Source organism: Gymnoscopelus braueri, assembly GCF_963280865.1.
Source record: "Gymnoscopelus braueri genome assembly, chromosome: 11".
Classification (NCBI taxonomy): Eukaryota; Metazoa; Chordata; class Actinopteri; order Myctophiformes; family Myctophidae; genus Gymnoscopelus; species Gymnoscopelus braueri.
The window spans coordinates 24,460,019-24,532,107 of NC_137613.1; the positions used below are offsets into that span (position 1 = coordinate 24,460,019).

The 72,089-nt window shown below is 42.2% G+C and overlaps 2 protein-coding genes across 4 annotated transcripts in view; one reads left to right on the forward strand and one right to left on the reverse strand.

The window, feature by feature from the left end:
* Nucleotides 1-7,154: 7,154 nt before the first annotated feature.
* On the forward strand, nt 7,155-54,682 carry col9a1c (collagen, type IX, alpha 1c; the record flags this gene model as incomplete). The annotated part of the gene is made up of 38 exons (XM_080442492.1): nt 7,155-7,221; nt 12,705-12,776; nt 13,876-14,005; nt 18,675-18,921; nt 19,037-19,186; nt 20,730-20,810; nt 22,511-22,528; nt 26,664-26,753; nt 27,291-27,326; nt 28,648-28,719; nt 28,938-28,982; nt 29,092-29,127; nt 29,302-29,325; nt 29,525-29,578; nt 30,718-30,789; nt 32,081-32,122; nt 32,666-32,722; nt 33,911-33,964; nt 36,538-36,591; nt 36,932-36,985; nt 37,495-37,548; nt 38,476-38,529; nt 39,128-39,181; nt 40,398-40,451; nt 41,108-41,161; nt 43,455-43,499; nt 43,922-43,975; nt 44,148-44,201; nt 44,301-44,354; nt 45,546-45,617; nt 45,722-45,757; nt 46,572-46,616; nt 47,543-47,575; nt 47,715-47,861; nt 48,506-48,560; nt 49,263-49,457; nt 53,374-53,460; nt 54,480-54,682. The coding sequence occupies exons 1-38, from the start codon at nt 7,179-7,181 to the stop codon at nt 54,680-54,682; spliced, it is 2,781 nt and encodes a 926-aa protein (XP_080298618.1). The 5' UTR covers nt 7,155-7,178.
* Nucleotides 54,683-59,243: 4,561 nt separating this feature from the next.
* The window catches only part of col22a1 (collagen, type XXII, alpha 1), an 89,592-nt gene continuing 76,746 nt past the window's right edge, over nt 59,244-72,089 (reverse strand). For all 3 annotated transcript variants that reach the window (XM_080441557.1, XM_080441556.1, XM_080441555.1), the window contains 10 exons: nt 72,019-72,072; nt 71,697-71,750; nt 69,780-69,851; nt 69,615-69,650; nt 68,923-68,967; nt 68,147-68,326; nt 67,485-67,551; nt 65,240-65,422; nt 64,632-64,709; nt 59,244-63,379 (listed from right to left, as the gene is read on the reverse strand). In XM_080441557.1, coding sequence (XP_080297683.1) covers nt 63,186-63,379; nt 64,632-64,709; nt 65,240-65,422; nt 67,485-67,551; nt 68,147-68,326; nt 68,923-68,967; nt 69,615-69,650; nt 69,780-69,851; nt 71,697-71,750; nt 72,019-72,072 — 963 coding nt within the window. In that variant the 3' untranslated portion in view covers nt 59,244-63,185. The remainder of the gene's footprint in view (nt 63,380-64,631; nt 64,710-65,239; nt 65,423-67,484; nt 67,552-68,146; nt 68,327-68,922; nt 68,968-69,614; nt 69,651-69,779; nt 69,852-71,696; nt 71,751-72,018; nt 72,073-72,089) is intronic.

Here is a 72,089-nt window from a genome sequence, read left to right on the forward strand (position 1 = left end):
CTGTCTGCACAGTCTTAGCATATTGTGGTCGTCTATCGCAGTGTTTCCCCACCTTTTTTGAGCAAAAGAAACAGCGGAAATAGCTGATCTAAAGCTCACAATGTGCCGTGATGCGTCGCGTTGTGAGCTTGATCAGCTATTTTCAACATTCATCGTATCAGAATGTATGTATGTGTGTGTGCATGCGTGAGCGCACATGTGGGGGGTCCCATGCTTTTGTTGGATGTAAGGAGAGGGGGCTCCACGGAGAAAAAAAGGTTGCGAAGCACTCTTCTATCGTATGCAACCAATTGAGAGTGGTTATTCACATCAAAAAGCATTAAATCTGTCACACACTTCCATAACATGCAGTTTAAGTATACAACAGGCCTGCCTGAGGAGGACTTTAAGGTAATGACAAGGCTTTCTGCTTGTCTGCATGCTACAGGCCTAACTGCATACACGCATTCTTCACCTAAGCTGATGAATGTACGTTGATTATGAAATAAATATGTCATCACCACCTATCTAAACTGAATTACACAGTGGTGGAAGAAGTACTCAGATTTATTTTAGTAGAAGTAGCAATGCCACAATGTGAATATACTGTATATATATTATATATTTGCAATAACAATCTAAAAGTGTCTAAATACTTTCAAATAATTGTAGCGGAGTAAAAAGTACAATGCCTCTGAGATGTACAGTGTAAGTATGGAAGTATAAGAAAATGGAAATGTAAAGTACCTCAAAAGTGTAAATAATAATAATAATATAATACATACAATTTATATAGTGCTTTTCTCTGTACTCAAAGTTTTACAAGAACAGAGCAAAAGAGTTTATTAAGAGAATAAGTAGTTAAAAAGCAAAAAACTAAGCAAACAAAAACATCAAAATGAAAAGCGAAAGAGGGGATTAGGTGGGGAAAGCGAGTCTGAAGAGGTGGGTTTTGAGGGAGGTTTTGAACAGGGCAAGGTTGGGGGGCGGCTTTGATGTGAGCTGGGTTCCAAAGGGACTCACTCCCAGCTTACATTTACTCAAGTGCTATACTCAAGTAATAGCACTTGAGTAAATGTACTTGAGTTACTATCCACCACTGCCTTAGCCGCACGATAATTATTAACAGAATTGCATACAGCCAACACATGTCATTAGGGGGCTACCGTAAGGAAGGTGGGGAGGCGAGGGAGGGCAGGCTGGGGGGAAGCGACGGGTGGGCATGGAAGGGCCCAGGGGCCTCAACATCTTTTCAAGTGTCGGCAATAAAAAAAATGCAGTCACCACCTCCTGAAGCACGGCCTGGCCAATGGGAACACGACCAACAAACTTTTATGTGTCCTCAGAAGAAGTCTGAGCATCCCGCGCACACCGTCTCCCAGTCAGTCCCCAACATGCGCAGGTAGGATCCACTTCAGGGGCTTGAAGTTTCATGTCGGCCGCTCTCTCTCTTTCTTTCTCCTGGGTTTTCCACCACACTGGTTGAGCCTTCCTTTTATACCTACTGAAGCTGTCTGTCTCGCCGGCACCGCGGAATAAAACATGGCCTTCCACGGCTCTGCCTTGTCAAGGTAAGATCCCATCCCGTTGGATTGTTTATTTTCAGCGCTCAGTTTTTGGTTGTTTTTCTTTTTCTCTCCGAGGTCTTCAAACCCCTCTTGCCTGCTCAGCTTGAAGGTTGAAACATCACGAGCTGATCTGGGTTTGTGTTTTGTGATTCTCAAGCTTTTGTAATTTAATTTCAAGTATCCCCAGTTTGATATGCATTAGGCCATGGACCCCCTTTTAAAAAAATATTTTATTCTCTTATTATTATCTTATTCTGTCTTTATTGATAGTACACAGTGAAGAGAGACAGGAAACGGATAGAGAGTCTGGGAGTGTCATGCAGCAAGGGTCCGCCGGGCTCAGGAATCGAACCCGGGACTCGCTGTCAGGCATCAGAGCCTATGTGTAATCGGCGCCCCTGGACCTCCAATTGAAAAAACCTAAAACATTGGGACCACAATCTACACTTTAACATCCTCAGTGTTAAGTTAACTCTGAGAGTGTACGGGTCAATTTGGTCCCATTTGTACACTCTCAGAGTTACAGACCCGTAACGTTCAGATCCTTAACGTTCCATTTGGTTCCCATCTCTTCATCATTTATCTGCCAACCCTCCCGGAACCCACTCAAGGGCCCCTGTGGGCCCCAGAACCCCACATTGAGAACCAGTGCTGTACAATACTTTGTCATATTAAGGGTACTAATAATGATACATCAATTTTAGTTTTCATTTATAGAGCAGGGGTTCTCAAAGTATAGGGTCCTTGAGGGCGGTCCAGGGGGTCCACAGGAAAATGTGTTAATATAGCATCCAAGTCACTTTAACAACTTTAACCCTATATACTTGGCAATTCATGAAACTTCAATTTCTTGAAAAATGTTTTTAACGCAAATCTTCTTTTATGAGGTCCCAGGCAAAACAATCTTTTCAGATGGGGGGTCAAACACATGTCCATTTGTGGGTCCTTGACATGGAATATTTTTGAGAAGCACTAATTTAGAGAGAGCTGGAAACATTCTCTGTACCGTTTGTGTTGCATGGTGATAAGCCTCCCAGTAATTCAGTGGTGTGGGCGTAAGTAAGGATTAAAACAGCTGGCCATTTGCCAGTAGCTGAGATAAATCTGCATCCTAATCTGACACATGCTCACATACAGCACACAGCAGCCTATATCAACCTAGAGAGAGTAGGAAGAGTGTAAAAGCCCTCGTAAGCTTTAGTGTATATTTCAAGCTTCCGGTCTTTATAGCCTCTCAATCGGTACTTATATGTGTCTCTCCCGGGGTCTGGAAATACCCTGTGTGTGTGTGTGTGTGTGTGTGTGTGTGTGTGTGTGTGTGTGTGTGTGTGTGTGTGTGTGTGTGTGCGTGTGTGTGCGTGTGTAATATACTTGTGAGGGCCATATGTCTCCACAAGTATAGCCTAATAATGTGAATTTGAGAAATACATTGTGAGGACTGTCCAGGTCCTCACAAGAGAAATGGTTGTTTTATGGTTTAAAGATTTCTAGAGTTCGGTTTAGAAAAAGATGCAGGTTGGGGTTGTGAGCTTGTAGATCAGTAGTTTTGGCTTTAGTGTTGGGGTTAAATGAAGAATTGGCAAGCTTAACGGTACTTTGGAAATTGGCAAGCATAACGGAATCCAAAAATGTTGATGTCCTCATCTAATGGTCTGTCTGTCTGTCTGTCTGTGTGTCTGTCTGTCTGTCTGTCTGTCTGTCTGTCTGTCTGTCTGTCTGTCTGTCTGTCTGTCTGTCTGTCTGTCTGTCTGTCTGTCTGTCTGTCTGTCTGTCTGTCTGTCTGTCTGTCTGTCTGTCTGTCTGTCTGTCTGTCTGTCTGTCTGTCTTCCTGTGCGCACGCACGCACGCACGCACGCTCGTGTGTGTGTGTGTGTGTGTGTGTGTGTGTGTGTGTGTGTGTGTGTGTGTGTGTGTGTGTGTGTGTGTGTGTGTGTGTGTGTGTGTGTGTGTGTGTGTGCGCGAGCGTGCAAGCTTCTGTTTGAATGTTTAAGTGTAATTACATGGACTACCAATGACAACACCAATGAAACCACACACACAGACACACAAGCAGTTTTTTAATGCAGCTCTTCAGAAGGATGTAGGGACATACTGCAGCTCTGCAGCATCGCTCGCCAAAAGGCCCCACCGCCGTGCGGTTGGAATATAAATGAAAGTCTCTATTAATATTCCTTGAAATGATCAGGCAGCTCATTAAAGCGAATGGCGGGGTCTTCATTTGTACAGTGTATGGCGGAGCACTTTTGTGTTGATCAGCAATCCGGTTGTTGGTTAATTAAGACAAATGAGAGTGCAGAGCGGGTGCCAGGAGTTCTGGCTGGCGCTCAGGGGTTGTGGGGTTGGGTGGGAGGGGAGGCGGGGGGGGGTGAATGGCACCATATGGGTGACACTGGAGTCACAGTCTGTTAGTGCTATTGCATCTAGGATTTGTGATAGGGCACACACACGCAAAACATAAATGTCACCCCATTATTGGCTTGGCTTCTAAGATTCTGTGGCCATTTTGGATGGTTCCAGTTATATCTGACAACATTAAGGGGTTCCAGGGGTTCCCTAGCTAAAAGTGTCATGGTTAAGAACCACATGGACCTTTACCGGTCTGTAACTGTGAGAGTGTGCAAACGGAACCAAATGGATTCATTAACAGGTCCATTTGGTGTCTGTCGTATGTCGAAGTATAAATCAGGCATATAATACTAATAATGAAATAATAAAATGATTTTAAAATGCCAAGAAACCATGATCTGTGGCATATATAACAACAGCATGTGTTAACATCCCAGATCCGTGTCAGGAGGTGTTGTGCATGCATGGCACAAGCGTACAATGTCAGCCGGTCCCTGTGGAGTCTGCTCTCTGCACGGTGACGCATGGTGACTGGAGATGCAGTCTGTCTGGATCCTGGTGTGTTTGCTCCTCAGACAGCCTCGGCATGAGAACAAAAATGCATAACATCGCTGTCGGGTGACGTGGAAACCTTGTATGTCCAAAAGCAGTGACGTAAGAAGTACTCACATGTTTTACTTGAGTAAAAGTATCGATACTGCAATGTAGATATGCTCTGTTACCAGTAGAAGTCCCGTATTCAAAAGGTACTTGAGTAAAAGTACTAAGGTATTGGCGTCAAAATATACTTTAAGTACCAAAAGTAAAAGTAGTCATTGTGCAGAATGTCCCATTTCCCAAGTTCAAAATGTATAAAAAAATCTTTTGAAACTGCACGATCTACAAGCTATAGCAAGTACTGTACCTAAAAATTGTACTTAAGTACAGTACTAGAGTACATTTACTTAGTTACTTTACACCACTGTCCAAAAGCGTTACTTTTCAGAAAATGGGGAATTGATTGATTGATTGAAATTTGTATTAGGCAAAAGAATGTAAAACAACACAGTTAGATTTATAATGCTTTTGTGTAAAAGGTCCGGCCAAAAAAGTCCTTGCGGACTTGTTTCCGTTGGGGTCCTTGAATTAATTTCATAGACATATACAGTACAGTATAGTAGCAACTAAACAGTTCAAAAATCAACATGAAAATACAGATAATACAGAAAAAATACCACTATGTAAAAAAAAAAGGATGAAAAAAATAATAATAATATATGTACCAAAAAAAGGGGGGGGGGGAGCATGAAAAAAAAAATATATATACAAAAAAAGCATGAGGAAATAACCTGTGCTCCAATGCAGCTATTATTTAATCACAAGCTCTTCTCTTGTTAATACTTTACATTGGTTATCATTCATAAACCCCACACTTACACACTTAACCCTTTCACTTTCACTCACACATTTTTTGTTTTTTAAATAGCAGAGCTACAGCTTGTAGATTGGCTAGTTTTGCTACTTGTGTGTGTCAGACAGACATTGCCACTGTATGACAAGTAGGGCATTCATTTACAAAAAACAAAAACCATTAAAAGTTGATATATGGAGATAAGGTTTCTGCCCGACAGCAACGATATGCAAATTGAATTTGAATTGGCCGCAAATCTCTTTTATGTGAGAGGAATACACAAGGACATTGTTGCTTTTTAAATCGTCCATGTTCAGTATATCCCACCCCACCTCCCACACACACACACACACACACACACACACACACACACACACACACACACACACACACACACACACACACACACACACACACACACACACACACACACACACACACACACACACACACTCCCCCTCAACTTAAACCCAACACACGCACACGCGCGCGCGCGCACACACACACACACACACACACACACACACACACACACACACACACACACACACACACACACTCACTCAACGTCTTGTAATAAAAAGAGGGATAAAGGATGCAAGACAAACCTGTGCTCCAGTACATTACGGCCCGTAAAGTTTGTAGGTTTCCTTGGCAGGGAGGGAGGGAGGGAGGGAGGGAGGGCTGCCCTCAGCCTCCCCTTGAGCCTCCCATTGAATCATTGATGTATGGCTGCCTCACGCTGTGCAAGGAGATGGATTTGGCATGGAGCAGACACAGTCACAGTCTGGAGGTGGTCTGGGGACATGACGCTCGCACACAGTGCCTCCTTGAAAGTAAAGCCGGACCGATGCATACCTGTCTGGTCGATATATTTGTGATTTTTTTCAGTGGTTCTCAACCACTTTCTGAATCAGGTTCCCACTTGGAAAACCTCTAAAGTGTTTGCGGACCACCAATCTGACCACTTAACACAGAGTTGTTCGCACTAACATTCTGCCAGGCTCAAGTGGAACACTTTAATTTGGCTCATTTGATTTTTTTAAAACATTTAAAAAAAAATATTATTGTCATATTTTGCCAATTATTTTGGACCTACTTTTAATATCCTCACGGCCCACCAGTGGTCCCCGGCCCACAGGTTGAGAACCAGTGAATTATTTAACTTTTGTTTTACTATATCGTTATCGGGAATTACGCGTCCATGATTTGTAACCACTTTCAACCCTGTTTTGGGGTGTGTCATTATGGGTGAAAGGTTTTCCAAAACAAGTGTTCAAACATTTTCAAACATTTTATTACGATTTACAATTAAAGTTCACTCCTCCCAAAGCAGCCAGCGTGGTGTGTGGACATTCCATTAGTTCCCTGACGTCCAGTAGCCTAACCTATACCTAAAGATGCCAACACAACCTTCATTGTGTGAAATGGTCAACGTCCCTTTTTCCACGTTTATTCCACTAGACATTCCGTAATAGTCGTTCTCATAGTGGTGGAAACATTTTAACAGCACACATCTTCTCTTATGGGGGTCCCTGACGCAAGATCTTTTCAGATAGAGGGGTCCGCGGCCAAATACATAGACACCACTGGTGTAATATAAGGGGAAGAGTTGTGAGTGCTGTCTGCAGCCCAGACAGTGACACGATGGCCTTACATGTGGGATGGGCGCAGATGGCTGAGGCTTGATTTATACCTAGCGGCGCGCCGGTGTCGGAGATTATTTGTGGTTATGTTGATGCTTTTTGAATAATTTACACACACGCACGCACGCACCACAGAAATGAGGAAGTGATTTGTGTCAGATGTATTATGGCATATAAATTAATTCTCAACTCTCATTGAACAGGAAGCAGCACCTGCATCCAGCGACGTTGCTGTACCCGTCTGCCTGTATGGCCCTGCTGCTGGCATCTCTCCTCGCTCCAGCCCTTGGACGTAAGTTACCCACACACACACAGAACAAATGTAAGGTGCCAACTGGAGCTTCAACTTCAAATTGATTTATTTGACTTTGGGAACTTCATTTGCGCTGTGGTAAAAACAACATACAGCTACAAACAGACATGATACACAGATACCCAGGTCAAAATACAACTTGATGAATTGACTACACAGGACCACAATGGAAACAAGCCCTTAGGGATTTTCGTGTTATCCTTTTAGCATCATTGTATAATCGCATGCCACTGTACTATTTGCAAACTGTTAATCAAGTATTCAATCAATCAAATCAATCAAAAACTGCTACACTACAAAAATCACTACATGAACTAAAAGCTGGGCATAAACTTGGACATTAGTCCAAACAGTCGAAAAGACAGCACTCCACCTGTCACCCTCACCACGCTGGCTGAACTGGCTATTTATGGAAGCATGTGTATTGAATGGTTCTAGAAAGAACCCATAGCCACTTAAACCCTTCATTGACCGGTGTCTCCCATATAGCTCTATGCTTCGTCGGCATCGTTTTTTCCCCCCTCTGCACCAAGTCTGCTCACCAAAAATAGCAGATGAAAAGGTCAATTTCTTGTGAACTTTCAGATCTGCTATTTTTGGTGAATGTTCACCTACTGTATGAAGAGATGCCCAACATTGGGATGCCTTTTAAGTGTTTAAAGTTGCATCAAAGTAATCAAAATAACTTTCCAAAAAAAGGTTATCTAGAACCTTATGACGAACATGGAGAACCATTCACTCCTAAAATGGTTCTTTAGTAGGTGAAGGTTCTTCATGGAACCATATAGCCTTTTTTAGAACCTTTTTTCTTCTGTATGCACCACGCAACGCACGACCGCCGAAGGCATCACTAAATCATTGGTTCTCAAACTTTTTCATGTCAAGGATTAGCCCACAGACTCCCATTTAAAAATATATGCCAGGGACCCCCATAAGAGAATATTCTTTATACGTCTCTAGCAGTGATTCTCAACCATTTTAATTCAAGGACCCCCAGTTTGACATGCATGCATTGCATTACGGACCCCCATTTAATGGCATTTCTATCTCTGGGACCCCCATTTATATTGTAAAATCAATGTTAATTTAACTCTGAGATGGACACGTTAGGTTTGGTTCCATGTGTTCACTCTCAGAGTTACAGACCCATAACGGTCCATCTGGTTCCTAACTATCCTTCATTTAGCTGGGGACCCCCTGGAACTCCCTCAGGGACCCCTGGGGGTCCCCGGACCCCACTTTGAGAACCAATGCACTACATCATTGTTCCGTACAGTAGTAGGCCTATAGAGCTGTGCTCAGCTGACACTGTTGTTCGTTGTCTGTTAGCAAAATAATGCACAGATCAAAGAATTAGCTTTTAGCCAGAGAATCAAAATCCCCAACACTGACTGTTATTTTGAGATCATCATCATCTTCATCAGCATTCACACAAAGCTCTGGGAATGGCCGGAAATAGAAGGCAGCCCTACTGCACTGGTCTGCTCTGGGAGATTAAATCAGATTAAATCTCTCCATGATAAGCTCTCTATGGCTGTGTGCATGGGCCAAGGGCACAGCATCTCAAATATGGACATGCACTGCTATTTACAGTGGTGGAAAATATCCAAGTACATTTACTTAAGTACTGTAGTTTTGAGGTACTTTTACTTTACTGAAGTATTTCCAATTTTATTTTTTACATCTCAGAGTCAAATATTGTACTTTTTACTCCATTACAATTATTAGAACACTTTTGTTACTGGTTACTTTGTAGATTTGGATAATTATTACAAAACATTCATTAACCACTTCAGCCCGCTTTGTGAGCTTGTAGATCCGCTATTTTCAAAAGGTTTTATACATTTGAAAGAATTGAAACCTGTGAAATGGGTAGTTTTACTTTTGATGCCAATACTTTTGTACTTTTACCCCAGTACATTTTGAATTCTGGACTTTTAACTTGTAACAGACTATTTCTACATTGCAGTATTGATACTTTTATTTAAGTAAAACATTTGAGTATTTACACAGATACATTACAGTCCACATGTAATTGCAGCATGTATATACACATTGATTTATTATACAGTACTGCACTTATATGTTATGGCTGTAAGCAGAAGCCTTGTACAGTATATCTCCATATTTCAACTTCGTATGCTTTTCCGTAATTAATGAATGCTCTACTTACTGCGTACAAGAGTGTGACACAAAGCTAGCACAAAGTAGCTGAGCTTGATCCCCTTGCTATTTGTTTTTTATGAACCACTTCAGCTTACCTGAGTTGCAACTGTACTCCTTAAATAGCTGCCTTAATCTACAAGCTCACAATGCGTTGTGAACTGGTAGATCTGCTATTTTTGACAAATGTTACCCCCAGAATGTTGGGGTTAAAGTAAAAAAATCAGCCTACATTTCCCAAAAGGAAATGCATGTCCATTGTGACCAGAAGCAGGGATATCAAATTCAGAGGCACAACGATGTAAATAATCCCCCCCCCCCCCCCCCCCCCGGCTTTTTGTGTTATCCTTTTAGCATAGCTTTGTTACTGTACCTCCTTACTGTTTTCAAACGTATTCATAAAGTATTAAATCAATCAACCAAGGCCTTTATTACCCCACACATCCCTCCAAGCAAATTACCCTGCAACTAAAACCATACCGTCCACTAATATGTCCCATAAGTCTAATGCACACACACATTTGCATCAAGCAGTCTGTGATTTAAGGTAGCAGATTTATGATGCAGAGCTCTAAGACTCCACCTATGATCCAAATATGTCAGTAGAGATGGCAATTTAATGTTGATGAATGGATAGCAGCCATACTGCTAAAGGTAAAGTCAAGGCCACGCTTGTCATGTGCTCAGAAATATTAAATGTATTATAAAAGTTGTGCTGGCAGGTAATCCACTTTGTTGTTTATTAATCTGTAGTAAGTAGAGGTCCGTCTGAGTAATTTATCAAAAAGGAAAGCTCATTGGGGGAATAAATACGCGGTCTGCAGTATATCACGTTATTGGCAGTTTTGTTGTTGTTGTTGTTGCTCATTAAAATTCCTAGTCGGGTTTCTCGGTGCCACAGAGGAATCAGCCCCAAATCTGAACTTTCACTAAGTTTGGAACATCTAGTTTTGTAAAGTTTAGTAAAAGAAGGTCCATATAATATTTAACGAATCAATTCTGCAAGTGTGATAGGATGGTGCCTGAGGCAGGTCAGGAGGGGATGCTGCTACCCTGGTACAGTACCTTCTGTCTCCTCCTGCATTCACAGGGAGTACAGCAGTGGTTCTCAAATGTTTTTTTGTTTTGGATTTTTTTTTGCTCTGGACCACTAGCATGTTTTCAAACCATTCTCAAGGACCACCAATGTTCTTGTATTTTAATAGATTCCCAGGCACCATCAACTCTGTGTATGAGTAACACGGCTTGGGTGCTGATGGTTAGGTGTTGCACTTCACCTCAGCAATCCATCTCACTTGGTTGGACTGGGTTCTAGCTCATTAAGGGGATGGACACCCTTTGCTCAATAAGCCACTCTGACCTACTTACTTATATTATATATTACCTTAACAAAGGTACTATGTATATGTAATTTTTAACAATTCAAAATATTTTCTCATGGACCACCTGCAATTATGCCATGGAGTGGACCATAGTGTAGCGGTTCTCAAAGTGATGTCCAGGGACCCTCAAGGGGCGTCCAAAAGGACCCTTACAGGTCTGAAACTCTGAGAGTGTACAGATGGAACACGGGTCCATTTGGACTCTCAGTGTGTGCAATGGGGGTCCTTGAAATGTATAAAGTTTGAGAATCAACGCTCTAGTGGTCCGTGGACCACTGGTTGAGAAACAGTGGAATAGAGCCAACCCCCGTGAAGGTGAGGTCTGGAAGCCATGAAAGTTGTTGCGGCTGGAGAGGGGCTTGCGACTCCATAAACCTGACTCAGCATCATTTAGACAGAGCAGTGTGTGAACGCACAGACAGACATCTGGAAACTCTTCTCAGGTACCGCATAACTGCTGAGAAATGAGATGCGGTAGTGAGACGGCATTTATACTGACACATTTAGTGCCCATAAAACCTATTTGACGGTGCATGCGGGCTTCACCTTGTTAAGCGTGCCGCCTGCAGTGGCAATATGTGCTTCGAAATGCAACTCATTGTTGCAATGAACAGGAGAGGAGTTGCAATTAACCATTAAAACCAGGAACGCATCTGTGTAACCACTTTAACCATTATTTTATACTTTGGCTATTGAAAAATAGCAGATATACAAGCTCATAGTGCGGCACCGAGTGCCGCCCTATGAGCTTGTAGATCTGATATTTTTGAAAAATCGTGAAAATTTGTGCAAATCTTTGAATAGATATATTTTTTTAAGCCAATATTCTTTGCTTCTGAGGGGTCCCTGCAACGACATATTTTGAGATGGGGATCCGCGGCCAAATACATATAATTTTGGGGGTCCTTGACATTATAGCAACATACGTTTTTTCAAAAAAAAATAGAAGACATTTGTAGAATCCCCAGAAGCAAATATTTGAGTTACAAATGTTTGCTTAAAACATATATAGGCCTATATTCAAGATTTTTCAAAAATAGCAGATCTACAAGCTCATAGCTCGGCACTTGTGCCGCGCTATGAGCTTGTATATCTGCTATTTTTGAATAGCCAAAGAAATCTAAAATGACACAGATGCGTTCCCGGTCTTAATGGGTTGAGAGACACATGTCCTTGTAAACTGCTGTGCCTTTCTAAAAGCCTGTTTGATACATAATATAAACATACATACGCTGTATACAGTAGCCTACGTGTACATTACATATTGTTGTTGTCGGGTAGAAACGAAATGTCCAAAACTGTTGGTTTTCAGGAAATGAAAAACAGAACCTATATGTTCTAATGGATCTAGTGTACATATTTAGTCTTCATCCATTTTCAATCTATCTTTATATAATTGGTCCTCACTAACGCTCATTATTATATGGCACCATTTGCGCCCAACTCACTTTGTTCCTCAGAGGAGGGCTGTGGACAGTTCAGAAACTTAAGAAATGTCCCTCTGTGTCCTTCACAGATCTAACCCTGTATGAGAAAGCCACATTAAAATTTCACTGCTTTACTGTAAATGCTGATCTTAATCTCCGGTGACATTTAAGATGATTCCCTTTTCCTTTCAAAGACAGCCGGGTATTGAAGTAATACAAAATAAATCATCAAACTCTCCAGCTGGCAATGTATTACATTTGTCAAATTCAGAGAGGAAACATCTTTAACAAGTGTGTGTGTGTGTGTGTGTGTGTGTGTGTGTGTGTGTGTGTGTGTGTGTGTGTGTGTGTGTGTGTGTGTGTGTGTGTGTGTGTGTGTGTGTGTGTGTGTGTGTGTGTGTGTTTGTGTGTGTGTGTGTGTGTGTGTGTGTGTGTGTGTGTGTGTGTGTGTGCATGTGCGTGCGCGTGTTGTTGTTCCTTTTCCTAACAGAATTAGATCTCAACAGATTGGATGGAGATACCGTCTGTCCGCCGATGAGAAGTGGCCAAGATGACCTTCCAGGTGATCTATTATACTACAGCAGGAAATACAAATAAACCACGTCTAGCACTGTTGTTGGAAAAGCCTAAAAAATAAAACAGCACACCGACTAAAGGAAACTGGTGTTAATTAGTTGAACATGAGGGGGCTGTGCAATGATTTGAGACACCTTTTAGTTTCAAATGAGGCAAATAAAAGTGTTCCACTTGAGCCTGACATAATGTTTTTGTGGGAACGTGTAATTCTAACTCAGCAAGATTTTTTAAATTATCACTACGACCTCAGAGACAATTCACTGGAAAGAAATACAAAGAAAACCCCCCAAAAAACATCTGTGTGTGTTTATACTTTGGCTTCGGGATGAACTGCATGTGTCAGAGGAAAATTAATGAGCTTCACATGGGATTGGAGATTATTTTGTACAGAAGTTTTTCTTTTAATTGTAAGTGCTTACACACTGCCAAGTGGTTCTGCAAAAGACTGCTGAGACAGTCAAATGAGAACCCAAGGACAAGGATAATAGTCATTACACTACTACAGCTACTGTACCACTAGTGGTGCTGCTGCCGCTGCTGTACTACCAAGCTTCTACTACTACTACAACTACTACTACTACTAAATATATATGTTTAGGTTTTTGGTTTACCTATGATCCTAGTTTACTGAGGCACTACATTGTCTCTCTGCATTTGATGTATGTGTTTAACTTGATAATTGTAAATCGCTCTGGATAAGAGTGTCTGCTAATTGCTAAATGCCTAAATTGTAAATTATACTACTGCTACTACTACTAACTATATATTTTGTTTAGACTGATGCTAGGTTCTTGGTTTACCGTGAATCCTACTTTACTGAGGCAACACACTGTCTCTCTGCATTTGATGTATGTGTTTACCTTGATTATTGTAAATAGCTCTGGATAATAAGTGTCTGCTAAATGCCTAAATTGTAAATGATACTACTACTACTCCTACTCTTACTACTACTGCTGCTGCTGCTGCTGCTGCTACACTGCTAAATCTGGAGGATTGAAGACTTTGCAGACTGTGACTATATGGCCTGAACTGTATCATAAGACTCATCATCATCCTCATCAGTTTCCTCTGTCCCATATATGTAGGATTTGATCTCATCACCCAGTTCCAGCTCGACGTGATTCCTCTGAAAGGAGTGAGGAAGGTGGAAGGCTCCACGCCCCTCCAGGTGGCGTACCGACTCGACAGGGAGGCCAACTTCCAAATTCCAACCAGGTAAATACAGTAAAAAAAATAATGAAAAACTGAAAAACCAGGGGGTGAAAAAATAGTGTTGATGCAGGTGTTGCATTATTACAGGTCCTAGACAGGTGTTGTTGCGGCAGTGAACAGCATATAATTGGTATAGAGGAAAGCGTGCCTGAACCCATTTGGCATATTTCAAAGACAAGAGGGGAGTGAAAAAGATTTTGTGCGGGGCCTTGTGTGTGTGTGTGTGTGTGTGTGTGTGTGTGTGTGTGTGTGTGTGTGTGTGTGTGCGTGCGTGCGTGCGTGCGTGCGTGCGTGCGTGCGTGCGTGCGTGCGTGCGTGCGTGCGTGCGTGCGTGCGTGCGTGCGTGCGTGCGTGCGTGCGTGCACACTTGTATTACTATACTTGTGAGGACCATATGTCCCCAAAAGTATAGTAGAATTTGAGAAAAGGATATATATGCGGACCAATGTTCCTGGTCTTCACAAGCCGACAAATCGTTGTTTTATGGTGTCAAAAAGATTTCTAGAGTTATGCTTACAATTATGAAAAGATTGAGGTTGGGATAAACATTTAGAGGATATGGTTTAGGGGTTATGCAAATGTATCCTTTATACTTTATACTTTAGGTGTGTGTGTGTGTGTGTGTGTGTGTGTGTGTGTGTGTGTGTGTGTGTGTGTGTGTGTGTGTGTGTGTGTGTGTGTGTGTGTGTGTGAGTGTAAGCGTGCGTGTGCGTGTGCGGGTGTGGGTGTGGGTGCGGGTGTGTGCATGCGTGCGTTTGTGTGGTGGGCATCAGAAAGACCCCACGTGAAGCGATTTATGTCTCCTGGAAACACGACGAGGTGCATTTCATCATGCATCCTAAGTGTTTTTCTTCTTTTTCTTCTCATTTTATGAGGCTGAAAATTACAGCATAAAACAGATGGGCGCTGACAGGCGGAACTGCTTCCTGTAAGCACTTCAATTGCCTTTTGTTATTGTCGTCACAGAAAGTATGTACTGCACTTCCAATAGGAGATTAGTATGAGTGTCTGCAGGAGCCAAAGGAAACATTTTCAGCTCCAGCCTTTGCACCGTGATTTATTCGATTTTTTCCGATACCTTATAACAGTGGGTCTCAAACGTTTCACTTTCAAGGACCCCCATGACTGTAATAAGAGTTACAGACGTCTCAGAGATTGCAGACCTGTAAGGGTCCATTTGGGATCCCTTAGCGCTTAACTTTGAGAACAACTGCCTTATAATCCCAGGGGGAAAAATGAGTTTCACCCCTTCTGATGGCTACTGATGGTAATGATGAGCACTCGTGTAATGTGCTGGCTTTAATAAATGGAACTAACGTATTATACTTTAAATTCCTATCAGCATCACAATGAAAACACATTTTTCAAGGTTTTAAAGAAAAAAATACCATGACATGTTTTTAACGTAATTTATTTTAATATTAATGTTATATTATCATTTCATTATTAGTGTTTTTCCAATTATTTGGGGGCCCAGTTGCAATATCCTCACAGCCCACCAGTGAGGAGGATACTCAACACAGGTTGAGGAGGGCTTTGTTAGGGGTTAAGTGTCTTTGCTCAGGGACACTTCAACACATAAGACTCGGCAAGGCCGAGGGTGTGGGGTGGGGGGGCGAATCGGTGACCTTTTGATTACCAGCAGGCCTCTCTAGCCGCTCAGCTACAGCTGCCAGACATGACCTCAGGTGCTTCCCGGTAGATGGGTCTGTTCTGTTCTGTTCTGTCTGATCACCTCCAGCAGGCTGGCTTTTCTCAGAATAATGTTGTGTAACTCCCTGACAGCAAGTGTTGTGAATGCCAGTGCGGCCTGTCACACCGGACATGAAGTAAATACATGCTTAGCCATGAGTCCAGTGGCCTCCAGACTGTGATTTGAACGCATCTACTATGTTTTATTCTGCACTGAAACTGCTTTAACCACTTGAACCCCAGCATCCCTATTGTGGAGGGAACATTAGCCAAAAATAGCCGATCTACAAGCTCACAAGGCATCACGCTGTGACACGTAGTGAGCTTGTAGATTGGCTATTTTGGCTAATGTGTAGACAGAAAAAAAGTACAGAACTTGCAACTCAGGTCTGTTTCTCTAAGATTGGAGGGTCTAACCTCTTTAGGCCTACTTCATTGTTATACAAATACAACACTAATTCTAAATAAATATTCTAAAATATTACTAAATAAATACGTTATACGTACAAAAAAATAAGAATTTGAAACATGTTTTCGAATGCCTATAATGATGTGCCCAAAATAGGGACTGTGGTTAAAAAAGCTTGACTATGGAGGGTTTCTCACTCCAGGCAACGTTAGAGAGTACTAGTGGTCTTCATTTGTTTTACTGGGTTACAGGAAACTCCTTTTTTTATTGGTTCACCTTGATCCCTTTACAAGACGGTAAAAGGCTGGCTGCAGCACCCATTCATAAATACACCACCTATGGAGACTGCGGCTTGTTAAAAAACACACACCAAAAAACAGGGACGTTTTAGATTGTGGACAAGCCCATGCTATGCATGTCGGCGTGCAGTAATTGAAGCATTGATGAGAGCATTCAGGCAGCCTCTCTGTTGCTGCTTTTTGATTTATAACATAATGGCGTGATATAAAAGGCCTCTTTGCCTCTTTGATGCAATTATGACTATTTTATTTGAATTTGAATCTAAAAGACTGCGATGGGAAATGCTTTGAACATTAAAGTCCCCTTGCACTCAAACATGATTTTTTTCCCCTTCCCCTTACTACAGTTAACTCATCTTGGGAAGCATAACTTTGATAGAGATTGCTATAATGTAGCCTACTTTTCACATTCATACACTGGAGGTGGTGAGCTTCTCTTTATGTTCTGAGTCATTATGCAAATAAGCCACTTTATTAAACCAATTTATTATGAGTGAGGCCTGTGACATTTGAATATTCCTAGATCCAGAATTTCTCAATGAGGGAGAAATGTGCTTCCGATGTGAGAAAACGAAAACAATGTTAACAAATCATGGCAGAGTATGTTAACCACTTAAGCTCTATATACTTTGCCATAATATGACAGATAGCAAAAAAATTGCTGATCTACAAGCTCATAGCACTTTGTGAGCTTGTAAATTACCTAATAATGACACAAATAGGTGTGCAAAGGTTAATGTGATTCAAATGTGTCTGGAGGGGGACTTCACCAGTTGAATTGTGCAAAATCACTGGCAGATTATAGACTTCTAGTTCAAGCTCTGTTATTTAGTGAAAACAAAGTATCTGGCCCAAACTGGAGCTGTAAAACCATCAGTGTCAACCTGTAGTGAATATCCTTTCTGTGGTGCTGCTATGACAACTGCATTTCCCTGTGGATCAATAGAGGTCTATCCATCTATCTGTACCCTTGCCTGTTCCACACAGCCCAGCTTGACATCTTGACAATAACACAAGTCACTTTATAGCATTCCACATGCTAGCCATGGACCAAGACTGTCAGAGATTTGTTTTTATCCATTCTGGCAACTCTCTGACCGTCTTGGGAGACTTCCCCAAATAGCCACTGCAATTCCGTGTTTAATGCCTGTACTTCTCCATAAATGTACACATTCAAAATATAAAGTGTTTGCCCTACAGCAACAGATGTTTTCCGATCGTACGGGTCCTTTGTGTGCTGTACAGTGTTGCCAGATGTACGATTATTGTAGTATCCGTACGATGATTTTACCCTCTGCAGAGGGTAATAATAATGCCAAAATTGCTCAGATGTACATATAAAAACAAAAGGTGTATCAGGAGCCTGGGAGTTTCTGGACCCAAATGCAGGAACTCAGAACTCAAAGCACACACATGAAACCAAGGAAGACCAGCATTGAGCGCACAGTCACAGGCAGTATTAAATAGTCTCTGAGGCTCGTTAGCCAACTAGGCACGGCTGACACCCGCAGGTGAGTCCACTCTAGGGAATCAGAGTCCAAAGAGGAGAGGGGAGGGGCTGGGGAGCTCAGTCACTCCAGGGCAAGGGCACATTACTCAGGGCAGGGCAGGGCAGGGGCAGAGGCAGGCAGCGCAGGGGATTGTGACAAGGTGTATGAATTTGCTAAATTCCCTGGCTGCTGATTCGAGACTCTGCTTAGCTTTTCAGAGTATGGATTAAAAAAGCTAAATTTGATCCTAGATCTGTAGCCTACTCGGCGGCATTAAAAACACAGGTCCCATCTTTCCTGTCCAGTTCCAGGCTTTTATTTTTGTAAGGCTTCCATGCAGCATACCGGATGTGGTGCGTTTTTCTCAAGTCGACGTGTTGTGTGAAACAATGTTGTTTCTTACAATAAATATATTTTTTAAAATTATTATTATTACATATTTACAGCTGTGATTTAATTTTTTGGGGCTGTGTATGATCGTTTTCTTTCAAATATGACCATTTGAAGCCTGAAAAGCGGCATGATGGAAACGACGAAATACAATGGCTTTCAGGACCAACTTGTACAGTAGATCTGCTATTTTCACTACTTTTGTGCTTTTTTGAAATTTTGAAATTTGGAGATACAAGGTTTCTGCCTGACAGCAACAACGTATTGCTGCTGTACTGCTGCTATGTCCAATGAGCCGAACACAAATATTTATATTTATTTATATACCTGTACACAAAGACGTAACAAGAACCTTAACCCCTGTCCCATCTCTTTTCTTTCTTTCATCTCAGGCTGAACTTCCCCCGGGGCTTCCCTGACGAGTACTCCTTCATGTCCACCTTCCGCATGATCAAGAACTCGGTCAACAAGGTGTGGAACATCTGGCAGATCGTGGATGAGGACGGGCGCAAGCAGGCCGGCCTGCGGCTGAACGGCGACCAGCAGGCGCTGGAGTACTTCCTGATGGGCGCCGACGGCACCCTGCAGACCGTCACCTTCCCCGGCCTGTCGGTGCTCTTCAACACCAAGTGGCACAAGGTCAGAAACAAGTCCGGTTTATTTACTTAAAAGCATAATACCGCATGTAACTTTGTCCTGTTGATTACATAACACCTGCAATAGTTAATGTACTTACTTTCTACCACTGCACCAGGTGATGATCGGTGTGGAGCGCGACCAGGTCACCCTCTCTGTGGACTGCCAACAAGTGGACAAGAAACCCATCAAGGGCAAAGGGCCCGTCAACACGGAGGGAGACACTCTGATTGGCCGACTGGACACCGACGCCGATGCCTCCGTGGTGGTGAGCGCCAAATGTTAACCACTCTTCAATCAATACACCAAATGAATCTCTTTGAATGTGATTCAACCAGATTTGCCCCAGAATAGAGACCAAGTGGTAAAGCCATAGAGTTATAAGGGCGGACTGCCTCGCCCCCAGCTATTCATTTCAATGAAAGTTGCTCACTGGCGTCTGAAGCACCTGGAAGAACGCTCTACTTCCGCATTTGGGCACCAAATTCGGGTGCCCAAATGCGGAAGTCTTGAGCACCGAGCAGGAGCACTAGGGTATCGAACGGTAGAAGCATATGCGCAGTGGCGTTTTAAATGCGGAAGTATTGCAATCCCAGATTTGACCACCAGGCGACGGCCACTTCACTGTTTTTACCGTGGCTCTGGGGGCTTGGGTAAAGCCCTATATCGCTGCTGTCGGGCAGAAACCTCCTATCTCCATATTTTAACTTTTGTTAAAAAAGAAAACGTAAATTAACGCCCTACTTGATCACACTACAGTGTCACACGAAAGCATCAAAAGTTCGCGACGCGTTTCGGGCTTGTAGGTCTTCTACTTTTTTTTTATTTGAATCCTGAAAAGTAACAGTTTTGGACATATGAGGTTTCCACCCGACAGAGACGATGTACTTCATTGAACACAGCCAATCCTGTACAGTACACCTGCAATTTTTGTCCATTTCTGTCCATTTGTGATGAAGAAAAAAGGGACGCCAGGTTGAATCCCATTCACTGGCTTACGAGGCCTATCAGTGAAGCATTGCCTCCTGCAAACAAACTGGGCTACGGGTTTATACACATGGCGAGCTCTGCTGTAATTCTAAAGTGCTGCTGCTGCTGCTGCTGCTACAGCAAAGCTGCTCAGCTGGGTGCCACTGGAAGAAAAAATCACTTAATCCCAACAGAGCATCTCAGCGGTGCATAACCATGTATTTACTTATTCAGCCCATAGAGGGCATTGATTTGAAGCAGTGAAAAAATCCCTTCAAACGTGGGCCCTGAGCAAACGCCAAGTTGTCTCTCCGACTCTAAGTGTGCGAATCTGAAACGAGAGGAAATTTCTGCTGTTTAATTCCTTCCGCTAATTGCCCTCCCGCTTAATTGCCTTTCCTGTCCAGTTCCAGGCTTTTATTTGAGTAACGTCCACACAGAATACTGTGTGTGGTGCGTTTTTCTCAAGTAGCCGTGTTTTGAAACAATGTTGTTTCTTACAATAAATGTCATTTTTAAAATTATCATTATTACATATTTACAGCTGTGATTCATCTTTTTTTTCTCCGCTGTGTCTGATAGTTTTCTTTCGAGAGAAAAACATAATCAGTTAATCCCAACAGAACATCTCAGCGATGCAGAACCATGTATTTACTTATTCAGCCCATAGCGGGCATTGATTTGAGGCAGTGAAAAAATGCCTGCAAAAGTGGGCCCCACGCAATCGGTGAGTTTTCTAGCTCTCTGACTCAAATGGTGCGAATCTGAAACGAGAGGACATTTCTGCTGTTTAATTCGTGCCGCTAATTGCTCTCTTGCTTTTAATTGCCTCTTTTTTTCAGTTTGAGCTTCAGTGGATGTTGATCCACTGTGACCCCAAGAGAGCCCAGAGGGAGAGCTGCAACGAGCTGCCTGCCACTGAGGTACAGTAAGAACAGGCCTGGTCCTATAACTGAACCATCTGCTGTGCTTTTCCTGCACCAGTGATTCACAAGGCTTTTTTTCCCTTAGAGACTTCTTACATCGGACAAAAGCTGAGAGCGCGCACACACACATACACACACACACACACACACACACGCACGCACGCACGCACGCACGCACGCACGCACGCACGCACACACACACACACACACACACACACACACACACACACACACACACACACACACACACACACACACACACACACACACACACACACACACACACACACACACACACACACACACACGTGCACACACTACTGTATATACTTCCGATCTACAAGCTCCCAAAGCATCGTGATGCGATACGTTGTGAGCTTGCAGATCGGCTATTTTCACTTCTTTCTTTCTTCTTTTTTTTTGGAAGGAAAAAAAAGGCGATTATTATTTATTGTATTTTTTATGCCCGGACCAGGGATGCCATATTGAAGGTGGATGAAAGCAAGTTATTACTTTGTGCAACATATTTAAAATTCTAATTTAAAGTTCAAAAAGATGCAACACACACCAGTCCTTTGACTCTGAAAAGATCAAAGTGGCCGCACACTCACTCATAGCTTACATGGCAAAAACGTTTATTTTAAAGACGAGAGAGACAGATTTAAAATCTAAACCAATATTTTCACTGCCACGCTGCCCACACCCTGAGGAAAGCAGCGAGGCTGTCGAAAGGTTTATTTATCTTTAATTTAAAGTTTAATAAAGTTTTTGGCACGTAAGCTATGAGTGTACTTTGATACATTGATCTTTTCAAACATTTCGGACTACCACCAAACAGACAAGGCCTCTCGCTATGATCGTTTCACCCCCAATAAGGTGGGCCCGGATCCCAGATTGGGAAACACTGGCATGCACCTCGCATGTTCAGGTTGATTGGACTTTGGAGGTGCTTCTGTGCTCTCTGTCTGCTGCAGAGAGGGAAAATAGTACAGCAATCTGAAGACGGAGTTGCACAAGTGTGACAGATATTCCACGAAGCAGTTTCATTTAATGCATACACAGCACTGTCAGGGTTTTATTACAATTTAGTTTATTTATTTAGGTTCAAACGAACCAGGCGCTTTGCACAAGTTGACCCACTTTGGGGACACACGTTTTGTCACACATCTATGTCTACGTAAAGCCTTGCCTTATGATACGAGTCTCTTTGAACCAAGCTTATAGAGTTTTAATTTTATCACTTTCTGACAGTTTCTATTCAGAGAGGAAAGCAGTATTTCCTGGCCTGGTTTGCTCTGGTAGAATTCAGGCTAACATTTCTGCTTCTGACACCATTTCAGACCCTCCATCTCTGAAATGGTACATGGGTTGCATTTGTGCCTTAAACTCTGGGTACATGGGCTGCATTTGTACCTTAAACTCTGGGTACATTTGTACCTTAAACTCTGGGTGCATGGGGTGCATTTGCACCTTAAACTCTGTGTACATGGGTTGCATTTGTACTTTAAACTCTGGATACATGGGTTGCACTTGTACCTTAAACTCTGGGTACCACAAACTCTGTATTCAAATGACAGCATGATAAGCTCCTTACTGTTATTGTGAACAGGTCTTCTTCCTCTGCTGACACTTTGGGTGATGGTGGTGTGACTATTTTCACTAATTCCACATGTATCTTATTTCCCTTGCTTCTTCAGATGTATGCCAATGCGGAGGTATTTAATTTTCTTCTACTACTTTCTACAGTTTTTTTTCCCTTTGTGGTGCAAATCATCTACTTTGTCTATATTGCTTTCGGTGCCTAATTGCCTCTTTGCTTGGTTCCATATTAAACTTATATGGTTGATATTCCTTTTTTTCTTACCGCATTTTGTTTATTTATTCTAACCTTCCACACCATCAAGCAATCTAGCCAGAGACAGCTGATAACCGCATTACTCAATTTGACAGAAAATGCCAGAAATAGTCTGGGAAAAATAGCCCAAATTAGATTGAGCTGCCTGCAGTAATTAGAGAGATGCACATCAAGGACTTAGCGTCTTTCCTGTATGTGCAATGTCCTCTGCCAGGTATAGATTTAATATGTGCCTTGTGTTCATTTTTCATATTTTAATTTAAACAACTCAAGATTTCAGTTCAATTATGTTAACCAAGTAATAAGTAACTGGATATTCTATCTCAATATTTTCAGAGCTCAGTCTCTCTGTGATTTAACTTAATTTACTGTCATAAATAGACCCTTATTGAAATTCAGTTGACAGGACAAATAGCAACAAAGCGGATTAGCAACAAAATCGTGCACTTTTTGATAAAAGCATGAAACTTTCACCATAGCTGGTAAATATAATATACATTTTCAGATGTGGAGGGAAGTCACATTTAACTCCCGAGGACTGTGAGAGTTCAAATCCAAGATTGCCCATATAACACATAATACTATCATTTTGGAGCCAAACGGTGCAGAAAAGCATTTAAGGTGTAATTTCCAACTAAATTGGGGAGCAGTAATTTGGGGATACTTTTGAAATCACCAGTATTCGAGAAAATGTGTTTAGATCAAGGTCAATGTATAAATTAACTAAAAAATAAGCAATCAGTGGACATTTGCACATAAACGCCTCGTATTGTCCCTGTGGTGAATTTAGTTATTGAGTTTGTCAGTGTGTTTGTCCTTGTGACAGAAATGGTGCAGTTGTGTATTGTGATAGACAGACTTCACTCACACAAGGTCAGACTGTATAGCTGCTTGATTCGACTGTAGAGAAACGGATTGACACCATCAGACTTAAAAACCAAACGCTTTCTGTGCCAGTCTGACTTCTGAGGGTATATTCACAGGGAATAATTAGAGACACACTTCTGAGATTCTCCTTCAAGTGTCTTAACCTCCTCCAGCCCAGGTTAATGGTCATGGTGATGGTGTCTAGTATGTATCACTAGCGCCATGCTGTTGCTTTATAGACCATATTCACACGGCGGCCATGTTGCTATTAAGTCAATGAAGTGCCACCCCGGTTGCCACGGCAACGGGGTGGTACTTTCAATGTTAAATTCCAAATTGGCCACCGTGTGAATATGGTCTATGGCTTGTTGCTCAAAGTCTGTAGTGATCTTGGCAATAGGCTCTATGCGCAGCAGCCATATTGGAAAGAAATTGGGTCTCTTCCTTACTTCCTTCACAGGTTTTTACCAATGATACTAATGAAGGCTCTGTTCCATTTCATGTTCAAGGACCCCCATAACTCTGAGAGTGTACAAATGGAACCAAATGGACCCGTAATGGACCCTTACAGGTCCATTTGGTTCCATTTGTACACTCTCAGAGTTACACACCTTTTAGCTTCTGCTAAATGCCTAAACCGTAAACTGTAAGGGGACATTTAGAACCATGAGGGTCCCTGGAACACACTTTGAGACCCACTGGTGTTAGTGTTTCCAGTGAGCCAACATGCACAATATCAGCACCCTGACTCTTGTTTGACCAGAATGGAACAGAGCCTTCATTAGTATCATTGGTTACACCTGTGAAAGTGTAGGCCCAATTTCTGTCCCAAATGGCTGCTGTGCCTAGAGCGTATTTTCCCCTCCTATCATCCAGAGTCTGAGTGCTCTTGGATTGCCAGTCAGTCCTAGCCTGGCTCAAGCCCCTGAATCGATAGCCTCGCATTCAGAGTCTGGTGGTGTCGAAGGCGGGGTTTTCTCAGGTGAAAATCTACCCGACCCAATCGGGATCGGGATAATACACCATGAACCAATCGCCAAAGAGTCCCCCTTTGGCCATGCCCCCATCTCAGAAAACGGCTGCACTCTGAGAGGGCTTTCAGACTGAATAATGGAGTAAAACGAAATGAAAATTCAGGCTGAGTGTCAGGCTAAGTCAGTCCAGCTATCCCCACTAGAACTTTTCTCCATTGCATTGTTCTTAATTAATAAGACCTATTTCATCCCGTGGGGGACATTCTGTTTTTCAGCTTCACCCAACTGAGTGCTGCCAACAGAGGAGCACGGAGGGGGGAGCATTTAGGGATTAAAGTGTCTTGCTCTGGGACAGACACATTTTGTTGGCAGTTTGCCTGGAATGACCCAAAGTAGAAAGTTCAGTCAAAGATCTCTGTGCTGCTTACATTAAGTTCAAGGCAATTTGGACTTGACCTCTCACGGTCCTCAGAGGTCAAATGTTACTTCCCTCCACATCTGAAAATAAACATTATTCAACTATGATGAAAGTGTTATGCTTCTATCAAAAAGTGCACTATTTGCACAAAGTTTTCAAATAATTGTAGTTTAGTAAAAAGTACAATATTTGCCTCTGAGATGTTGGGGTAGAAGTAAAAGTATTGAAAATTGGAAATACTCCAGTAAAGTAAAAATACCTCAAAATGTACAGTACTTGAGTAAATGTTACTTTCCACCACTGCATATGGGTAATATGATGTGAGGCTGACACTAATGGACAAATGTCCTCCCAGCTCAACAGACAATGTGTGTCAAAAACCAAGTGACACTTGGTAATGTGTCATTGCCCACAGCCCTCATGAAGCAAATGTATTGTTAATAATAGTATTATTGCACAATTATCTCTGCACTCCTTAGTGATGACTACTTATTGTTTATTGTTTATTAGGACGCCCATTAGTTTTAGCTATGACAAAAGCCAGTCTTCCTGGGGACCGAAACAGAAAAACATTTCAACAAAACATTTGTATAGTTGTAATGTATTCATTGTCACTGTACAATCATCCTTGTTCTTGCATAATAGAATACAATAAAAAGACAAAAGTTCTGTACATGAGAAATAAAGAATAGAAAGAATAAAACTAAAACAAAGTTGGGTACAATCAAAACATTTAATGTTAATGGATTTATTTCTATAGAGCTTTTCCAAACAAGGTTACAAATTGCTTTACAGAACAAAGTAAAAGAGCAGCATGATAACTATAAGAATTAAAACAGCAAATGAAATCAATGGGAAAAATAATTCAAACGAGGACAACAGAGAATAAACACAATTATAACACAATATAACTGATAAAAAAGGCAAAACCAGTAACAAAAGGCCTTAACAAAAAAAGTGTGTTTTCAAAAGTGATTTAAAAGAAGACACTGATTTTGTTAGCCTCAGGTCCTCAGGCAGGGCATTCCAAAGCCTGGGTGGCCGGATTGCAAAAGCTCGATCTCCCCAGGGAATGAGGCGATACTTATAGGGACTACCAGGAGAGCCCTACCTGAGGATCTAAGCTATATGGATGGGACGATAATCCTTATTATCGTGATAAAAAAAACGCTCACAATAATCGTATTGCAGAGATTTTAATTTATCATGAAATTGTCCTCCGTCATACACTAGGATTAATTAGCTTTTGTTGAGCTCCAAATTCAGTACCACTTAAGCCCCTCTATACTTGATAAAACAGACCTGTAAAGAGCGCATTTGGTACGCTCTTATTTCACACTATCGATTCGCCAAAAATAGCATTGCAACGCAATGCGTTGTGAGCTTGTAGATCGAATTTTTTTGGCGAACGTATTCCCCCAGAATAGGGATGCTGGGGGTTCAAAGTGGTTAACAAAAGTGACTTTTTAAGTTGGAAGCATCTTTTGATTAGCGCGATACTATCGTTAATAGCAATTATTTTTGCCACAATAATCGTGACATGTAATTTCGTCCCATCCTTAATCTAAGGCTTACTGTACGCTCTTTTCACTTTTTCTTCAAAGTGGGTCTTGTGTGTTTATGTTTGTGATATAGCAATGAGTTCCGTCATGTGATAGCTCTAATAGATTACAGCAGAACTGTAAGAATCCTTTTCCTCTGTGTCCAGCATTCTGATTGGTTGTCTCCTCTCTCAGCCAGAGAAGACCATTCAAGGACCCCCGGGTGCCTCGGGTCCAGAGGGCCCCCGAGGGCCCCAAGGAGAAGACGGCAGAGACGGGAGGGACGTAAGTGTGTTCTCTGTAATAAAAAAGAACGTACAGGATTACATTTCATAATAATCTTCTATACTTAGACTTTTTTTTTATCATCTCTGTTTGGCGCGAGTGTCAGCCCCTGGAAAAAAACCCTGTAAATGTATTTATTTATGCTTTATAACGTTAATAAATAAATACAAATTGAGTGGTGCTTCCATATAGACAAACACTGTAATGACCATGGAGCTACAAGAGGTGTCTCCAAAAACACTACCAAGATGAATGTTACACAGTATGACTTTAACCACCATCCTTAGTTGACTGGAGTCCCGCACGGCTCTATACTAGGCCCCTCTGGTTTTCGCTCTACAACTGAATAATCTTCGCCGAAAATAGCCTTTCTACAAGTTCACAACCTGTGAGCTTTAGATCTGCTATTTTCACAGAATGTTTAACCCAGAACTGGGACGGTATAGCGTTCAAGTGGTTAATGCACTACTTCAGTATGCTGTTACTCAGCTTGTCTGAACCTCATTGACGCCAAGTGGTCTGCACTTCTCTCTATAGGGTCTTCCAGGGTCACCTGGCAGTTCAGGATCCCTCGTAAGTATCAGCTGAATCGCTCAACAATGCCATTAAAGGGCAAGACCACTTTGGTAGAGGTTTGGGTTGTGTATTTACCTTGCCATGATGTAACTCCAAAGGTGGACAAGAAATAAAAAATAATTGCTCCATTGATTAGAAATTGATAATTCAAAATATGCTCCTCATTGACTTACATTGTACGGTAAAACAGCTCTCAAAGTCACTCTTTTAGCACCTAAACAAACGCAAACAAAGTTGATTCAGACAATATAGAACATCACCAAACCCAGTACTGTTTTTTTTTTATATAAAAATGTTAACTTCCTGTTGATTTTGCTATTTTTATTAAGAAGAAAACCCGGACTGGATTTGCGGATCCGGATCCGGATCCGGATCTTCAAATAGTAAAATCAGCAGGAAGTTAACATTTTTATTTTTAAAAAAAAACAGTACTGGGTTTGGTGATGTTCTATATTGTCTGAATCAGCTTTGTTTGTGTTCATTTATGTGCTAAAAGAGTGACTTTGAGAGCTGTTTTACCGTACAATGTAAGTCAATGAGGAGCAAATTTTGAATTATCAATTTCTAATCAATGGAGCAATTATTTTTGATTTCTTGTCCACCTTTGGAGTTACATCATGGCAAGGTAAATACACAACCCAAACCTCTACCAAAGTGGTCTTACCCTTTAAGCTGTGAAGCGTGCCATTACATATTTCACTCTGTGACGCTATAGCATGAGCCTGGCGTTGTGTGTGTGTATGTTACAGTGATTTTACTAATTTGAATTAATTCTCAACCTTTTTTTATTTCAATGCCCCCCAGTTTGATTAGTATACAGACCCCCATTTGATAAGATTCTTATCCATGGGACATCGCCCTATACTGTAAAATCCTCAGTGTTCATTCAACTCTGAGAGTTAATGAAATCCTGAAATGTATACGTTTGGTTCCTAACTATCAATCGTTTAGCTGGGGACCCCCTGGAATCCCCTCAAGGACCCCTGGGGGTCCCCGGGCCCCACATTGAGAACCTTTGGTATATATTGCATGAGCCCGATGGTTGTTGTTGATCTCGCCGCCGGTGAGGACTGCACACCTTCGATTGATTAATCGTTGACAGCGCCTGTCACGCTGTATCTTAGCAACTGTGTGTGTGTGTGTGTGTGTGTGTGTGTGTGTGTGTGTGTGTGTGTGTGTGTGTGTGTGTGTGTGTGTGTGTGTGTGTGTGTGTGTGTGTGTGTGTGTGTGTGTGTGTGTATGTGTGCGCGTGGTGCGATGCAGTGCGATGCAGGAGGGAGATTAATGTGTTTTGGTGTTTGTTGTGTCTGTTTCCCAGGGCAGCAAAGGCGAACAGGGAGAGATCGGTCTTCCTGGTCAGAGGGGCCTGCCCGGCATGCCCGGATCCTCTGTAGGACATGACTTCACCCACTATCTGTCACACACACACGCACGCACACGCACGCGCACACACACACACACACACACGCACACACACACGCACACGCACACACACATACGCACACAGAATTTATGTTTTCACACATAAGCTACTCTGCATATTTCTATTGTGAAGTGACAAGTTGTGAGAACTTGATTTGATTGAGTATTTTCTCCTGGTTGATTCAGGGCATGTCTGGACCAATGGGTCCAAGGGGCGGCGTAGGAGAGAGAGTGAGTTGCTGTTACAAAGACCACGTTAAAGCTATGATGATGAAACATTTCATAATTATCCTCTTTGAGGGACAACAATGTTACTGATCTGTGTTGATCTGATCAACAGGGACTTCCTGGTTTTCCTGGTCCACCAGGCTCTCCTGTAAGTAGACTATGGACTGTGTCTTTACTTTAGTAGGATGTACCAGCAGCCAACGAGAGCGAACCAATGACAATGACTATATGCTGTATACTGTACTGTCTGATTTATGTGAAACTTGTCAAGTTCTATATCTAAGTATGTGCCCCCCCACCCCCCCTCTCTCTCTCCTCACAGGGACCAGAAAGTGAAGGCCCTCCTGTATGTATTCAACACACCAGCATGCTGTATATCGCTCTTCTCTAAAACCGGGTGCTAAATGACCATAAACACACTGTATGCTGATGATACTGTGTTGTAGATGACTGCTCTGTACTGACCACTGTGTATCTCTCTCTCCTCTCTCTCTCTCTCTCTCTCTCTCTCTCTCTCTCTCTCTCTCTCTCTCTCTCTCTGGCAGGGACCAGCCGGGAAAGCAGGAACACCAGGAGATGAGGGAAACATCGGGCCTGAGGTCAGAGCTCTTAATTCAGATTAATTCAAGTTTTCCATGTACAGTGTTAATTTCACTTGTGTAGAAAACGGAACCATTTGGTTCCATTTGTGTACTCTTGGAGTTAAAGTTATTTGAACCAATCTGTATAGCCACTTGAACAATTTACTTGGTTGATCGGAGTCCCTCAAGGCTCTATACTAGTGACTCTTCTGTTTTTGCTCGACACTAAGTATCTTAGCTGATATACCAGCTCACAACAAACAATGTGATGCAATGGAAGCTTTTACATCTGCTATTTTCTGCCAACGTTTTCCGCAGAATACGGATCCTGGGGTTTAAGAGGATAGACAATACAATACAATACAATACAATACAATACAATACAATACAATACAATACAATACAATACAATACAATACAATACAATACAATACAATACAATACAATACAATACAATACAATACAATACAATACAATACAATACAATACAACAAGTCCATTGAGAAATGTAGACCCTGGTGTCAGGTAGGTATGCCACCTACTGGTTGACAAGTAGTACTGACTGAGCGGTAAAATTCTGGTCTCTCATGTGGGAGACACATGTATTATGGATTGCAGCTTAAAATGAACACTGAGGACTTTACCGTGTATGTGTTGTCAGTCAGTATTTCTACCGAAAGTTGCGACAGTCTTGTTCCAATTCAGTGGTTCTCAAACTTAAGGACCCACAGTTTGGTACACATTAGACCACGGAGGGTCAGAAGTGGGTCAGAATGGATTGAGAGGAGAGGATAGCCTCTTGAGATGCAGCATCTCCTTCTAGAGCGGGTCCTATACACATAAGTAAAACATTACATACAATACAAATACACAACACACAACACACAATACACACGCACAGATACAGTTAGCTTGCTCACCCTCTCCCACCCACAACATTTGGTTCCATTTGTGCACTCTCTGAGTTACAGATCTGTAAGGGTGTTTGGTTCCTAAATATCAATAATTTAGCTGTGGAACCCCTGGAATCCTCTCAAGGACCCCTGGGGGGTTAATTTAACTTCTCTGAAGTTAAATTAACACTGTTCTCTCGTGTGTGTGTGTGTGTGTGTGTGTGTGTGTGTGTGTGTGTGTGTGTATATCTGTGGTTCTGGCAGGGTGCGCCCGGGCCCAGAGGTGGACTCGGACTCCCAGGACTCCCAGGCCAAGCAGGACCTGCAGGGCCTGCGGTAAGGATTGCATCCAACAACCAGCTGTCTTTGTTTTTAGATGTTTGGATTGAGCCACTTCCTATTGATTTTCCTTTGTCATTTATATTGTCTCGGGTGTCCTCTTTTCTCACCTTCACTCACTATAGTGTAAAGTCCTGATTGTTACTGTTTCTCTCAGTCGCTTGGATGCATTTCTTGAAACTCTAACCTCGTTCTCTTGACACTGCATCAAACCCCCGCCCACACTATTTCACTTCTCATTGCGAATGCACACAGAATGCGAAACACTACTCGACTCAAACTTTATTTATAAAGCACGTTTACAAGTGCCGCACAAGGTCAGAATAAAGAACAAGACCATGACACAGAAAAACTAATTAACCCATTCAATCCGGGAACACATCATTTTAGATTTCAGATTTCTTTGGCTATTTTGGAAAAATCTTTGACTTATCCAACAGGCTTGAGGTGCTGAAAGCACAGGGCATCGACCTTTGGGGGGGCGAAAAACTGCGAATTTAGAGCGTTCTTTTCTTCCGCGCAGCACCCCCCCCCCCCTCCCGTTGACAAAACGGGGGCGGTGGGCACCAAACCGGGTCCAAGCACCGGGCACCACGAAGGGTTAATCCGCCCCTGGTTAAGACAAGAAGACAAAAAGAGGCATAACAAAATGCTAAATGCAGTTGTCATATACAGAAGTCATATACAGAAGCTACAACTCTCATTTTTCATTGACATTCTAGTCCAGAGCAACTTGGTTATGTACATTTCCCATTCGCTTTGCCACAGTTGTTCATTTGGGAAATCATTGTATGCAAAATACTGTTGTTCAATGAGCATTGTGTTTGTAAAAAAATAACTAATTATTAATTCATTATCAATTCATAATAAATGTATTAATTAATAAGCAAGCAAAACAACCAATACTATATAATGTAGATGAAAGAGATACATCATGAACATGTCTGTCCAGTGTTGATGCAAATACTATTGCATTTTGAGTGTCAGGGTTACGCAATGATCAGGAGGTGCTATACATTATTTTGGTGACATTGTTGTACATCCAAGTCATTGAGGAAAAAAAAATGTAATTCAACTCTGAAAGACCCTTTCAGAGTTACTCTCAGGATTTTGCACTGTTTTGGACATCTGGGTGCCCTCCGTGGTTCAGACGAGCACTGCTTGAAACCCCCAAAATCATGTGGGGTCTCCTCTGGTGGTCCTGACCCACAGGTTGAGAAACCACTGGTTTGTGGGGACATCTAAACCCTTGCGTGTGTTTTTAGATGTCACTCTGCTTGTCTTTTAGGGTCCACCGGGTGCTGGCAACGCTGAGGGGAGTGGGGAACCTGTGAGTGTGTTACTTTGTACTGTCATCTCCTCTCTCTCTCTGTCACTCTGTCACTGTGGCTGTGAATGTGTGTCACCTTACAGTGGCAGCTGTGAACTGCTACTCAAAATGAGGATGGGACCGTCTGACTGTCTGTCTGTCTGTCTGTCTGTCTGTCTGTCTGTCTGTCTGTCTGTCTGTCTGTCTGTCTGTCTGTCTGTCTGTCTGTCTGTCTGTCTGTCTGTCTGTCTGTCTGTCTGTCTGTCTGTCTGTCTGTCTGTCTGTCTGTCTGTCTGTCTGTCTGTCTGTCTGTCTGTCTCTGTTTGTAGGGCTACAACTATCGACTATTTCCCTAGTGATTATTCTATTGAATACTTTTTCGACTATAATCTTATAATCGAGAGGTGCATTTCACACTTTAACGTTTTTTTATTCATCAACAAATTGATTAAACAGTGTTATGCCATTAAAAAAACATATTTACAAGTTCACAACGTGTCATATCACAAATGTTTGCATTATTATTATTTTTTTTAAAACTGTTGCTCTCCTACCGGTTTGCAGTGTCCTGCCCTCTGTCCTGCTGGACCTCAGGGAAACCATGGCCTACCTGGAATGAAGGTGAGAGCAGTGGTGTAAAGTGACTAAGTACATTTACTCAAGTACCGTACTTGAGTACACTTTTGAGGATTTTTTACTTGGAGTGTTTTACTGGAGTGTTTGTCAGTACTTTTACTTCTACTCCACTACATGGGCAAATGTTATACTTTTTTACTCCACTACAATTATTTGACTAGTTTAGTTTAGTTAATACTAGTTAATTTGTAGATTTTGATTATTATTACAAAACATATATTAACCACTTCAGCCCTATGCATACTTGAAAATAGCCAATTTACAAGCTCACAACGCGTCGCAAAGCAACGCATTGTGAGCTTGTAGATCTGCTATTTTCAAAGCATTATTTTTTTTACATTTGGAAACTTGTGAAATGGGACATTCTGCAAAATGTGTATGTTTACTTTCAGGACTTAAAGGTAGGGTAAGTGATTTGCAATTATTCAAATAATTGCAAAATGGGTCTATGTTCTGATAGTGCTCGTTACTATAGAGTGTCCTGTCCATATAAGGAGTCTCCATGTCTCTCCAGCTCTTTATAAAACAGAAAATGCATTTTTGTTTCAGTTTCAGTTTCATTTCCTATTTTATCCAATCAGGATAGATAACTCAATCAGGATATATATTAAACAAGTGAAATTGCAAGTGATGACACTAAGAAATGAGCAGGCAAAATTAGAACTGGAACACTATAAAAATGAAGCTTAAAAATGGGTACTTTCTCCTGATTGGCTGAGATTTTGACACCTACCAGAAAATGTATTTTCTGTTTATTAAAGAGCTGGAGAGACGGGGAGACTCCTGTTACTGAACAAACACTCTATAGCAATGATTACTATCAGAATATAGTGCTTTAACCTTTTAACAAATTACTTTTTGTTTTAACCCAAAAATATCACTTACCCTACCTTTAACTATGTGTTAATGTGAATACTTTTGTACTCAAGTACATTTTGAATACCGGACTGTTATTTGTAACAGAGTATTTCTACATCGTGGTATTGGCACTTTTACCTAAGTAAAAATATCTTCCACCTCTGTCTGGTGGCCTCTGGGGTCTGTCTTGTTTAAATAAACTTATTCTACAGTGACAATTAATGGCCACTACAGCCACTAATGGCTGCTAATATGCCCGATAATGAGCGAGATAATAATTTAAATTACCTGCTAATGGCTTTGCTTTTCCGACAGGGACACAAAGGCTTGCTTGGGGAGCCTGGCAAAAATGGAGAAGCAGGAGAGAAGGTACACAGAAAGTCGATGCATGTCGGGCAGAAACCTCATATCTCCATATTTAAATGTTTATGTTTTTATTTTTTTGTAAATTAAAGCCATACTCATACGTCATACATTGCCACACAAATCTTTTTTTGCTATATCTGAATTGGAATCATGCTTGAAGTTTTGGATATGTGAGGTTTCCACCCGACAGCGACGATAATTTGTCCTTTTTGAATGCAATAATTGTGATGATGATATCATTGGTATTGATGTAATGTTGTTTAATTTTGTGATAATGTGGTTAAGCCGGAAGCACAATTTAAATGTTACCAATTATCAGTTGATAATTGGTAATGTGTTCATTTTGCTGCTATAGTGTAGTTGTCACTTTTAGATCAAAGACCACAATGGCCCCATGGAACATCGTCCTCAAGTTAAAGGACCCATTTTCAACTCAACTTCATATAATTAGTCCTCGCTAATTTTCATTATAATATGGTAATATTTGTCTACTTGGTCTGTGTCTCAGTAATCTGAGTTCCCTGAAGTTTTCGCCAGCTCTCGCATACAAACGGGAGGGGCGAGGAAACTTCTGGGCCAGAGCCCTGGTATTTGTGGGCGGGATGTAACTTACGCTCAGAATCTGAGCGGACACGCCTCTTACCGGTCTGAGAGCTGTGCAACTCGTCTAAACAGTCCGACGAGAGGCAAACAGCAGTACACAACAATGGCGGCCGCAATTTCTCAAGGAGAAATTGCTTCCCGTCGCTCCTATTTACATGCAACACCCACTGCATGTGGATCCCGCCCCCTTTTCTTCATCGGCTGTTGATTTGAATCCGAACGCAGTGGCCGCGCCCCTGCTGTCCAGGCTCTGAGGCGAAGTCTCCCAGACTAGTGTCTCAGAGGAGGGCTGTGGACAGTTCAGAAACCCACCTACCAGTGACATCATCGATGGGGAATCCAATCTAATAGAAACTGCAGGCTTTCGCGTTAATACAAATCTATATTCAAAATGTGAAATCTTGTTTTAAAAAAAAGCAAAACCTGCCTATCCATGATGTCACTGGTAGGCGGGAGGGCCATTTTATCATGAGCATTAATTGGGTGAAGTCGTCCTTTAACTTGGGTAGAACGTTCACCCAAAGTTTGCTTGAGCTTGCAGCTGGGTTGGTGTGAAGTGCATTCTGGGATTTTTGGCAGGGAAGCTGAGAATCCGAAAGAAGCCGATGCATGCAAACTCCCGCATGGAGGATGTGTGCGTCCTCCTCAGTCCAGCGGACTGACGGATACAGATATTTGTGGTTTTTCAGTTCTCGGAATGTGTGACACAGTGTGACAGTGTGACACACAGAAATGTGGGAGAGGTGTGATGACACAACTGTTTGAGCTAATTGACTCACACAGGATGAGTCAGCCATCGCCACACATGAGGGAAAAATAACCTGCCTGTCATGACAGGTTTATTCATTTTTTATCTGCGTTGTATTTCTGTGCAGTGACACCGACTAGACGTTGTACCTAAGGCATGGCAAGCAGCCGTCTGTAAACAACCCGATATAAAAGAGAACATTGGCCCAATACCCTGCTGTCGTCTCGTCCATACTCAATCTGTCACAGTCATATAGAACTCAACTAAATTAGTTGTTAAAATACAGCAGTATTGAGTTTTTAAAAAGAGGTTGCGTTTAAAAGTAGGATTCTCAGTGGAGTGCTATACCAACCAACTCCAGTAAACATATTACGAGAGATATGACAAGGGTATAACACTTCTCAAGCTGCGAGTCAAAGGGGATCAAACACTCACATTTACACTTATTTATTTGGCTCAAAAAATAAACTGCTTGCTGGTTTTGGCAATAAGCCTTCCTCGGAGCGCTTTGAGGATAAAAATCTTTAAAAGAATGTTTCCGGATAGAAAACACACTCATACTCATACACTGGTACTATCTATAAATGTTGAACACCCCTCAGCGTTTACTGCTGGAACGCAGAGAGCTCTGAGGAAGAAATTTGGCTAAATGCATATTCGTTTTTTTTCTGTTATAAGCTATGCTTCCTTTTTCATAACTACAGAAAAAGTAGCCTGTTATTTGTGTGTGTCTGTGTGTGCGTGTGCGTGTGCACGTGCGTGTGTGCGTGTGCACGTGCGTGTGCACGTGCGTGTGCGTGTGTGTACTGTTTACCCCGTTTTCTCCCCAATTTAGTCATCATGCCAATTATTTACTCCCCACACACGGGCCCATTGTGTTCTTACAGACGCTCGACAAAGCCGGATGCACCGCGGTGGATTCGAACCCCCCTAGACTCCGGTGGGCAGCTACTTTTCCAATGTGCCACCCGAGCACCAAAAGCAGCCTATTATTGCAACTGCAATATCTCACTAAAAACAAACAACAGTTTTAAGAGCCCTACGGATTTGTCCTGTATTTTTTCCATGGAGTATAACACAAATTTAGAGACACACAAAGTACACAAAATGCCATTCAGTCACTTGTGGTAACAGGAGAACATCACATGGACATCTTGTACAGGGATTTGACCGTCTCTTGTCGTTTCCAGCTTAATTGATTTGTTCCTGTTTTATTGATCTGCAGGGAGACGCGGGAGCAGCTGGTGCAGAGGGTCCCACTGGACGCATGGGAGATGATGTAAGGACTTCTCTTTGTTTACTGTATATCGTCTCTGTCATGGAAAAAAGAAAGAAACCCAAAGAGATATTATGGAGATCCAAGGTTTTTGCCCAACAGCAACAATATGCAGTGTGTGTTTACCTCGTTGCTGTGGGGTGACAACCTCATATATCCAAAACTATGTCAAATTCAAAAATAGCATATCTACAAGCTGAGCTTGCAGATCTGCTATTTTTGATACTTTTGTTACTTTTGTTTGACACTGTACTATGATCATTTACTGAAAAAAATAGGAGAGATAGGAGGTTTCTGCGACGATATGCGTGTTAATGATTACATCTCTGTTATGTATTTCTAGGGTCAAAGGGGGCCAATTGGATTCCCTGGTACCCATGGAGAGAAGGGAGATAGAGTGAGTATTGAAAGCACAGAAATTAAAGCCGCAACCCGTCACTTTCGTCACAGTTCCCTTTTGGCCATGGGAGATATGCACTGTGGTTTTAAAAGTGGGGTCTGGGGAACCCAGGGGGTCCTTGAGTGTTCCAATGAATGAATACAGCATCGAAATCAGTTTAACCACTTAAATAGCCAATCTACTGTACAAGCTCCCGACACGTCGCACTGTGACGCGTTGTATGAGCTTGTAGATCCGCTATTTTCAACATATCTTGAAAAGAATTAGCTACATTTTGAATATTTTTGGAAACATTCAACACAAATCTTGTATGGGGTTCCCTGGGATAAAATACATGGCCAAATACATGACATGAAAATGTTTGAGAAACACAGTTCTACCATACACAGTGATTAAAATGTGTTAGTCACTAAAATAAGTTAAGGATTGCAACTTTGAATGTTACACATACCGAAGTTGTACAGCTGTGCTTTCATACTAATGGAGTATTTTTCTGTCTTACACAGGGTCCTCCTGGTTTCAATGGCATCCCAGGACCTACCGGACCGCCTGGAGCTCCTGTAAGCAATCACAATCACAATTAACGCATTTAGACCTGTTGTAACCTATACCTATACCTATACGTCTTCAATGGTGTAAAGTAACCCAAACTTTACCCAAGAAATGTATTCAAGTACATTTTTTAGGTATTTTTACTTTTTTCAGTATACAATTTTCATATTTACTTCTACCCCACTACATCTCACAAAAGTACAAAATATTGTACTTTTACTCCACTACAATTATTAAAGCCATAAGCCACAAGAGGTCTCAGTTTACCTTGTATTTTATAATGGCTGAGAGGCGTAATGAGGCACGACGCGTCAGCGGAGTGCCTCCGACCCTCTTAGCTATTATGAAATAAAGGTCAACTGAGATCTCGCGTGGCTTATTGATTTTCTAAAGCGGTTACGGTTGCCATATTATGGCAACATGAAAATCATAGACATGTCCCAATTAAAACAGTTCTTAATAATTCACTACAAGATATTTTGATATTGCTTTTGTACTTTTACTCAAGTACATTTTGAATACGGAACTTCTACTTGTAACAGAGTATATCTACAATGCAGTAGGCCTATTAATATTTTTACTTAAGTAAATGGGAGTACTACTTATTCCATCACTGGTGTCATTTCATCTGCTACAGAGGCTGAGAAAACATTTCTTTATCGAACACTGACACTTCTCTAAAGTGTTTCAGAAAACTGTTAGAAGGCGTTTTTTAGAGTCTCAATGGGAAGATCACCTCTGTATCTTCTGGCCTCAGGTCTCAATGGGAAGATCACCTCTGTATCGTCTGCCGTTTTCAATTTGCTCTCTCAGAAGAAGGAATGGACAGATTGTTATTGATAACCATGCAGCTCTCCTGGGCAGAAGATTGTTTTTCCATAATTGCTGTGCCCACTGATGCAATTTGTTGACATGCTTTCCATTTCCTTCGTCAGGGTGTGGAGGGCATCAGAGGACGCCTGGGTTTGGAGGGACCCAAGGGTGACGACGTGAGTGTGCCCCCCCCCCCCCCTTCACCCATATCTAAACTTATAGCCCTACTTTCAATTAGGGCTGCAACTATCCGTTTTCTTACCGATTATTCTATCGATTACTTTTTTGATCAATTGAATAATCGAGAAGCATTGTTTTTAAAAACTAAACTAATTGATTGATGAATTCATGAATACATTTATTTATTTTATTCTTTGTCACAAAACAATGTGAAATAGTGAAAGTAATCTACAAGCTCACAACGCGTGAGCTTCTAGATTGAATTTTTTTTAACATTTTAGAAACGTTTCACCTACATATCTGGCATTATACCTGTATAATGATTTGCCCCCAAAAATAGGGATAAAGTATTCATCGATTATTATGTTATTTACACACCTTCCTTATTGACACGCCTTCTTCCCTATTAACCACTTAAAAACCCCATATGGTTGAGCAGAGTGCCTCAGGGCTCTATACTAGTGTATTTTATGTTTTCTGTTATTGTGGGGAAAGCTTTTTCTGACAAAACCTTTCCCCACAATACGGATGCTGGGGTTTAAGTGGTTAAACTGATTGGTTTGATGGGTGACCTTATATACATTTCATCAACAGGGAGCTCAAGGACCTCAAGGAGAGCAGGGCGTTGTCGGTGACAAGGGAGAGACTGTAAGTAACGAATGACAGATCTTCTTGTACATGATGTTATGTATATCATAGCAACGGACTGCAGTTAATAGTCATTGGTGTCAGTACATCTATATTAAAGTCCTGGTCAGTTAGGCCTGTCATAATTATTACATAATCATCTAATCGCAATTATTTGAGATGATAATCGTCATAATTGTTGTTGAGAAAGTGTTGTGGTAAATGGAAATTGTCATTTCTTTGTGTATTTAAGTTTTTGTCATAATCTGACCCATGCAACCTTTGTTTACAAAGCCCTAAAAGCCACACAATTAAATTGTTAATCAGCCATCATATATCGTCGGTGTCAGGTGGAAAACGTCAAAACTGTTGCTTTTCAGGAAACCCCCACCCCCCCCAAAAAACTGTGTTCCAATGTAGCAGATTAGTTATTAGTTATTATTTAGTCACAAGCTCTTGAGCTTGCAGGTTGTTTATTTTGCTACTTTTGCATAACTCTGTCATACGACTATGTATATGTACAGAAGGGGATCTCTGATAATGACATCAAAGAAAAGGACCCGCACACTGTCTGGAACAAAATGTGCTCTTTATTGTTTTTGCAAGTTCCAGACTTTTTTTTGCAAGTTCCAGACAGTGTGCATTTGATGTCATTATCAGCGATCCCCTTGTGAACATATGCACTTTTTGTCCTACGCACCTGTCATCAACCTTTGAGGTGTGCATCGGCTTCTTCTAAAAACACGACTATGTATCAAATTCAGTGTTCATTTATGAAAAATAAAATGAGGAAATATTGAGATGCAAGGTGTCTGTCTGCCTGACAGAGATGATTTCTGTGTTGCGGTGAATCAACTGTCTCCAGTGGCTGTCTGTTTCCTCAGCTGCCTCCAGTCAGGTCTGACCTTGGAAAGATTCGTGCAGCATACTCATGGAAGCTCTTCCAACGTGACTTAAAACTAAATACCCTTATATCTCTAAAACAATTGAGGAATATAGGCTACCTAATAACCGTCGTTGACGTACAGTGAAAATAATCGATTCAAGGTTTTAAATGTGTGCCTAATGTATGACATGGCCAACATAGGGATGACAGGTTGAAAGTAGTTCAACTGATTCTGCTTAATCTACAAGCTCACCATTGTGAGCGTGTAGATCGGCTATTTACCCAATTTTGGAAAATGGTTCTTTAAGTGTTAATATACAATTTGAATGAGTGAATGTTGTGATGTCACAGGGGGAACCTGGTGCGGACGGCTTGGATGGGGCCAATGGTGCGGATGGTGGCAAGGTGAGTGTGTGTGTGCTCAATTTCATGCATATAAATGAAAAAAACTAGTTCCTACAGATCCACTGTGTACATGCTTTTGTCCATGACTCATGTTTACAAGCTAGCCATCAGTCGTGTGTGTGTGCAGTGTGTGTGTTCGTGCGTGGGTGCGCGCGCGCCTGTTTGTGTGTGTGTGTGTGTGTGTGTGTGTGTGTGTGTGTGTGTGTGTGTGTGTGTGTGTGTGTGTGTGTGTGTGTGTGTGTGTGTGTGTGTGTGTGTGTGTGTGTGTGTGTGTGTGTGTGTGTGTGTGTGTGTGTGTGTGTGTGTGTGTGTGTGTGTGTGTGTGTGTGTACCATTATGATGATAATCTGTCACAGTTTCTCATTGTGATTTTGATGACAGCCATTGGTGTAAAGTAACTAAGTACCTTTACTCACATACTTTAAGTACATTTTGATGCCAATACCTTTTTACTTGTAATCAAGTACATTTTTGAATACAGGCTACTGCTACTTTTGACTTGACTTACTTGACTTATTCCTGTAGGCTCCTAGATGGAGCATAGGGCCGCAATCACACCCCACTACTAAGTAAAAAACATAATGTACAGTACTGTATGTGATAGGTAGGACATTAACACATTGACTGTGTGCATGATTATACTCTCTATCTTGCAGGGAGAAGCTGGCGTTTCTGGTGCCATCGGTATAAGGGGGATAGTTGGAATTCCTGTGAGTCCCATTTCATTCATCTGTGTCATTGTCATGTGTGTGTCATTGTCATGTGTGTGCTCTTGACCTTAACGCCAAGGAGAGAGAGAGACACAATACATTCACTCCGTTGTGTTGCATTGAACCGATACATTGTGCGGTTCAGTTATGGGCGGCCATAGCTGAATGTGTAGAGAGAGGCCGTGTGGTGATCAGAAGGTCCCTGGTTGATAATAATGTCCCTGAGAAAGACACTTAACCCCCAAACTGCTCCCCGGACACAGTGCTGTATTAATGGCCCTTCTCCACTGCTCTTAATAGGATGGGTAAATGCAGAGGACATATTTCACGTACCGTACTGTGTGTGTGGTACAATGACAAAGCATATCATAAAGGGCAAAGACAAAATTATTATAGTCTCCGCCAGGCCGAACGGCCGAAGGCCAGGGACTTCGTACTTTCACTTCTGAGCGGCATTCGATTTGTTGCCATTTTGCGTTCCCCCCTTCTTTTTTTTAACACAATTTTTGCAACTACTCATAAAAAGAATTTCTCCAAAACTCACACCATTTGGTACACATTATTGCTGTAGTCACGTGATCATCTGGAAGATGTATCAGTCTTCAGTATCAGTTTTCATATTCCATTCCGAATGATTCCGAAATTCTGAGTTTGCAGATTTCCAAAGTTTGCAGGCCCTGGGTAGGTAACCTGGCCTGGCGGAGAGACCTGCGCTCCGAGAAGCAAATTGTTCGAGTTGTTTTTGTGGCTGCATTGTCCTAGTACAGGTTATCTTTATAACTGCAAAATGGTTCACGCCTAATATGCTAACCCAGTCAGTCCAGGTGCAGACAGCCAGCCAGGCCAGTCTTTAAGTCTATTTATATGCCCAGTTTACTGGTGATGTACACCATTCTTATGCCTCTTTCATGCTAATGGCTCATACATTATGCAAACCTGACCAACACAAGCACAGATGGCCTTTTATGTGTTTTATTTGATTGTTTTATTTTTATCATTTTTAACTGGTATTACTGACTACTACTTTCTGTACGTATTCATCACTCTTAACCTCTATCTTTATTTCGACCTTAATTGCGGCACTGTTATGTCAACTTCCTCTGGATCAATAAAGGTCAATCTACAGTATCTGTATATTCAGTCATGGGTGCAGTCTCTGAGTAATCAAAACTTTATCACAGACAGTTTTCAAACGATCCAACTTTCTGTGTGTGTGTGTGTGTGTGTGTGTGTGTGTGTGTGTGTGTGTGTGTGTGTGTGTGTCTGTGTGTGTGTGTGTGTGTGTGTGTGTGTGTGTGTGTGTGCGTGTGCGTGTGCGTGTGTGTGTGTGTGTGCAAAGGCTAGGAAAAATCAATAGGACAGAAGCTATCCTCTTAGACTACACATGCAGCAGCATGGTTTCATAAAACATTTAACGGTAAACAAGCAGTCGATGCAGGGGGGGGGGGCTGATCCAATATCATCTAGTGATGACGGCAAGGTCATTCAGGTTAGAGGCTGTGACTAGGGAGGGACAGTAGACAAGAGAAACACAGAGAGAAAACCGTCTCCGTCGGACGGAAACCTTGTACTGTATGTCCAAAACAGTTACTTTTCAGGATTCAAATTCAAAAGTAGCAAATGTAGCAGATCTACAAGCTCAAAACGTGTCACCACAATCAGACTTAACCACTTTTACTTTTACTTAAACAAAAAAAGTTTTTAATGAGTCTACAAGCTCACAACACGTTGCGACGCACTGTGAGCTGGTACTTTCTGCTACTCTTGTGCGACGCTCTTGTACCACGAAGCAGGCCTTTAATTTAGAAAAAACTAACAAAAATATGAAAAAAGGAGATACAAGGTTTCTGCCCGAACCGACAGCAACGAAATACAGCCCATCCATTCATCTCACAGTCCTCTCAGAGCATATAATTACTCTGTCATTTCCTTTTTTTTTCTTCTAGGAAGAGGGCATTTTCCAGATGAAATATAGTTGGTCATTCCAAATGTGTCAGTGCTGATATAAAGAGCGGATGTCAGGAGATGGAAGCTCTTTTCTTAGTAACAGTTCTCTCTGATATGAGCCGTGCTGATACACACGTTGTTATTTCTGGTGCTGGTTGATAAGATATGATAACATCAGATAAACCTTTATATTGATGATCCCTTGGATGGAGTTCAGTTATCATAGCAACAACAGATGAATGGAAGTGAAGTCTTGTTGATGTTTGGTTGGGCCTTGAATCAACACAGTCTTCACAAAACAATAACACAGTCATTTGTTTGTCTATTTTCACTTTTCCCCTCTTAGGGACTGCCAGGGAAGCAGGGGCTAGTGGGAGCTATTGGTCCAAAGGTAATTTTGTCTTCCAACAAAATGAAGTGTGTTTACATAGGCTTGAGCCATCCAGTTCCATCCAATAATATCACAACATCCACCCATTAATCAATCTTCAGCTTCAAACAGTTTTTATGACACACCCAATCTTCAACATTCAAATCCCATCCGTCCCAAAATTATATTATGCCTGCCTGTCCTGTTTCACTCATAAATACATCATGAGTATCCACTAGTTAGTGGTTAGACACAAATGCTGTTTCATCTGGATTTTGGTCTAACTGTATAAACTGTTAGACCATGTTACGTTGAACCCTTAGCATCCCTATATTCTGGGGGTGAACATTCATAGAAAAGAGCTCCTGGTGTTCATCAAGTGAAGCGGAAAACCAGGTGTACTGTATTAAGAAAACATCAACTCACTAATTGTTTGATTTTAGGGTGATACTGGCGACGAGGGACTCGTCGGACCTGTGGGACTTCCTGGAAAAGCTGTGAGAATCCCCCTGTCATAGTTATTTTGTTCAGTTTTTGTCAAATGTCTTGAATTATGGAAAACAGTGAGATGCACTTACTTGATGCACTCACTGTGTATACCGGCACCTTTGTACCTGTTCAGCACAGAACCGTTACATCCCTGAGACATTTCTCTACTGTGTCTATTAGGGTGAAGACGGAGGCGATGGAGAAGATGGCATCCAAGGAGTCAAGGGTTCAACTGTGAGTACTAGGTTATTTTATTTCAGCGTGAAGTGGTTCCATCATGTCCGTTATACTGAGCTGTGGTTATATGTTTTGTCTCTGCTGTACATTTTTTAGGGTGAAACAGGAAAGCAGGGACCAGTCGGACCTGGTGGTCCACCGGGAATTGAGGTCAGTATTTGTTGCTTTATTTAAAGGATCTACACCATGAATTTAAAAAAATATTTGATATTTAATATCATATGGTGTATGTCCCTCAAACCTTTTTCAAAAGGTTTGAGCCTAAATCATCACTCAGATATACTCATCCCAAGTCAATTGTCTCTGGCTTATACAGCACTTTCAGCTGCAATACCAAAACGTCCTCTTGGGCAGGGGGGGGCTACTGAGCAATTCTGTCTGGCCAGCATCAATGCAATGGCAATGCAAGTGACATCACTTGCATTGCACATTCTGAAATGGCCTGTTCAGACACGCCCATTCTGAAAATCTCTGAAATGAGAATGAATGACTGAATGTTAAAAAAAAATATTTTTTGGGGTACAAGAGACACTGGGGAGCCCAAAAAATACTAAAAACCTAAAAAAAAAAATTTATGGTGTAGACCCTTTAAGTTCCCACCCACGCACGCACGCACGCACGCACGCACGCACGCACGCACGCACGCACGCACGCACGCACGCACGCACGCACGCACGCACGCACGCACACACACACTTGATGCCTCATTCCGACAGGTTGATTACTTTATTCGCTGTAAAGAGAAAAGAGGAAAAAAAGTACTTTGTTTCAGAAAAGATTACTAATTATGTTGCTTAATGTTGTGAAATATTCACATTCTGTGTGAATGTAATCATGACACATACAACACAGAGAAAATTGCTCCCTCGGTGTAAGGATAACTACATAACTCAAATAATATTACTTAACCATAAAAATGACCATTTTCTCACATGGGCCAGAAAAATGGCCCCATAAAGTCAAGGACAGTAATGCATAAACACACACACACACACACACACACACACACACACACACACACACACACACACACACACACACACACACACACACACACACACACACACACACACACACACACACACACACACACACACACACACACACACACACACACACACAGCTTTTCCTGGGTGTGTGCCTAAGTGTCCTTTAGCAAAACACTTAACCCCTTAACTGCCTGTAGGTTGGTGCCGTGCTTGGTTGCCTCCACCATCGGCGTGCGTGCGTGCGTGTGTGAATGTAATGCACATTATAAAGCACTTTGGATAAAGGTGCTCTTTAGATGCGCCATTTACCATGTGACACGTACAGTGAGTTTTTGCTGCATCTACTCTACAGGGTGACAAAGGGGAGAAAGGCGACACTGGACTCAAAGGAATAAAGGGACACACTGGACAGAAAGGAGAGCAGGTGACCGAGATCAAGGATCTCTTATTTTAAGAGTTTCATATTATTTTATGAACATGAACACTTCAGTGAAATATTGACCTATGTTCTTCTTGTGTTTGCTATAGGGCGCCTTGGGCCCAATAGGACCGAAGGGGAGTGAGGTAAGCGGCCTTCGACCTTTCCGCAAATAATGAAACAAGCTACAAGCTCACAATGTGATGTGTTGTGAGCTTGTAGATCCAACACATTTTAACTATGTTTGAAATAGGGCTTAAGTGGTTAAGTAATAATGTATTTTTTGTATGTATTTTAGCCCGAGGGGTCCCTCCCTAGAAACGGTGTTGAGTCAAAAGTACAATATTTGTCTTTGAAATGTACTGGGGTGAAAGTCATAAGCTTCCAAAAGAACAAATACTCAAGTGAAGGTACAGCTACTCAAAAAACGTACTTAAGTACAGTACTACAGGGCGGCAGTGCCTCAGGGGCTAGAGCAGCCGCTTGGGAATCAGAAGGTTCCCAGGTTGATCCTCAGCTCACCCTGGGTTAGAGTCAAAGTGTCCTTGAGCAAGACACTGAACTCCTAACTGCTCCTGATGAGCAGGTTGGTGCCTTGCATATTGTGCATTGCAAAGCACTTTGGATAAAGGTGCCATTAGAGCTGGACAATAGAGTAGTGAAGTCCTGACGTCACTTATGCTACCCCTGGGGCACGGACGTATTTTCTCTATAGAAAATACCATACCAAAGGTCATCTTATTATTGCGTCATATAAGACAGAATTCATTCATCGTAAATCAGGGCAAAAGTTTGAAATAAGCATAATATTGATTTGAAGTCATACCACCCAGCCCTAGGTGCTATTTAAATGCGCCATTTACTCCAGTAACTGTACTGTGTTACTGTCCACCACTGCTCTGCAGTGATTCCCTCTTTACAGATGTCTATTAACTTGTATAAACCTCTGTGTTTCACCAGGGAGATCCAGGTCAAACAGGAGATGCAGGCGTCAAGGGAGACCAGGTATGATATTGCCGCAGGGCCCGTCAGGTTCCCTCAGGTCTCTTCTCTCCAGAACACACACATTTCGTCAGGTTCCCTCAGGTCTCTTCTCTCCAGAACACACACATTTCCTCTCTTCACTTGTTGTAGACGCAGTGGCTCTTCTATAGGAACACAATTCCCAGTGGTGTGCAAACCAACCTTCCTAGAATGTACTGTAGAGACCATCGATTAGGATTTTTTTTTTTTGCAGCTGAATGAGAGAGAGAGAGATGAGAACTGGGGCTGACAGGGTAGAGAGCCATTTGGTAATCAGAAGGTCGGTTCACCCCCGGTCCGCCCGTTGAAGTGTCCCTGAGCAAAAGACACTTAATGCCTAACTGATCCCTGGGGAATTGTATTGATGGCACTTCCCCTTCGCTCCTAATAAAAGATGCAGAGGACAATTTAACGTACTGTATGTTCAAATATGCTATCACAAATACCCCCAGAACAACTAAAGGGAACACAATTATTTATTATTGTATCTTGTGAGACATGACACTTTGAGCCGGACAATAAATGCATAATATTATATAATATTGTTTGCCATAAAGTGAAATGGTCTCTAGGAATCATTGTTAGTTCAACGAGATGTTTGCTCACCAGAAATATATTTCAATACATTTACTGTAGTTTAATTTAGCCTTATCCCACATCTAGTATTGCTTGGGTTTCAACACCAAAACAGATCTGTTGGATGAGTCTTTACATTTCACAGGTTATTCATTGTTACTCTTTTCATTTTACTCTACACATTTTAGGTGTTTTAAGAACAGTACTGCCTTATTTATGCTCCGTGTCGCATGCCGAGAATAGCAGAGCGATCTACAAGATCGTCAATTTTCTGCGTAACAACGATTATAAATCAGGCATAACCCTGTCTTTGCTCTGGCTTTGTCTTACAGGGACCTCCTGGGATCCAGGGACTCAAAGGAGAGGTATTGTAGTAACATCTTTCGACCTCTACAACCCAGAGAGTGTCAGCCCTGCAACTCTCACACAATTTTTAATATGGTTCTAGCTCAATATATATCCTGGGCCGGTGATGTGTGAAGCTGTTTTCTGTTTGATCTTCAGGGTGGGGTGAAGGGCCACAGAGGTGCTACAGGTGCAGAAGGCAGACCGGGCCAGCCGGGACACGAGGGGCTTCACGGCCCACAGGGAGGCAGGGGTCTGGAGGGAGAGATCGGGATCCCTGGACCTTCTGGTCCCAGAGGGCTTCCTGTAAGTATAGGATCAGATGGTGGAAGAAGTACACAATTTTTTTTTACTTAAGTCAAAGTATCAATACGGCAATGTAGAAATACTCGGAATTCAAAAGTATTGGTACCAAAATGTACTTAAAGCACCAAAAATAACGTCCCGTTTCACAAGTTATCATATGTCAAAAATGTATACAAAATGGAAACAAAAGTGATTAATGTAGGTTTTGTAATAACAATTGAAATCTACAAAGTAACCAGTAACTTAAGTTTTTATATAGTTGTTGTGGAGTAAAAGTATAAAAAAGTATAAAAGTATTGAACATTGGAAACACTCCAGTAAAGTAAAAATACACAATGGTACTTACATTACACAGCACTTGAGTACAGTTACTTTCCACCACTGAGTAGGATGCAGTAGGGCAATTAATTATAAACACAAGTAAACACTACAATAACTATATCTATATCATTCACCATTGTCTTTGTGGTGTGAACTCTGCCATCCACTAGACTGTGGTTTTTGACACAAAAGGGAGACCATGTAATAATGGACATTTTCATTCATCAGCTGATGCCAATGATCTCGAAATGCCAGACATCGGGTCCGACACATCAGTCGAACACAAATGACATTCATGATGTTTGAATCATTATTTTTCCCAGGGTCCCAAAGTGACCGATGAGCAGCTCCGCAAGATGTGCTCAGCCGTCGTTGAAGGTAGGACGACATACGACATAAACATTTATTTGAATTGATACCTAGGGTGACATAATGTTAACCCTTTAAGACCGGGGGACGCATCTGTGTAACCACTTTATCCATATTTTATACTTTTGGCTATTAAAAAATAGCAGATATACAAGCTCATAGCGCGGCACCGAGTGCCGCGCTATGAGCTTGTAGATCAGCTATTTTATTTTAAATTGTGTTTTTTTTTTGCAAATCTTTGAATATATATCTATAAAGCAATTGTTTTTTACTCAAATCTTTGCTTCTGGGGGTCCCTGGATTTTTTTTTTTTTTAGATGGGGGTCCGCAGCCAAATACATATCGTTGTGGGGCTCCTTGACACTGACATTAATATTATAGCAACATAAGTGTTTCAGAAAACTGTTTTAAACTGATTTAGAAGACATTTGTAGAATCCCCAGAAGCAATAACATTTTAGCTAGAAATGCTCGCTTTAAATATATATATATTCAAAGATTTGCACAACATTTTTCACGATTTTTCAAAAATAGCAGATCTACAAGCTCATAGCGCGGCACTCGGTGCCGCGCTATGAGCTTGTATATCTGCTATTTTTGAATAGCCCAACGAAATCTAAAAATGACACACAGATGCGTTCTCAGGTCTTAAAGAGTTAATAACAACAAACAAACTCTTCATGTTCACCATTTTTTGCCTGTGTCCGTCTAGAATCACTAACAGAGTTTAGGAAAGAGCTTCTCAAGAAGCCACTTCCCATCGGAGCCCCTGGTTCTGCGGGAACGGCAGGGCCCGCGGGGCCCCCTGGAGCAGCTGGTGCAGCGGGAGCGGCCGGCGCTCCGGGGCCGGCGGGCGCCAAAGGCCATCCGGGCTACTTCGGACTGCCGGGTGTGCCTGGCAAGAAAGGTACAGTAGGATGGGTGGGGTCAGAGAGAGCGAATGGGACCAGGAAAGTGACTCTTGAAACAGAACACGAGCAAAGCAAAGATTCAAAGAGAGGCAGTTGTATGCAGCGTCTTTATTGATCAACAACACAGTAATCAACAAAACTAAGAGTCTAAAAGCCCATCTAGCAGCCCCGAAAGTCTGTTCTGCTCCTTACTCCCAAATGGAAATTGGCCAAATGCAGTGATGAGCTGTGGATTTTTGAACTAGGGGGGCTATATTTTCTGACGTGACGTGCACGCGCACGTGCACGCATGTGCACATAGCCAATCAGCTCAGTGCTAGTTGAAATACTGTATTCAACATGTGATTTTTAATGTAATTATATCTTATTATTTAGTTGCATTGTTAATTTGTTGTTTTTATTTTTGTTTCAATTAATTAATTATTTTATTTTCCTTTTAGTTTTATATAAAAGCCCTTTACATAGACTCACCCACACATAAGTACTTCAAATAATCAGACAACTTGTCTTTGTCTTGTCTCAGAGAACTGGGTCCTCTTCTAAGCGATCCCCTTCACACTCTGCAGTGCAGAGACTGTTGTCTCTCATTGTGAGAGGAATGTACACATTCAATTCAAGTCCATGGCTTTTTTCGAGTAGCCTAATGTTATGCAAAGCAGCCAGGTAGACGCTATTGAGAACGGCTCGCCGCTGACGGCGCGAACCTTGAGAGGCTATTGTTTAAACTTCAAGGTGTTAAGACCGCAGCTGACGGTGCGTGCTCGCGCGTGCATGTGGAGCTCCCAGCCCCCCAGCCAGCGCCAGAACTAAGGGGTCGCCGACCCCCCATAGCACCCCCTACAGCTCATCGTAAGAGTAGATCCACATCAGTAGGCTTCATCCTGATTAGATTCTATGTTACAGTATTTTGGATAGGTAGGAGAATGGGGGTCACTCAAAAAGGGTTCATCTTCCTGGGAGCGTGCACGCACTCGGCACGGTTCATGGCAATCCGCCCCGTTACATTTTGTGATGACTTGTGTGCAAGTGGAAGCTTAGGCCTAAGGGTGGCGCTAGAGGAACGACCATTCCATCACCAGGAGTGGGAAATCAATAGGGGTCATCATCTGGAGAGCAGCACATTCATGCAACCCAGACAGTAGTTTTCGCAATATTTTGCCTGGGAGGAAAATGTGAAAATCTTGGCCTAATGGTGGCGCTAGAGGAAAGGCGATGAGGTCACCAAAATCAATAGAGGCCATCCTCTGGGGTTCATCAAGGAAAGTTTCATGGCAATGCAGCCAATAGTTTTTGATACATTGCTATCTGTTGGAAACGGGGCCTTAGTGTAGCGGTTAGACCATATGCGCCTTTTGTAAGGACGGTCGTGGGTTTGAATCCTGCCTGGGGTCAACGTCAGCAAGGGCATGCAGTCGCAACAGGTTCCTAATGCCAAATCAAATCGGATTCAAGTCTCCTGAGGGAGTGCGTCTGAAGTCTGTCCTGGACAGGAGTCTCCAGACGTAAAAACGGATGATGCTGTCGGGTGGAAACCTTGTATGTCCAAAAAACTTTCCTTTTTTATTGTTAATTTAAAAAACCTTTTAGAATAGTGAAAATGCCTGATCTACAAGTTATATAAATATGCTGATCTACAACGCGTCGCATTGGGACACGTTGTGAGCTTGCAGATCTGCTATTTTCACTACTTGACACTCTTGTATGATGAAGTAGGGCATTCATTTATGAAACATTTAAAAAAGTTGAAATATGGAGATATGATGGAACGGATGGAATGACAGTACGACTGACTGGCTGGCTGGCTGGCTGGCTGGCTGGCTGACTGACTGACTGACTGACTGACTGACTGACATAGCCTTCCTTAGATCCCTGCCACTAGTGTTGCTTGAAATAGTTCAGTTGGTGTTAGTTTTTCAGTTGAGTATGAATTCATCTAGGCATTTAGCAGACACTCCACAGCTATTTACTATTTAAATGAAGTAGAAATGAAATTCTCAGGTGCCTCTTGCTAGACTCAGTGATCATCATTTTGACATTAACTGCTCAACTGTGTGCCCTCCACTCAACCTGATAATGGGAAGTTAATGAACTTGGAGGGAACCGCACCAAAATTTTAATGTTCTCCCCCACCCTGCTTGTCAAAAGTTAAGTGAGGAATAATGTACAGTGTGGCAGACATAATTGGGAATAAACCCCAACAAGGCAAAAGAGGATGCAATGCATCCCTCCTGAAGGGGGTTATTTTCTGATATTGAAATCAATAACATATTGATTTAATTATTATCTTGTTATCTTACACACTTCTTCCATAGCAACATAAACAGGCTGGAAACTTGTCTGTAATCATTACCATTATACTGACCATGATACTGCATGATACTGTCATGATACTGACATGATACTGACCATGATACTGACCATGATACTGACATGATACTGACCATGATACTGACCATGATACTGACCATGATACTGTCATGATACTGACATGATACTGACCATGATACTGACCATGATACTGACCATGATACTGACATGATACTGACATGATACTGACCATGATACTGACCATGATACTGACATGATACTGACCATGATACTGACCATGATACTGACCATGATACTGTCATGATACTGACATGATACTGACCATGATACTGACCATGATACTGACCATGATACTGACATGATACTGACCATTATACTGACCATGATACTGACCATGATACTGACATGATACTGACCATGATACTGACCATGATACTGACCATGATACTGACCATGATACTGACATGATACTGATACTGACATGATACTGACCATGATACTGACCATGATACTGATACTGACATGATACTGACCATGATATTGCCATGATACTGACCATGCTACTGACCATGATACTGACATGATACTGACCATGATACTGACCATGATATGTTTCTAATGCACCCATCCAACTAGAATGAATCTCAAAACTCCTTCAAGTCCCTGTGGTTTCATTACATGACATATAGTATATTATATGCGCTGTACAACTGCACAATTAACATGATAAACGGCAGTGTTCGGAATGCGTCTTTAACTTGTCCTTCATTCTCTGGAGAGCGTCCAAGGCTGACGCAGCATTGCGGTACGTGGCACAGTGGCAATCTACAATTCATAATGAAGCCTTTAGAGAAAACAGTGCTATCAGCCAGCCAGACGTTGTCTTCACTCTTCATACTGACGTAACGGCATGAAAGAAGCCGTGCAGGGCCATTGTCTGGACCGGAGATAGCCACACATCCATAGCATAAAATCAATGAGTCACAAAACGGGGTTCCCATTGGCCTCTCTAATGGTGTCCGCTTGGCTGTGAAAATAATAGGCCTCCCAATTGAATTTCTGCATCGATATTTGTAGTGGTGGAAGCTAACCAAGTACATTTAGTCAAGGAGTATTGTACTTAAAATGTTTAGATACTGTTACTTTACTTGAGTATTTCTATTTTTCTATACTTTATACTCCATTACATTGTTTATTGTTCCTTTTTAATTACAGTGACAACAGCAAAAACACTCTCATTCATACATATTATTTATTTTATAATTTGTCCGTTAAAAATAGCTGATCTATAAGTCCACAACGCTCTGCGACTCGCGATGCAACGCATTGTGAGCTTGTAGATCAGCTGTTGTCAAAGGATTTGGACACATTTGGAAACATTTGAATGCTTAAACTTTTGGCACTATTTTGTACTGTTACTCAAGTGGAACTTTGAATGTAGACCTTTAACTCATATTTCAGTGTATTTCTACACGGTGCTATTATTGCTACTTGTACCTAAGTAAAAACATCACAGTAGTTTTTCAACCACTGCCTCCCAATTGAATTTCTGCATCAATATTTGACAACGCTCCTCCTCTGCAGGGGACACCGGAGAAAGGGGCGATAAGGGAGTCAAAGGAGACGATGGAGTTGGAAAGAATGGAAGCCCGGGCGAGCCAGGAGCACAAGGTAACCCCACTTAGATTCTCATCATCATTGAATTATGTCCTTTTTATGGCGTTTACGCTCGCATGAACAAACCCATCTTTCAGCGCTCCCGGTTCTACTTTCCAGTGTCGCCGTGCCGGGGCACAGGCCACTGAAACACTGTGTGTAATAGCGTCCTGTCGTTGATGAGTTCAAACTCGTATCGCAGTGTCTGTGTGTGTTTTATTAAATAGACAAAGGTAATGCACGTGTCCTGAAAAATAATAGCTTTGTATGTCTAGCTGGTGACATCAGCCCTCTAACCAGCAAGAAAATATAAATGAGTTCAAGTTCAAGCTCAAGTTGTATCCTATATTAAAATTGGCTTAAGGGAGGGCCGGCGACGTCGCGCTCATGTCACCATGACTCAGCCATAACCATAAGGAGTTCCCAATGCAGCTACGCCCAAATATGGAGTGTGTTGTCTAACCTCAATGTGTCGTCAGGGCATCATGCGCAAACAAATCAGTCAGCTACATATATGGGCACAAAAGGGGGCATGCCCATATATGGGCATATACTGATGACATCAGGGATCTCCATATATGGTCACAAAAGGGATGAGGACTGACAGATACAGAGATCTTCATTATGGGCATATCACCATGCCCTAGTTTATTTAAAGTGCAAAGTCATGTATGTCTCGATACACTTTACAGCATTTTACATTTTACAACACAATATACAACAGTAAAATCAACATTTAAGAGCAAAACTGTCAATTATGAAATCATAGAGCAAAAACCCCAGGTCCTTTTTTTCACTTTGACTCCAAATCTCTTTGCCGAAAATAGCCAAACTAAAATCTCACAACGCGCTTGTAGATCGGCTATTTTCGCGGAATGATGGCCCCACAATTGGGACGCTAAAGGCTTTATGTGATTAAAGCATGCCTCACTTACGGTATACCGTCATGTTTTGGCCGCTGGTGTTGTAGAAACGGCAGGGAATGCGAAAATAAATATTGAACGAGTGCTTTTTAATCTCCACCCTCCCCCCAGGTCCAGCTGGCAAACCTGGCATCGGAAAGGATGGCAAGGATGGGGGAAGCGGGGAGAGCGGAACTCCCGGTGTCCCGGGTACACCCGGTCCAAGGGGGACCAAAGGGAACCCTGGCCTTTGTGACCCCTCGACCTGCATAAGCAGGCTCCCTCCCCTCTATATGGTCAGTGGGAAGAAGTCCGCCAGCTACAAAAACCCATGACACCATCAACCAGCTCATTAACACACTTGAAGGACCGCCTCACCCATTTTCGACATTATCTTCGTATAATTAGTCCTCACTAAAGCTCATTATAAGTTGGCCCCCCGTTTCTGTCGTCTCACTCTGCGTCTCAGGAGGAGGGGCTGTGGACACTTTAGAAAGCTGCCTACCAGTGACATCATTGGTAGGCAGGTTTGGTCATTTCAAAACAAGATGTATTTTTAAATGATTTATTAATGCAAGGACAATGGCTTCTACGTCAGCATGCTAACTTTCCAGGACGAGAAATGCTGTAGTTTCTAATTAGCTTGGAACCCCCGTCGATGATGTCACTGGTAGCCATGGGTTTCTGAACTGTCCATATAGCCCACCAATGAGACACAGAGTACTATAAGTAGACGGAAATTGTGCCATCTTATAAATAACGATCGTTTGAGAGGACCAATTACATGAAGATGAGGTTGAAAATAGGTCAAGTGCTCCTTTACAATCTGAAGCTTCATTGAACGAGTGAGCCAGGGGGTGTTGAGAGTCCAGGACTGGTGATCTTTGGCGGGTCTTGGAAAAAAAAAACGGACACAAAGGGAAAACAGAGCCGAGGAACCATTTGTAGAATAATGTATAGATGTTTTAAAAACCTTTGTATACGACCTTTAGACAGAGCTTTAGACAGAGCTAATCTGACGTCATGTACAGTACAAGAACAGTGTTCCCCAAACGTATTCACCCAAGTTAAATTTGGTGTCTTCAAACCAGCAGATGTGATGTGTTCTGAGCTTGTAGAGCGTCTAATTTCACTACTTTAGAGAAAAAAAATGTTTTGATTTTTTTTTGGGGGGGTGGGGGTGGGGTGGGGGGGTGTCCCGGGCCACTGTTTGGGAAACACTGGTATAGAAAGACAGCTGCTGCTGATGCCAATACAAGCTATTTTTCCCCAGCTGACGAGAGGCCGACAGGCCCATGACTTTACAACTTTATAATTGCTGGGCATTGGCAAATGTTCAGCAAAAAAATAAGAAATATGAAAATGTTGTAAAGTATTAAAAAAGGCACATTTCTTTTTATGCATGTTACGGTCTGATTCCTTGAATAAGCCCACAGAGAAACTCACTCATTATAATGACCTGCTTTGATGTTATTTTTCCAGAAGCAGTATGAACTAGCCCTTAATATAAACTGGTGCAGTAGACAATTTGATGCAAGTCCTTTGAAAAGAGTGGTATTGTTTACATTAGGATGACCATGAGAACGTATACTGCACCTTGCATCTCCCAACAATGTACAGATTAAGGATTTACAGAAGAAACGTATTATTTTTGTTTTGACAAAATTTCACATTCATGGTGTTTTCAAACAATGCAATAAAGTGGTGTGTTTTGGAAATGTCGCATTGTGTGCAATGAGGTCAGGTCACGTTTCTCAACTCATTTATCATATCATTGCTGTCGGGCAGAAACCTTGCATCTCCATATTTCAAAAATGCACGCTATATACAAGAATAAAAATCTGCACACTTTGCTGCGCCCATAATCGTCTCTGTCTGGTGGATACCTCATTATGTCCAAAACTGTTAAGGTCCTTACACACCGGGGCGATTTTTTTCATGCGAATAATACGTTTTTTTTTAAAACCTTATAAAGTCAATGCAAGCTTCCACACCAGTTTCGCGGAGCGAAAAAAGCGTATTTTAATCATTCGGAACGAGTCCGAATTTTGCGTATATTCGCATATTCGCCGGTGTGTAACCGTAAGGATTCAAATTGCTCGAACCGCGTCGCTTCACGCTGCGTTTCGAGCTTGAATATCTGCTACTTTTGATGCTTTCGTGTGACGCTGTAGTATGATCAAGTAGGGCGTTAATTTATGAAAAAACTAAAAAAGTTAAAATATGGAGATAAGAGGTTTCTGCCCCGACAGCAACGATATGCAATTTTACTTGGTAACGTTTTGAGCCACCAGGCTCTTCTTGCATATGGGAGCAGCAAAACTGGTGTGCAGATCTTTATTCTTGTATACCATTTCACTTTTTTGACCCAGCACCAAGCCCAGTAGGTCTGGGATATGCATGCGTGTCTTTTAGCCGTTTATCAGCTTCTTTCTGTCACGGTGCGAGGCAGGTGAGGACCCAGCAGCAGAACAATGCAGCTAAATGCAAAGTATTTATTAACGCCTAATAGGGTTACAGCAGGACAGACACAGGCAGGAACACAGTAACAATGATTGTAACCTGATAAGGGAACAGGGAATAGCCTGGTAAACCCTCCCTCCGGAAATCTCATTTCCATTTGATTCCAGGAGTGAGTCTGGCCTGATCGCCCATTCTGCAATAGTGGCTGTGGGCTGGAGTTGGGCGGGAGTAATACCGTTGACTGACAACCCCTTCAGCCAATGATCATTTTTCCCCTTCAGCCAATTGCAGTGCATTTTTACCACCTCCGCGACTAATGTGACGCAACGGGACTTTTGAGATGGCCATGCCCAAAATAGGTTGCCTTTTTCGGATACATGTGTGTCACTGCCCGCCCCTGCCGGTTCTCTGAAATTGTATTTTTAAATAGGCTCTGTCATGATTAATTGACCACATATATGAAGTTAAACAACTAAATTCTATCCAAACGATATCTTATAAGTAAATTCCGTGCCTCAAAAAAGAAGTTTGAGAGCTTTTTGAAGTTCTAAAACAGCGGAGAAAACTGCCCACAGAAACAATGGCTGCCGTTCGTGTTTGGTCGGCTGCACTCAGGCTGCACTCGGGTCCATTCGGGCTCACTCGAACTCGCCACCTGATTGGCCAACTTTTGCTGTCAATCACAGAACGACGAGCGATGACGCTGATAGGCTCGGTTTTTTGGTAATGCGCTAGAAACGCCCATAGAGGCCTTCAGGCCAGACTCACTCCTGGAATCAAATGGAAATTTCCGGAGGGAGGGTTTACCAGGCTAAACAGGGAACACAGGGAGGTTTAAATTGACACAGACTAACTAGACACAGGTGAAACTCAAAGACAATCAACACAGGGATTGGCTGGGAGACTAACAAGACACAGGTGGAGAAACGAGTAATCACAGGGAGATGAGACAAGACAGGCAGCAAACACTAGGGCAGACAGGAAACACTAGGAACAATACTACACAATAAAGGTACGATGGAGAACAGGAAACGATAGGAACGATACTACAAAATATGCTAGAAGGACCGAGATCCTGACACTTTCTCATCTTGATAAAAATGCACGCTGCCGTGTTAAATGGTCAGATGGGTGGGCCTCGAACAGCTTTCAGAGATTTTCAAGTGAGCCCTGATCCAGGAAAAGGTTGAGAACCCACTGGGTATAAAAAGGAGAGTGTGGATATTGGACGGCGTTCCGACGTTGCTTGGTTACAATGGAGAGAGAGTCAACATCATCGCCTCCTCCTCCGTGCATCACAAATACCATTCACTTTGCAAATATGACCTTTAGAATGGCTGGCTGCTTGGACCTGGCATGTGTCCAGACGCCTCGAGGACTTGCAGTCAGATCACGTCGTGGCTCACAGTCAAGAAATGTGAATTGTGCATCAATAAAATATCATCGCTGTCAGGCAGAAACCGTGTTTATCTTCTTACAGTATTTCATCTTTTAATGTTTTTTTTTCATAAATGAATGTTTTACGATTTTATACTTTGTCGTATGACAGTGTTGCACGACAACAGTGGCGGGAATAGCCGACCTACAAGCTTACGGGTCACAATGCAACATGTTGTGAGCTTGTAGATCTGCTATGCATGCACATTTTCACACTCTTCCAATGGATGTCGAATGTTTGGTGGAAAAGGTACGGAGAAGTTCCTCAGTACTGACCCGGCTGTGTGATGTCACCAATGCCATGGACCTATCATGGTCCAATATGCAAATTGGCCACCTGCTGAAAGAAACTTGAAACCACTTTGCTTTGAGCAGTGGTTGTGAATGACCATATTCTAAGAGTCATATGATATTTACATATTTGAATATTCATTCTCTCTCTCTGTGTGTGTGTGTGTGTGTGTGTGTGTGTGTGTGTGTGTGTGTGTGTGTGTGTGTGTGTGTGTGTGTGTGTGTGTGTGTGTGTGTGTGTGTGTGTGTGTGTGTGTGGGAGCGCAAAACCAAACAAAATATTAATCAGAGCAGAGTATATTTACATAACCTGCTTTAAAACACGTCTGGGGTGGGGGGGGGGACTTTATACCTGGTGGATTACAGAGGAAGAAGTGGCAAATGTCTTAAGACTATATGACAACAGAATTCTATACAGCAATGTGTTTACCATATGGTCGCTGTCCGGCAGAAACCTCCTATCTCCATCTACAAGCTCGAAACACGGCGCGATGCGACGCGTTACGAGCTTGTAGATCTGCTACTTTTGAATTTTAATCCTGAGAAGTAACAGTTGTGGACATATGAGGTTTCCAACCCCGACAGAGACAATATGATATTACTATGTACATCAGCTTCAGCAGGCTGCATTTAATTCAGTGAATGCATTTGTACTATGAGGGAGATAAGAGCTGCCATCGCTCAAACAGTCAAGAAAACACCCTGTTCTATAAAATGGAATCTGTTCCAGTCTTTATTACAATATACAGTACAGTACAAGTGTATCTTTTCCAATTATTACAAATATACCATTCCTTTAGAAAAGCACCAATTTTACTGGAAACACTGCGTCAGCGTCAAGTCAATATATTTCAGTTCAAATTCTGAATAATTTAGAAGTGTAAATCATAACTCTATATTTGGCACAGTCGGTCTATACGTACAAAATACACCATGAAATCTATGATGAGAGTCACGCTGAAATGAAAACATCCAATCTGGTACAAGCCCAGTCATGAGACAAGCATTTACAAGACCAAGCTAAATCAATACTGATATGGTTCGATTTGTGCAACGCGTAACACAGTATTGACATCAGAAAACAAGCTATCCGACATGTTAGATAGCATGTTAGCATGTTAGATAGCGTAGCACCATGGAATACACTGTAATCCACAATAATTCAACTCCCATTCCTGCGAAGAGTCTTGAATTCTTCTGAATCCCGATACTTATGGCATAGCTGTTCCCTACCTTTCCTGCTGGTATGATATAATACAGTATAATAATGATACCAACTTACAAACCAACTATAGACAACTTTTTATAAAACCAAACGGTAGGTCTTGTGGGAGCAGTGCCTACTGTAGAATATACACACACCACATGAAACAAATAATAACGCTCAAGGACGAAGCATGAAAAACAGATCTGGTCTGTCATGAATGCAGCATATTGTTGCTGTCGGGTGGAAATCTCATACCATTTTGTCCAAAACTGTTACTTTTCAGGATTTAAATTCAAAAATAGCAAAAATAGCAGATCTACATGCTCAACACGTGTCGTATCGCAACGTTGTTTTAGCTTGTATATGTGCTGTTTTTGCTACTTTTGTGGGACACTGTAGTATGACGAAGAAGGGCATTAATATACACAAATATGGAGTTTCTGCCCGACAGCAACAATGTAATGTATAATGAAAGTATTTTAATCTCCACTAAGTACCGTGTTTTCTACAGGCCAGAAGCCGTTGCAAGCTGACGCTCGCAAAGCTCTGATCATTTTATCTATACTGTAAAACCTCAAATACCCCTCATAAAAATACTGGAGTTGGTTCCCTGAAAAACTGCTCCACTTTCCTCTGTTTAAAAACCCACCAGCACATCTGAGGTTTTGGGAGAGAGGAGGAGTAAATTGGTCCAGGCGGGACATGAGGGGCAAAAACATCGTTCAAAATGGTTCACACACAACAATGGTCCGCTCCATCAGCATTCAGGGAAGGAACTCTCTAATTTTGCGGTTCCAAGGTACAAAATAACAAAAGCGATGCCCAGAGCAAAGCCCCCGGAGCCTGTCTGTGTCACAGGGCTGCTGGTTAATGAGCTACACACACCAGAGAGGAAGTGGCAAGTCCATAGAAAAGCAGCCTGGAACAGGGAGCTTTTTTAAAGCAAAATGTGAACAGAGGCAGATACTTACCCCCCACCCTTCCCCCCCGAGTTTCTCTAAGCTCTCTGCTGCTAAAGCACATGCTTTAGAAGACAAAATGAACCCATCTCATAATACATAAAAAATACACATATTAATGTTACTTAAAAACAAAACAACAAAAAATAGGTTTCCCTTCTTGGGCACTTTTATCTGATGATGATTATGCTTGTAGATTTGCCATTTTCAAACATTTTAGTACTTTAAGTATATTTTGATGCCAATACTTCTGCACTTTTTGCTCAAACAACATTTTGAACACAGGCCTTTTACTTGTAACAGAGTATTTCTACATTGTGGTATTGCTACTTTTACTTAAGTAAAATATCTGAGAACTTCTTCCACCACTGACATTTTGTCCTGTTTTGGACATTTCAGGTCCTCAACTCTCCACAAAAAGCACCATTAGTGCGGTAGTAGGGCTGCATAAGTACATTGAGCGTAAAGACAAAGAAATGCACAATTCTTTCAGCACACCTTTCCTACACACTCCACCGCACACTCCATCACTGTCGGGTTATCTGAAATTACGCTCCCCACCGCTCGTCTCACTTTTTACCGATCGAATTCGGATTGCCTTGATTGGATAATTACCAGTAGACTTACCCGTCGACCTTTTTATGGTTATTGATGCGACTGAAACTCAGCTGGAGGGAAAGATGCACAAAAACCCCAGCAAGAAACAGAAAGGGGTGAGGGTGGGGTGGGGGGTGGGGGGGTATTGGTGGGACCTTTGAAATAAATAGTGAGATGAATCATACAATAGCACTCTCCCAAATCCTCACTCACAGGGGGGTGGATTGAGAGGGAATTGTTGGTCTAAAGCACTGGTTCTTAACGTGGGTGTCCTCCAGGGGGTTCCAGGGAGTCCCCAGCTAATTGATCAATATTTAGGAACCAAATGGACCCTTAAATATGCTTCAAAATGGTTCCAACCGACGTCCGAACTTATTTCGGCCGGCCAGTCCCGAGACAAACGCCAATACATGCCGCCACTGAACTCTGGTGAGTTCTGAACACCAGACCCCGCCCACTCAGTAATCTGAACGATGAATCTGCCCGGCAACATCGCGGCTCAACGCCACTGAAGCTGTGTGCTGCACACAGCCAGCGCTGGAAGCAGTGGTCTTAAATACCTGGATATCCTTAAAAAAGGACTTTGTCACGGAGATATGGAGGTTTAGCCATGTCTCGTGACAGGTTGTGCTTATGGTCATTGGTCACTAAGAGAGGGATTTTCAGAGGTGTTTGTACCTCTTGGGTGGTTTGTGAGACTAGTACTTCTACCCAGTCCCAAGCCAATGTCTCTTTAACCACTTAAACCCTATATGGTTGACCGTATAGTCCCTCAGGGCTCTATACTAGGGTCTTTTCTGTTAACCCTAACCCTATGGATGCTGGGGTTTAAGTGCACAACAATCACTGCTTTCACTACAGAACGAAGCCTATGAGTTGAATGTGGAAACAAAACGATAAATAAATCACGCCCACCCCGACTTCTGACCAATCATTGAACTTTCTTGGGATAGTCAGAACATCTTGGGGATGCAAATAAGCATCCGAAGAAAGTTCTGAGAGTCCCGCCCAAAGTTCTGAATGACGTCATTTTGCAGTTAATGCCGTTGGACAGACTATGTACTATGTATTGGGTTAACTCCTGAGGGTGTACACATGCAACCAAAATGGTCCATTTTGTTCCGTAGAGTTACATTAATGGTGGTAACGTGGTCTGATGCATATCAAAACTGGGGGGGGGGGGGCCTTGATATTTAAAATAGGTTGAGACTCAGTGGTCTAAATCAGAGGTCTTCAACGTTTTTCAGGCCAAGGACCCATTAGCCCCCCCCCACTACACCAAACCTCTTCGCCGAAAATAGCCGATCTACAAGCTTCTACAGCTTGTAGATCTGCTATTTTCGGCTAAGGTTCAGTGGTTAATGTAAAAAAAAAAAAAAACTCCTATCACACAAAGATTTGGCGGCCTCCCCTGTAGTAACTCTGAGGACCCCTCTAGGGGTCCCGGAACCCCCCTGTTGAAGACCCCTGGTCTACACGATTAAACAAATCTCTCAATAATTAATGTACGGGGAAAGACGAGACTGGAGAAAGAAAGGGATGGAGGGGGGGGAATAATACAAATCTATAGCTGCCCGCTAATCCCCCTTATTACGTTATTTTTTAACAGCTCACACACCCCTGCTCATTCCCCACCCACCCCAAACCTTCATACAAAAACAAAAACAAAAACAAATAATCTGACCGCCGGCAGCACATCATTGCTTCAGCCCTTCCACGTTGCTTCAGCCCTTCCACAGGTTATCATCATCCTTAAAAAGTTTAAAAGTTCTTGATCCAACATCATATGACACGTCCAAGTTCATAAATATAGCTGGACTTCAAGCCTCCTTGTGTGTGTGTGTGTGTGTAAGTGGTGGAGGGGGTGTTTTCTGTGTTTTTTTTTTAAGTCCCCTTGACGTTCTTGGTGTGGGGTCTTGAGGCCAGGCTGGCATAGTAAGCACATTGGCTGGGGTCACACTGACCCGTGGGCCCCGTCGGGCCGGGCTGACCGTGGGGGCCCGAGTTCCCTGGCTCTCCCTGCGCTCCGGCCTGTCCCGGGCTCCCGTCCTTGCCGTAGCCTGGCATGCCAGCGGGACCTGAGGCGGTGAAACAGAGGCGGAGAGAGACATCAGCCTGACACCACACACACTAGTACAATGACCAAAGGTCATAACACCACCAGAGGTGTGGTATATATATAGGGCACTGTTTTCCAAACAGTGGGTCGGGACCCATGTGTGGGTTGCGGAACTGTTTTCGTGAGTAAACATCCCTTTTTTCCCCCTTTTCCTACATTTATTTATTTATTTAATTTCAATAGATTGAAAAATATATATATATTTTCCATTAAAAAAAATGTATCAAAATACTTTCATCAATAAATGGAAAAAAATCTAAAACATTCCATAATTATTATTTTACTTTTTACGAAGTAGTGAAAAATAGCAGATCTACGAGCTCATCGTGAGCTTGCAGATTTTCACTAGTTTGGGTCCCGGGGAGACATCAAATTTGTCTTTTGGGTCTCGAGCTAAAAAGTTTGGGAAACTCTGGTATAGGGTGTGTGATTTGGGCTCTATAGTGATCTTGTTGCGAACGCAGCGGAAGGAGGCACACTGTCTGTGTGCAGTCTGTGTGTCTGTGTGCAGTCTGTGTGTCTGTGTGCAGTATTGTGTGCACTGCCTGTGTGCAGCCGCGCCCCCATGTGACTCACGCTCTCATTGGCTGCTGACAGATCTCAGAGTGGAGCTTACTATGAAACCAACCCGATCGCCCCCCAAACACGGTGAAATAGCACGGATTGACAAACGGCAATTCCGTGCATAGATGACTAGGAACTCCGAAACTCTGTGCATAGGAGAACCATATCCCCCCCATTAACTTCAATACGAGGCGGAGGCAGTCACGTGACTTTCTCTCTACGCTCTCCCCATCACGGTCAAATAACACGGATTACAAGTCCGTAAATACACAACATAACAATAAAAAAAAGACAAAAATAAAAATGGGGCTAGCGGTATGGAGCCTTCTTGTGGCGGCCCTGTTCTCACTCATTTCACTGTACCACCCACTTTTCTACAATTGCTCATTCCTTTCTATTCTTCTTATTATTATTTTCGAGCTGCGTTCGCTTCCCGCGTTCGCGCGTCTTACTTGTAGTTAGAGTACAGTAGTATTAGGCTGACTACATATCATTGACATTTTAGCTAGCTACTGTAGGCTAATAGCTGACCAACAGGACTTGGCATCCAGGTATCCAGGAAGAAGAACAGTAGTTTGGAAAATGCATTGTCCACAAAGAGAACATACAGTATGAATGAACAGACCAGTAAGAAGGTTAAAGTTTACCCATAGGACCAGTGGGACCTTGCTCTCCTCTGTCACCCGCACCGGTTTCTCCCTTCTCTCCCTTGGATCCCTTCTCGCCTAAAAGGAATCAACAAACCATGATCACTATATGATTAAGCAATATTACCATCAACGATGCACAGCCTTGAGTGATACAAAACGAGGTCGATTTGGTTCAATGTTGACTGTAATCGCGAAAGGTCTATGAAATCTGTATATAATCTATGAAAATTAACCCATTAAGACCTGATTCAAATGTCTTCTAAACAGTTTTCTGAAAAAAGATAAGGTTTTTCATGTCAAGGACCCCCAAAATTATATGTATTTGGCTGTGGAACAACCCCCCCCCCCTCTCTCAAAATATTTTGTTCCAGGGACCGCCAGGAGCAAAGATTTGAGTTAAAAATGTGTGGTTTAAAAATATATTAAGATTTTCACAAATGTTCACGATTTTTCTAAATTAGCAGATCTACAAGCTCATAGCATGGCACGAAGTGATGAGCTATGAGCTTGTATATCTGATATTTTTTGAAAAATCGTGACACACACACACACATAATATAGCTAAAATCTAAAAGGACACTGACTGAATGGGGTTCAGTGCTCACCTTTAGGGCCGTGGGGTCCTCTCATACCCTCTCCTCCGTTCTGTCCAGGCATGCCCGGCTCTCCCGGAGGACCAGGTCGCCCGCCGCTGCCGTCTTTACCCGATGGCCCGGGCGGCCCCGGCCGCCCCGCTGTGCTCTTCACATGGGCCGGCTGGATCTGAGCCATGATGTACGCCAGTTTGGCTGGAGATGGACACAGCACACACACACCCACGCACACACACACACACACACACACACACACACACAATTTACAATTTAGGCAGACGTTATTTAGGCAGATTTTAGGTAGACGTTATTTAGGCAGACTATACCACCGCAATGAATACACACTGAGTGAGAGCAGTAAAAGTTTGTTATCCCACGCATCCAACGCCCCCAGTGTTGCCAGGTCTGCTTATTATAAGCTACCTTGGCCTTATTTTTCTGTAAAGTTGCTTGTAAATAACGGTAGTTGTGTTTGTGAGCTTGTAGATCGGTTATTCTCAAATAGCCGACTTACATAGGTTAAAAGTGGTCATGTGGCTTATAACCGCTTCTTTTGGGCTTGTTTTCATATACCTGGTTACTTAGTCCTATCGCAAAATCTGGCAACGACCAGCTTCCGTTTCTTCTTCCTTGGTTCAAAACAAGTGGTTTTAGCCATAGATATAGAAACCTAGATACCTCATTGGCCTCTGCAGTTCGTTGGAGCGACCCGTTTGGTATGGTGGTGATGGTGGCCGCCATATTTCCGGGGGGAACGGGCACTGGCCAATCACAGCGTGTTGACTACTAGCCAACCACAGCGCGTCTTTCCCAGGACTTGTCAGAATCTAGTTGTCCCGCCCCCACCTGCCTCTGATTGGCCTACTGAACGCCCCCTTCTGTGAAGCACAAGGAAATTTCCAGCTGCCCCCCGGAAGCATAGACGAAGCGGAAGTGCGTCCGAGATGCCGACGCTTCAGAGCCAGAGGAGGCGTCTACCTTTATATGTCTATGGTTTTAGCCAGCTCATTGGTGCAAGAACCACCCGCCCCCGGGGCTAAAATGATTGACAGACCAGTGTAACCAATCCGACCGAGAGACTTCCTGATTGGTTAGTATTTTCACGGCGCGGAAATTTTTTGACCAATCACAAAGATGATGGGCGAATTTTGGAGGCAGACTGTGGCCTCTAGAGGCATCACAGAAACTAGATTCTTTTTGGGGAGTATTTAACCCATTGTTAGCTGTCTGAATACATTAAAAAAATATATATACATAAAAATTTTGACAAAACTACTTATAGCAGCTTTAATCCAGAGCGATTTACAGTAAGCTAAATATGAGGTAATACATCAAATGCATAGAAATAGTCATCTAGGATCATAGGTAAACCAAGAACCTATCATCCTACTACTATAATTGAAATGACCTCCAAAATTACGTCCGGGGTTGCACAGCTCACGATCACTCCACTTGCCCCAAAACTTGCCACAGACTGTTTATCAGTGCTCTGGCTAATACTTCCCTGGCTTTAATGTACTTACATATTGTAAAATTAATAAAAAACTACATTTTAACATTTCAGCCACAGCAGCTTTTCTTCTTTTTGGCCGCAGCACTTTATCTTTGGCCGCAGCATCTTACTTATGGCCGCTAGGGCCCCTAAGCCTCTTTCCCCATCTTCAATGTACTTACATATTGTACAGTTAATATAAAACTACATTGCGCATTTAGCCACAGCACCCCACCCTACTGTGCATCTCCATATATGGCGATATATATCATATATATCAGTTGGATCACTGGTGCAACAAAGCTGTGATGTAGCTGATCGGGCCTAGATGTGAGGGCCGCGAAGCGTAAGTGATATCAGCGTTCAACTAACTAACTCTATCCCCCAAAGCCCTAAACCTAACCTCTAAATGTCTAATCCTAATGCTACCCTGAATAATTTATTTATTTTTAACCATAAAACTAATATTTCTCATGTCTCAAATTCTACTTGTGGGGACATTTGGCCCTCAAAACAGTACAAGTACAGACACGCACAGGCACGGGCACACACACACACACACACACACACACACACACACACACACACACACACACACACACACACACACACACACACACACACACACACACACACAGAGAACACACAAAGAGACAGATGTACCGTGACCCTCAAATAACACTATTAAAACGTCATAACAAGATGTCACAAGGCTAAATGAGCTCAGTACAGATAATTGAATGAGGCGGGTCACATGGATCTCACCGTCTAATTGTTTTGATAGCTCCTCCTGGATGAGCCTCCTCATCTGTTCCAGTGATACCGACTCTCCCTGCATGGGGCACAATGTCACGTTTAATAACATTTCTGCGTTTCATCCTAAATCTGTAATTAATGTGCATCTCTCTCGTCTCTCATTATAACAATACAAATCTGAAAAAAAATATATTCATTTATTTACCTTTTCATTTCAAGGACCCCCATTTCATACCTTTTTTCTTTTTTCTGGGACCCCAGTCTACACTGTAAAATCCTCAGGGCCCTATTTTGAGCGGCGTCTAATATGCCTTATGACTAATCTTATTGGGAATGTTTTTTTATTATTTTGAAAAACATTTTTTAAATAGTGAAAATAGCCGATCTGCAGCGACACGTGGTGAACTTGTAGATCGGCTATTTTCACTATTTTAAAATGTTTTTTCCAAATAAAATTAAAAAAACGCCTAATAAGATTAGTCATAAGACGCCTTGATAAACAGGGCCCTCTGTGTTAATTTAACTCTGAGATTTGGTTCCATGTGTACCCTCTTTAGTTACAGACCGGTAAGGGGTCCATTTTGACCCCCTGGTGGTCCCCTGATTTTGACCCCCTGGTGGTCCCCTGACCCAAACGATGAGAACAAGTGTGTTAAATAATCCTGACTCACCCTCGGCCCCGGTTGACCAGGGTTTCCTGAAGACCCCTGTGGCCCGGTACCTCCCAACTCTCCTGGGGGTCCTGACATGCCCATCATCCCCGTGTGGCCCTTTCTGCCGGGCATGCCCGGGTTTCCAGGCATACCGGACTCTCCTGTTTGTCCTTTATCGCCCTTATTACCATTGTCACCCTGAAATAAGACACATGTGATCGTTAAGTGACCGGTTTAACATCGCCGTGACGATCTAATCTGACGCCACAATTGATTAAAGGTAGTTAAACAAGCTCTATATTCTAATAGCAGCTATTGCTACAGAGTTCAGTCGCAGGGGTCTCCCCATCTCTCCAGCTCTTTAGTAAACAGAAAATACATTTTCATGTTGGGTTATTTTACCCAGTCAGGAGAGAGAACTCATACAGGATACAGGATAAAGAAATGAAATTGGAAGTGATGACACAAAGAAATGAGCAGACAAAATTGGAAGTGGAACACGATAACATGGATAAATGGGTACACCTCTCCTGATTGGGTGAAATTGGCAACAAACCTGAAAATGCATTATGTGTTTATTAAAGAGCTGGAGAGACAGGGAGAACCCTGTTACTGAACACACACACACACACACACAAGCACAAGCCACGGCTTTCCAATTACAGCAGTGAGATGAGAATATAACAGTAGATTGCCAGATGATGGTTGATTTGGCCGTGACAAATCACCTTCAAATGAGTGTAATGGTTTGGAGGATAATGAGTAACCAGGATCTACCCTGTCCTCATACTCACCCTGTCTCCTTTGTTGCCCCGATCACCAGCTCTGCCTGGCATCCCCTATAAAACACACAATAACGTCAAATGAATCAAATAAATACAGAGATATATCAATTCAATTCAATTAAATCTTTATTTCAGACCCAGGAAGATCCATATCACAACACAATTAAATAACAGAAAGGAAAAGGAAAAGAAAATGCAAATAGCCCACGTAATTCAGTTTCTAACATACAAACACGTGCGCCAATGGTTCCACAGTCTAGAGTCAACCCTGACAGAATTGCGTGTGTAGGGTCCGTTATGACAGCGACGATGTCGTTTACTGATTCAGATGCCCTACACATAAACCTATACATAATGTTACGTAGCACAGCAGGGCAGGTGGGTACCCAGACACTAACACACATCTGGCTTGCACTGGAGCTTCTTGGAGCTCTCAGCAGCAGCCTCATGCAGTCATTATAAGCCACTATAAGTCGTCTGATGCTGCCTTGTCTGTAGCGACACTGAAGGTGGGCAGTATATACAGTGGTGTGAAAAAAGGATCTAAAGAGAGAGATCTTCACAGGTACTGAGCACATGCTACATTTTTCGACACAGCATGTTCGCTTGGGCATACACAGCTTCCGACACTGTTTATGGATGTCCTCGTCATCTGAAAGGTCATTTATCATTTAAATGTATGGATTACACAACTCGCTTACCTGCTTTCCCTCTGGACCAACAGGACCGGATGGACCCTGAGGATTGAAATAAAAACTCAATTTGAAAAACAAACTCACCAAGATGGAGAATGGACACTTTCCAAATAACATTGATTTTTAATTTTTTTCTTTTAAATCAAAGTATAGGAAAAACGGACGAATTACCGCAGGGCCTTTAGGTCCACTAAAGCCAGGTAACCCTGGACTCCCTGGCTCTCCTTTGTTTCCCATTTGACCCTGTTATTGAACCAGAAAACATGGCTGCTCATCACATGGCATTGCAATTAATACTCGCACTGTTTGATTATTGTGACGTGTTTTATGAAAATGCCTCGAAATCCGATCTTGTTCCACTTTACACAGCATACAATAGACTCTAATAGATTCGTCCTTTTCTCACACATCATTGCATAATGTATGACAGACTTCAAATGGCATCTATAAATGTAAGAAGACGCAAGCACTGGCTTCAACACATGTATTCAAATGCATTTACTTCAGTTGTCCTCCGTACCTTAAACGCTATTTAGTCCCCATTCCTACAACATGTATTTATGTTGGGACCCCCTCGAAAACGAGATGGTAAATCTCAAGGTGTTTAAAGAAACTTAATTAAACACACTAAATCCAAAAGCCATTACACAGGAGTCAGTATGATTAACATTTTGGCATTAGTTCTTATCAAAATATCATAAAATAATCTTGTGGTGGGGACATTCCAAGACATAGCAGATTAATTATTCATATGTACACTACAAGGGACTACATTGGCAGTGATTCCAAGGTGGTTTCGACACTGGAGGGATTTTCCAAATAGTCCCAGAACATAACAGACTTTGTAAATGTGACATTTACAAAGTCTTAAAGGATAGTTCACCCCAAAAATTACGTATTCTCTATCCGGAGACTCAAAGTGTCAACTTTGAGTTAGACATTAGCATCTTTCCACCGGTCATCAAATAATTGGCTCTATCCTATTGGAACTATCCCTTTAATGTCAATGTAGGGTAGAAAACAATCAGTACCATTCTGACGTTCAATATTCAATAGTCACTCCTCCCTCTCTTCTCTCATAAATTCTCAATCCGCCTAACAGTACTTGTGCATTGTGGGATACTGGTTAAAATCTCACAGAACAAAGACTTGACTCTGGCTCTGACTTTGGGAGCTGTTCCTCAAATCTCTATATCTCTGTAAAACATCACTACATAAGCCATATCTCCAAAACTGGTGCATCAAACTGCACAACCAATATTTCAATTTGTAGCTCTGATTCCCTGCTTTCATATGACAAAAGTCACATTAGTCACATTTTATTTCACTTACTTAAAATAGAAAAGCAACGATATCTTACTGGTGTCAGACTCTGAGCCTATTTTCTTTTCTTTTCTTATCTCTCTAATAATCTGCCCTGTACCTCTTACTGATGTTGCTGCTACGACACTGAATTCCCTCACAGGGATCAATAAATGTTTATCTTATCTTATTTTATCTGATCTTATCTGATGCTCGATGTATCAAACCACCATCAGTCTTCCACTCAAGAGACAGAAAACATCTTTGGTTATTCAAAAATAGAAGATCTACAAGCTCAGCTATGAGCTTGTAGATCTGCTATTTTTTAATAGAACATTTGTGCAAATATTTATATTTTAAAGCAAACATTATGTATTTATTTTGTTTAAAAAAAACTGTCTCAGGTCTTAATGGGTTAAGCACAGATAAATCTTTCTGACAGTGTCTCTCTCTTTCTAAGAGTATGATCTACTCCCCCCACCCTCGAGACCCCCCTGCTGTTAACCCTGTCTTCAGTTCCTCTTTGATATCTGCTCCTTCATCATTCTCATGAATAATAATTTGTCCCAGGTGCGATCATGGCACCTTGACATTCATTCCTATACTGCTTGATAACGGCGTCACGTCGATGGTTTTAGATTTTTAAGCTCGCTTGACGACTGCGTCTCAACGCCTCCAGGTTTGGACCGGAGCCCTGGCCTGCGTCGCACGTCGTTCCACCTTCCACATTTCACCGTCTTCTCAACAAACTCGTTCTATCTAAATAAAGCAAAAGAGATGACTCACTGGAGCTCCAGCCGAGCCTGGCTTTCCTCCTGGCCCTGGTTCACCTGGTTTGCCCTGAGGAGATGGAGGGAGAGAGAGAGAGAAAGAGAGAGAGAGAGAGAGAGAGAGAGAGAGAGAGAGAGAGAGAGAGAGAGAGAGAGAGAGACAGACAGACAAATACAGAGAGACAGACAGACAGACAGAGACAGCACAGATGGGGATAGAGGCAGAGGGAGATTCAATGGGACATCAGTGCCATTACTGTCATTATCTATCTGTCTTTTTGACATGTTGCTGTTCAGTTGTAAATGTCAGACACACATCTCCTCCTGCCATGACTCACCGATTCTCCTCTTGGTCCGTTCATCCCCTCAGGTCCTGGAGGACCCTTAGTGCCCTTCACATGAAAACAAA